The sequence below is a fragment of the Phaseolus vulgaris genome, chromosome 1 (assembly GCF_051622355.1).
Source record: "Phaseolus vulgaris cultivar YP4 chromosome 1, ASM5162235v1, whole genome shotgun sequence".
NCBI lineage: Eukaryota > Viridiplantae > Streptophyta > Magnoliopsida > Fabales > Fabaceae > Phaseolus > Phaseolus vulgaris.
Window position 1 is genome coordinate 39,600,982 of NC_143498.1, and position 72,089 is coordinate 39,673,070.

At 32.9% G+C, this 72,089-nt stretch overlaps 4 protein-coding genes and 1 pseudogene across 5 annotated transcripts; 2 read left to right on the forward strand and 3 right to left on the reverse strand.

Annotated features, from left to right (window-relative positions):
- LOC137815958 (uncharacterized) overlaps positions 1-87 on the reverse strand; it is a 2,790-nt pseudogene extending 2,703 nt beyond the window's left edge.
- A 14,140-nt stretch (positions 88-14,227) lies between these two features.
- On the forward strand, positions 14,228-16,007 carry LOC137814012 (glucan endo-1,3-beta-glucosidase). The gene is made up of 2 exons (XM_068616528.2): positions 14,228-14,346; positions 14,922-16,007. Exons 1-2 carry the CDS (start codon positions 14,280-14,282, stop codon positions 15,863-15,865), a joined length of 1,011 nt encoding a protein of 336 aa, XP_068472629.1. The 5' UTR covers positions 14,228-14,279; the 3' UTR covers positions 15,866-16,007.
- A 9,610-nt stretch (positions 16,008-25,617) lies between these two features.
- On the reverse strand, positions 25,618-31,330 carry RECA3 (RECA homolog 3). Its single transcript, XM_068616526.1, has 8 exons — positions 31,036-31,330; positions 30,257-30,317; positions 29,852-30,069; positions 28,718-28,805; positions 27,614-27,786; positions 26,751-26,897; positions 26,504-26,638; positions 25,618-26,251 (listed from the first exon to the last, which is right to left on the reverse strand). The coding sequence occupies exons 1-8, from the start codon at positions 31,108-31,110 to the stop codon at positions 25,973-25,975; spliced, it is 1,176 nt and encodes a 391-aa protein (XP_068472627.1). The 5' UTR covers positions 31,111-31,330; the 3' UTR covers positions 25,618-25,972.
- Positions 31,331-32,056: 726 nt separating this feature from the next.
- LOC137814013 (Transmembrane proteins 14C) lies at positions 32,057-37,081 on the forward strand. Of its 2 annotated transcripts, XM_068616529.1 has the most exons (6): positions 32,057-32,334; positions 33,788-34,010; positions 36,173-36,340; positions 36,470-36,516; positions 36,597-36,637; positions 36,779-37,081. In XM_068616529.1, exons 1-6 carry the CDS (start codon positions 32,230-32,232, stop codon positions 36,867-36,869), a joined length of 675 nt encoding a protein of 224 aa, XP_068472630.1. In that variant the 5' UTR covers positions 32,057-32,229; the 3' UTR covers positions 36,870-37,081. The 2 variants fall into 2 exon arrangements, with proteins under 2 accessions (XP_068472630.1, XP_090158361.1); XM_090302235.1 differs by lacking the exon at positions 36,470-36,516 and having other exon boundaries at positions 32,118-32,334.
- An 18,880-nt stretch (positions 37,082-55,961) lies between these two features.
- LOC137815959 (uncharacterized) lies at positions 55,962-56,375 on the reverse strand. The gene has a single exon (XM_068619066.1). It carries the CDS (start codon positions 56,373-56,375, stop codon positions 55,962-55,964), a length of 414 nt encoding a protein of 137 aa, XP_068475167.1.
- Positions 56,376-72,089: the final 15,714 nt, after the last annotated feature.

Here is a 72,089-nt window from a genome sequence, read left to right on the forward strand (position 1 = left end):
TTATTGTTTCATTATCCTTTCCAAGTGTTGTGTTAAGGCTCGCATCTGTAGTTGAGACAGTCCACTATCTGACGATTCCCCTGCCATGCTCAAGTAAACAGATTACAAATAACAATAAGTTTGGGCCTCACACCACTTTCTCATGTGTTTACACTCAACACTCGTGTTTCACACAATAAGGCTTTTTTTCTCTATTGATCACACTGCCTTTTACCACTCTTTCTCTACTTAAAGGTTCTTACAAGAATCAAACAATCAATAATCCAGAATCACTTTCAAAATCAATTAAAAATAATAGTAAAGAACAAAATAGTGAAGAACAATTTCACTATCAACAAACAAGCAAGACAATTAAAAAAACAACAAGCAAAAACAATATATAGAGAAAATAAAATATGTAGACAGGACACTTTTAGAACTTTTAACAAACACCAAGTATGCACTGAATAAGAACTATTTTTTTTCTGTTTTCCTCTTGTTTTTTTTTCTATTTTTGTAGCTCTTCTTCTTCCTTTTTTTTTCTTTTCTTTTCTTTTTTTCTATTTCTTCTTTTTTTTTCTTTTTTTCTGTTTCTGCTTTTTTTTTATAAAAAAATTTAAAAAAAAAAAAAAGTGAACAGTACCCTGTGAACAATAACGTGAACAGTACCATGAAGAGTAATGTGAACAGTAAGGAGGGAAAAAAAATACATAATGCACAATTATATTATGAATCAAACCTTTGCTCTGATACCAACTGATATGAATCCAAATAGGAATGACAATAAAATTGGGAATTTAGGGTTACGGAACAGAATAAATTCAAAACAGTAACAATAAAAACCTAGATAAAGGAAGGTGCCACGAACAAAGTTTGATAAGCCTAAGGATGATCGCCACAAGAATTGGTGGATTCTTGATAAGATCGCAAGATACAGGGAAAAACCCTAGCAGAGAAACACTCTCTAAAACTATCAAAATATTCATTCCTCTAATCTGAGTTTCAACAGTGTATAACTTACAAAGGTCTTTTCTTGTTTGTAAGAAAATAAGACGATACTACAATCCTTATATTTCAAGAATGATCATTTGTCCCAGTGGTTATGTTGATACTCTGTACTTAGCTCATTATGAGTGAACCAGTATAAAGTGTGCTTGCATTATTCTTCTCATCCTTGCACTCTTTTCTTATTAATTGGATAATTTGTCAAAGAAATAAATCTGTTCATTTAAAATTGAATCTGTTATTTTTGGGCTTGCTCAAACTGTTCTTCGTAATCTGGAAAATTCTTTTAATCATAAACAAAGCTTTCTGAATCTGTGTATTGACTGGTTTAAGGACAAACAATTTCTTCATAAAATCTTTGTTAAAGATTCACTTTCTTTAAAAGAATTAAATCAAAAGAACTTGTGCTTGATCTATTGGTGCAAATCTTGTTCTTATAGCTGCTGTGAAAGTAACTCAATTGTTCTGAGGATTTCTTAGTTTGATCTCAACACTAATCTGAACAAGTTTTGGTTTTGGTTAAAAGTGCATTGAAAAATAAATTTGTTCCTTTTAAAAACAATATGTTATTTTCTTCTAAAACACTGCAAATCAGTTTGTGTTTGCAAAAAATTTATAACTTCAATTCACCCCTCCCCTCTTGAACTTAGACACTAATAGACCCAAGATGTACATGCGTGTGCATGCATGTGCAAGTGTGTGCATGTATGTGTGTACATGTTCTTGTGTGTGTATGTTTATGTATGCAAGTGAATGCATCTATGTGCACAGGTGCAAGTGCGGATGTGTGTTTGTGCGTGTGCAGGTGCATGTGCGATTGCGAGCGCATATGGGGGCGCCTATGGGGAGTGTGAGGGTGTGTGCATGTTTGTGTGTGTGCGCGTGTGTGCATGTGGGAATGTGTGTTTTTTTCTTTCTTGATATTTTTTAGAATTCTAATATGCTCTTTAATTCTTGTTCTAAATTTTAATACATTAAAAAGAACATAATCAAATTCTAAAATTGATCTACTCTTAAATATTCTTTCAAAAAGATTTTTATAATTCAATTTACCGTTTAATAGCTTGAAACCTTCATGCATTGGTTTGATTCTTGACTTGTAGAATGGATTGGCAGAAGCAATGAGGAATGGAGGTCAAGGAGGAGTTGCAAAGAACTATTGGCTCCTTGGAGTGTCGTGAGGAGTGTGGAGAGTGATAGTTTAGGCCTAATCACTTGAAAAAAATGAGAGAGAGATAAATAAAAGGTGTCTACCCTAGAGAGAGGAGACAAGGAGAGTTTGCTTGCAATGTTGGCAGCATAAATCTAATATACTTGATCTAAAATTTCAAGAGGCAAGCATCTCTATTTATAAGTATAGGGTATACTCAAAATACAAAAGAAATGGTGGGAATTTTGAAATAGGCGCCTAAAACAAGTCACACGACAAGTGTGAAGACAAGTGATCAATGTGCTTAACCTAGGAGTGCAAGGTCTTATGTGACCAACCTAGGGTTTAAGAGGGGTCGTTATTTAAGGAAAAATACAAGCCAAAAATCTATACTAGTTTTTAACAAGAATTTAAATCTTATTCTAACTTATACCACTAAAACTACAATAAAAACATTAAATAGAAACTAATTTTAGAGACAAAAAATAATTAGTTACTATATTTGACTAAATTAAAGACCATTTTAGAGACTAAAAAAATTTTGGTTATTAAATTAGTTTCTATTATTGTTAAATAGTTTCTAAATTGGTATCTATTTAGCTACCAAGGTTTTTGCTACCAAATTTAGAATCTAAATAATTGGTAGTTAAAACCTTGGTAGCTAATTAGCTACCAATTTAGAAACTATTTAACAATAATAGAAACTAATTTAGAAATCAAAAATTATTTTAGTCTCTAAAATGGTCTCTAATTTAGTCACTATAGTAACTAATTAATTTTTGTCTCTAAAATTGATTTCTATTTAATGATTTTCTTGTAGTGTAAGTTATGACTCCTTCAAACTTGTATAAGAGTATGTCTTTACTAGGGGTAGCTAAATTCCACTCTTCTTGTATTCTTCTGGCCATTATCCTAGTATTTAGTCTTTTATTGGGGACTCTGCCATCAACGTCCTTTGATTATAAACATTTGTGACTCCAAGGAAAGCATCAACACTCCATAAGGAGAAAGAATACCAAAGTACATTGCTTGATGTATCAATTAGCGAACAAAATAAGAAAAATAATAAAATGGAGAAAGAATACCAAAGTGCATTCCTTGATGTATTAATTATCCAACAAAAATAAGAAAAATGATAAAATTAGAGACACTTTATTTCACTCACTTTTTCCACCTACAAAGCAAAGCTGATTTACTGCTTAAATAAGCTAAGTTAAACTTTTGTTAAGCTTATTCATATGAAAACAACAAAAGTATAAAATATCTGCCAATAGAACTTCTTAAAGTGTGGTAATTTTAAACATAATTATAGATTAGACCATTATTTTATTCAAATAAATAAATTTTAAAACCCACTTTTGCTTTGAAAACAAATTTACTTAGTAAATAGATAAAATATTTAATCCATATGTATTATAAAATTATTGTCAAATATAAACCGATTCCAGGTGGTGTCATTATTGTAACACCCCATAATTTACATATAACTATTACAATAAAAGTTCTACCAGTTTCTATACAAACTTGGAGTTTTTCAAAACATTCCTAATACATAGTTAGGATTTATAGAAATACAAATATTTACATATCCACAACTCAAACTAAAACTATGAAACCTCTAAGGCTCTCCCGCACCTGTATGGTCATCTGCTCGTGTACATAGTACAGTCATCGCAGTTTAAACACAGCAATAAAAGCAAGGGTAAGCTTGTGAAAATAGAATTTTATAATATACACAATTAAATCAAAAGAGAAAACCAAATTACATGATCAATTTCTCAAATTATTCAATTTTCTTCAAATCTCAACAATAAACAATCACATAGATCTCACATGGATCTACACATCCAGAATATTCAACAAACAACGTCTTCCGGAAGACCCGTATTAAGTAAGTCCTACCAGAGACTAACACCTGATCCAAAGATTACCAGCGAATCCAACAGAAAGGATCAGGGTAAGTCTAATACAACCCAAGTCGTGCATCTCATATGTCACGGTGTGCATGAACTCCCCCATCAGCTTCTCACCACCTGATATCTTAGTCTATGTGACTTAGATCATCATTGAAGCTCGGAGGTCTTTGTTACCACATAGGCATCAATACTTAATACACAACAAACATCAGTCCATACATTATCCCAAATGTATGAATTCAATTCCATACCATTCTGTCATACAATATCATTCAAAAAGTGATCCACAATATTCAAAAGTCTATTTGACATAAAAAAGAAATAACACTTTAATACTAAATCATCAAAATATAATATTTTTACAAATTTAAATAATATACAAACAAACAACCCAATATATAAACACACAACATCCCTGTAAGAAAAATTGAATATTGGGACCACGTCCCTTTCGCATTCAGATCTTCTATCCTAGGGTGCTATTAAAAATTAAATTTAGCTTCCCTTACCTCAATTGCTTGCTTTCCAAGCAACTTTTAGAATTTTATTCCCCACCGTTTGGATAAGCTTCAAGATTTACGGGCCTAATGCAAATTATCCAAACAGAACAAAATTTCAGTATATAATAGAATAAGTTGAGATGATTAAACTTCTCAACTGACCCCACCAAGATTGATGACTAAATCCTAAGGAAAAACAGAGAACAAAGGATATTTAGAGTAAAAATGAACTTACTCTGTTTGAAAATCTGGGGTAGAAATGTTCCTTAACTCCTCTGCTACAGCGTGGTATGATCAGATTCTAAAATAGATGAAGTTTGGGAGAGAAAATTAGGAGAGAGGGAGAGAAGAGAATATGGAGAGAGAGAGAGAGAGAAAGAAGAAAAATCAAAGAAAAATGGTACTGTGGTGGGAAGAATGTTTTTGTTGGCTTTTAAAAAAAAAAAGGCACGCTGTTACAATTATAGGTTATAATTAAGACTTTATTAGTCTACCTTCTACAAAGAAACATGAATAATTAAATAATTATACAAAGAAAAGTTTTCATTTCTCAAATTCTACATACTCTCATAAAACTTATACTATTTAAAATTATAATATAAATAACATTCAAAACTAGAATAAAAAGTAATAATTATTGATTATTCAAATTTTAAAATAAAACATGACGGTTTAAATAAAACAAGACGGGTTTTGAGTTTAATGCTAACAGTATTCAAATATGGTAATGATCGATTATAGTTGTTTTTATGCAAAAATATGTATTTTACAATTTTTTTAATATGGTTTATTAGAGATGGTTGTTAAAAATAATATTAGTCACAATTTTGTAATTACAAATAACTTTTAAATTAAGATTGTCTAAGAACATAAGACAAAGTATTCCAACAATGATAGTTATAAAGATAAGTGTATATGTTATATTATAATGATGATTATTTTGTCGAATTATCAATATGTTTCTGGTATCATTTTTATTTGTTCTTCTATAAAAAGTTCTTAATCTCGTCTCATATGCACCCACACATGTTATCATTGTGGATGTTGATTCTCTTTTTTTATTTTTGGTTCATTGCCATCGATAGATTTCCTCCTACTATCATCTTCCTCCATTTGAGTATGTACACAATGTTTTTTTGTTGGTATCGCATATAAGCAGGATGTTTTGTTTTTTTTTTTTAGTCAAATCTTTTCTTTTATTTGAGTGTTTTATCTCCTCTTCATAGTTCACTCGTTTTTTCAACTTGGAAATATATACCAAGAAAACATATTCTCTAGTTTCACTAACATTATATATCACTCATCTCATTTGTCTTGAGCTTTTCTGAACTTGAAACAAAAAATTTTGTTGGTATTTTCTTTGTTGATGGGATTTTTTTTATGCGTGTAATACCGAAACACTACAAGAAAATCATGAAATAGAAACCAATATTTAGAGACCAAAATAATTAGTTGCAATAGTAACTAAATTAGATATCATTTTAGAAACTAAACAAAAAATTGGTTTCTAAATTAGTTTCTATTATTTTCTATTATTGTTAAATAGTTTCTAAATTGGTATCTAATTAGCAACCAAGGTTTTAACTACCAAATATTTAGTTTCTAAATTTGGTCTCTAAAACCTTGGTTGCTAATTAGATATCAATTTAGAAACTATTTAACAATAATAGAAAATAATAGAAACTAATTTAGAAACCAATTTTTTGTTTAGTTTCTAAAATGGTCTCTAATTTAGTTACTATTGCAACTAATTATTTTGGTCTCTAAAAATTGGTTTCTATTTCATGATTTTCTTGTAGTGAAAATATTTTAATAAATACAAATTAAATGAATAGAAATTGAAGTATATAAATAGAAATTAGACATTTTTTTCTCAATACATTTTATATAAGTAGAGATTTTGACTATAGAAAGGATTTGGTAAGTATAATTAACCTTATTGAGTTTTAGTTTTTTTTTTCATATCTTCTTGGGTGGATAGGTTAAAAGGAGATATTATCAGTGTGTGGTTGATTTTCTAGATGCTTACCTAAAATTATTAAATTAATAGGAAGGATTGTCAAGAGATTAATAAATAAGACACATTTCAATTTAGGTAATGAATAATACAATATTATAGTATAATGAATGTTTTGTGTATAGTATGGGTATGAAATTGTAGAATTATATATATTGATAGTTATGGTGTGGAATTTGAATGTAAGAATACATGAATTTGGTGTTTCTAATGATATGTAAGTATGAACGGGTATATTTTCGTGTGATACGGAAGATTATAGGGTGTATGAAGATTGAGATTGATGTAAACATGTTTTTTTTTTTTGTTGGTTTAGTTATTTTGGGATAAAATATTACTTGCACAACGTCTTATCACTCAAGTGATACCCAAGTAACATTACACTTACCACCTCGCTAGAGCAATGTGTTGGTTACTCAAACAATGTGGAGTATAGTATAAACAATGACTTGTAGCTTGAGCAAGAAAGAGGCGAGATGAGTTTTTCTCTTTTGGAAGCATATCAATTAAGGATTTTGGATAGGACACTTAAGTGTTGGATAGGATACTTAAGTTTTTTTACGACAAGTGTACCGAGATAGAAATAATAATTTGTCTCTAAAGATGGATATCGAACACATAAGGAACATTATTTAAAATTTTAATAGTAGCATTCACTAAGTATAAGAATATGTACAATAATTTGATTTGAAAGATATTGACATAAGTTTGCATGAAAATTAAATAAAAGCAAACTAAATGATTTAGATGAGTCAATTAGGAAAATTGAGAATGAGGTTAATCCTTTTGACTCGTATGTAGTTTCAATGAATAAAAACATATAATATTCCATCCTGATTCACATTGATGAACATATAAAAATCATTCATATCGATACATCGCATACAAAATTATTAAGAGAGTCTCCTAAATATCGATTCTCCACATATTTATAAAAATTTCTTATCATCATGAACAAATGTTATAAAGCAATTAACATTTCAAATTTATTCCTAACATTCAAATATATTAAGCATTACCATTTAGGTCAAATACCCATAAGTACTTTCCAAACAAATCTAAGGATCAAAATCATAAATAGTTTCAAAGCTCCTCTAGGGTTTTCTCTCTCTCCATATCCTCCAAATGATAGGGCTATGTCTCACACCTTCTATTTAACCTAATTAGGCTTGGGATGAGTGGCATGTCGCTTAAGCGAGATATTACTTACTTAAGCGATTTTGACGAGAAAAAGTCCAACTTCACTTCACTGGATTGAACTCTCTTAAGTTAGTCTTGGACAAGTTCCTCTGGAATGATCTTGTTTGGGCGAGTTTGAGTGAGTTTTGACTAGTTTTAAATGTCTTTCAATCTTGTCTTGTTCATTCTCCTTTAACTCTTTTATCTCTATTTTATTCATGAAATCCTGAAATTAACACAAACTTGGGAATAAATTGTTCACATTCATCTTATAATCCAAAAATATGTAAAAAGATTCAGATTCTTAAATTAGGGGTTGAGTTATAATTATTTTATCAATGAAATTCCATAAATGTTTATCTTTTTGTATGAAATATTACTGAATTATGACACTTATAAATATCTGATGATAAATGTGACAATAACATTATGTAAAACAAAATTTCATGTAATGAGAAGCTAAAATAAAACTTACATTTAGTTTGATAGTAAATATTTTGGTCACCTTGATATCAATAATATATAGTGAATTTAGGATATAATATAAAAATATTAACTTTTGAATATACTTATTTATTATGATTTAGAATTTTTTTTAAAATATTTTACATTTAATCATGAAACATAATATGTGACTAAATATGAGTATAATAGTATTCATATTTATAAGGAACATAATTATTATATGATGATAATAATATTATTATACAATGCTATGTTTTATTTATGAGTTTAAACTTTCCATGTTTGTTTATATGTGATGATCATAGTTGTCGTGAGATCAAATTCTCTTGCATGTGACAGTGGAAGCAAGTGGGCTTTCGAATAAACAAATGTATATATTTTTATTAATTATTTTGTGATGTGGGACGCTACAATGCATAGAGCTCCTAGTAGCTTCTCTAAAACAAGTTGATTGATTCTGTAGTAATAATGCGTATAAAATAAGAAAGTTCTTTCAATTCAATGTTTATTATACATTATTTTTATAGTTAGATCATCACGAGAGTGTAAATCTTGATATTTATTGTCACTTGTGATATTATTGATATTAATATTTTTTTTACTCATTAACTGTTTGGCATATTGAGTTAGAAGATGTTGAATTCCCAAAAAATTATATTGTTTAACTTTTAAAAGTTTATATTAAAACTCAATCCAATTGTAAATTTGTTTACATAGCAGATATTTTTATATATTTAATTTTTTTCCATGTTATGGTTGTAATAATTATAATTTTGTTTAGAAAGTGAGACGCCAAAAAAGTTTTTGGCGATGAATCAAACAAACATAAGTACAAACTTTGTGTTTCTAAGGTCCATGTTTCCCTCCATTCTAGGAAACAAAATTATTCATTGTTTTGAATACTAAAAAGGAAGTATTAGTGGAAATTGCAGAAAAATCTCAGCCAATACAATATACTTGTTTGTAAAATAACTTAGAATTTCATCTCTCCAAAACCCAATTTTGAACTTTTAAAAAATAATATTTATTAAAACTTATTTACATAAATGATCATATATTATAAATTTATATAATACATTATATTTGGAAACTATTATAATTATGTATCATATAATATATTATATTTAAAATAACATTATACATATATTATATTTATCTTTTCAGTTATTTAGAAAATGAATTCTAATCTATTTCTAAAAGTAAATTTCAAAGAATTTTTAAAATCTTTTTGTAAATGTCTATTTTTTAAAAGAAAGTTGTCTTATTTATCTATATAAACATGACATTTTCTTTCTGTATTTTCGTATCTTCTTCCTCATCTTTATATTTTTTATATAAAATGTTTAATTTAATCTTTTCACACTATAAAATTTCTTTTAAATTTTACAATTTAAAATATAATATTGAAGCTCAAATTGGCACACACAAGTTGAGTTCTTCTCTCTCCTTAATTATTATCTTACATGGCTAAGTCTCAATCAAGTTGGAAAATTCCATAACTCCAATAATATTCCTGTTCATCATTCTAGCCACTCATACAGCCATAAGAGGTCTCTCTCTGTCTCTTCGATGTCTCGACTTGGGTTAATTAATTGCAGTTGCATTTCTGTTTGAATTTATATGATCACTAAATAAAATGTTAGATGACTTGTTAAAAAAGATATTTTTCTTTTTATATTTTAATCTTAAACATTTATAACAAGATTTTGTATATGTGTTGCATGAGATTGTAAGAAAAGTTAGCATTTTCAACTTATCCTATTTATGAGATTTCATGAGAATTTTTATCCTATTTATGTCTACTTAAATTTTAGGTAATTTCATCATGCTAGTATTCCTAAATTTAAAATATAGATTTAGGGTTGCTTTAAAGTTTTCTTTTTTTATTTGAAATCTAAATTACTTTTTTAATAACAATATAATTTAAATTATAAATTTCAAATCAAATTATGTTAATTACATAATTGTAATGTTTTAGGAAATTCATGTTTACTTCAGTTGTGCTAAATAAGACAGATATTCCTCTAGAATTACTCGTAACTAAATAAGTTTTTTTAACATTTAACTTGATTTTTTTACTAAATATAATTATTTTTTCGATAAGATTAAGTTTTATTATTACATCCTTTTAAATATAATTATGCTTCTATGTCATTTCCAATAAAAAAACTATATAGATTTTACTATATTTTGCATTTGTTTTAAGAAAATAGGTTAAGTTTCCCTTCAATATATGCTTAAAATATTTTAAAATAAATGTTTTCCCTGGAAAAAACTAACATTCTGGAAAAAAATATCACAATATAATATAAAGAGTGTAGGTTTTGTGAAATGGATATAAAAAATATTTATCACAAGTTATTATTTATCTGAACATAAGTTTTTTTTCAGCACTACATAACTCTTGAATATTAGTATTATTGTTACATGGACATTTAAAATCTATTATTATTTAGTAAAATTTTAAGTATTATTATACTTTTATAAATTATGTTCATTTAAAATCATGGATAGTTAAATATTATATTATACATTTGATTAATATTATATTATATTATACACTCGTTCAACTTTTACACAAATGATACTATTTTTGCAACACCTATACGTTGAATTGTATGAACAAATTTATTAGTTTGAGAGAAAAAAAAATTATGAATAATAGTTCAATTTATTTATAGGTTAAAATTAATTTATATATAAGTTAGAAAATAAAACTTTGAAAAATTATGTTATAATTAATTTTTACAAATTAACTACTTCATAAGTTAATTTTAATTTTCTAGATATTATTTTTTTCTTTAACAAATATTTATAAAGATATTTAGATGCGAAAATAGGCTACTTAGTTCCTCTTGGTCTAATCCGTTCAAAATGTCTGAAATGGAGTTATGTGAACTGCAAGTTTTGACCCATCTCGTTAGTGGAGGGAAACTCACCAATTTTTTTATAATAACTTTTTTAAAATGTATAAAACACACTTAATTAATAATTTTAATTGGATAAATTTAAAGATTATTTTTCTAAAATTTTAAATTAATTTATTATAATTAATAATTTATAAGTGTTAATGATTTAAATTAAAATATTATTATATACTTTAATCTTTAAATAATAGAATAAAAAATAAATTTTAAAATTATTTTTTGTTTTAACTTTTAATTTATAAAAAAACATATCTACAAGTCAAGTGGCCTCACTCCAATTTTGACCAGTGATGATGAAACGAAAGAAACCAAAACAAGGTATGTGATTAAAATATCAATCCTTCCACCAAATTAATTAACGACAAACAACAATTAGATATATAATAAGGAAGAAAAGTCATTATTATCACACGTTAAGGTACTTCTGCATTCAGAATAAGGAGTTTTTTTTTTCTAACTTTTTCTTACCTCTTTAATTATTCATTCTCATTTTTAATACTTTTAAAAGAAATTATTTATTCCAAATATAATTTTGTATCATAATACAAATTTAATAAACGAATTACTAAAATATATTTATACTTTTTTCAACACAATGTTTTGAATCGCAGGCCAAACCAACTAAGCGTACAGAACATAAATCAAAATTATATTTACTTGAGACAATAATTTAATTTTATGAGAAAAAATAAAAAATAAAAAATAAAAAATATTTTCTTATAATCTAAAATAATTTATGTATAAGATCGTTTATAGAAGGTATTAGATATAAAAGATCACTTATACAAGTTATGCGATCACAAGTTAATTACAACAGTTTTCTTTGTTTTCAATTTTTTACCATATCAATGAGAATATCAATGAGAATGCATTCTTATTTTTGGTATGGAACCTGATAATCCAATAATATTTGATTTCTCGAGTATCGTGTTTATCTAGATACCGTTTATCAATAATATAGTTCATGGTAACACGATACCGTTCATCAATAATATAGTTCATGGTTCATCAATGATATAGTTCATCAATATATAGTTCATTGTAAGTTGTATAAATAAATATAATAAATAAAATAAAGTTATTATAATATTAACAATACTCACTTGAGTTAGTTCATCAATATATAGTTCATTGTAAGTTGTATAAATAAATATATTAAATAAAATAAAGTTATTATAATATTAACAATACTCAGAATACTCACTTGAGTGTCGGAAAATCTTTTGTAACGGAAAACCTTTTGTATGGAAAAATAGGCTACTTAGTTCGTTTGGATCTATTCCGTCCAAAATGTCTGAAATGGAGTTATGTGAATTGCAAGTTCTGATCCCATCTCGTTAGGTGACTGGAAAGTCACCAATTTTTTTAATAATAATTTTATTATTCTTTTTAAAATGTATAAAAACACACTTAATTAATAATTTTAATTGGATAAATTTAAAGATTATTTTTCTAAAAATTTAAATTAATTTATTATAATTAATAATTTATAAGTGCTAATTATTTAAATTAAAATATTATTATATATTTTAATATTTTAAATAATATAATAAAATATAAATTTTAAAATTATTTTTTATTTTAACTTTTTAGTTTATAAAATAAATATCTACAAGTCAAGTGGCCTCACTCCAATTTTGACCAGTGATGATGATGAAACCAAAGAAACCAAAACAAGTTGAGCTGATTAAAATATCAATCCTTCCACCAAATTAATTAACGACAAGCAACAATTAGATATATAATAATGAAGAAAAATCATTATTATCACACGTTAAGGTCCTTCTGCATTCAGAATAAGGAGTTTTTTTTTTTCTAACTTGTTCTTACCTCTTTAATTATTCATTCTCATTTTTTAATACTTTTAAAAGAAATCATTTATCCCAAATATAATTTTGTATCATAATACAAATTTAATAAACGAATTACTAAAATATATATATACTTTTTTCAGCACAATGTTTTGAATCGTAGGCCAAACCAACTAAGCGTACAGAACTTAAATCAAAATTATATTTACTTGAGACAATAATTTAATTTTAGGAAAAAAAATAAAAAATAAAAAATATTTTCTTCTAATCTAAAATAATTTATGTATAAGATAAATTTATAGAAGGTATTAGATATAAAAGATCACTTATACGCGATCACAAGTTTAATTACAGCAGTTTTCTTTGTTTTCAATCTTTTTACCGTATCAATGACAATATCAATGATAATGCATTCTTATTTGGTATGGGACCTGACAATCCAATAATATTTGATTTTTCTGAGTATCGTGTTTATCTCGATACTGGTCATCAATAATATAGTTCATGATTCATTAATGATATAGTTCATCAATATATACTTCATTGTAAACTCTATAAATAAATATATTAAATAAAATAAAAATTGTTATAATATTAACAATACTCAAAATACTCACTTGAGTGTTGGAAAATCTTTTGTAACGGAAAATCTTTTGTAAGAACACTCTCTTATAGAAAGAAGAAATCTAAACACGAGAGGAAAGAAAGTATGATCGAGGGAGAAAAATTAGTTATTCAGTCGATAGTAGGAACTATCTAGACCTCTTAGTAATATTTCTTAATAATTTATTTCAAATTGATCAATAAAAAAAGTATAGGAAGTAATTTTTTAGATTGAACTAACAAAATCAAGTTTATTTATTTTGTGTATGTTGAAGATCTCATATCGACTAGAGTTGAAAACATTTTGTAATATATAAGTTGTAGAAATCTCATCTTATAAATCGATTTCACAATGTTGAATTAGATTTAAATTTTATTTCTTAATTTCATAATAATCTATAAAAAAAATGTTTTTATAATAATGCAGAAATTGATTAAGAAATTTAAAGATAGTTCCCAGAAATTTCATTCCAATCAAAATTATTGAGTTGGAAATTTATGAATGATGAATCTGAGCTGTGTTTTGTTGTTATTGGAGGTACTTGGTGGATGATGCAATCCTTGACACGTCATCGAGATTGACCTGATAGAAAATGCAGAACAAAAATGGAGTTTTCCAAATTTCTAAGTCTCCTTATTTTTCTATATATAAAGCAACTAGTTTTGGAACTTACATTGCCATTCCCTCTTCTATTATTCCTTCTTCCTAAACATTTTTCTCATCAAAATGCTTCCATTTCACTCCTTCATTTCACTCCTATTTATGCTTCTAATCACTCATTCTGCCATAACAGGTATCTTTCACTACTCATTATTTATTCAAAAAAAGTTCTATCTCACTTTCATTTCACAATTCTTTTAATAATAAATATTATATTTTGTTAATAAAAATTCATGTAAACAAAATTTTAAAATAAAATAATATTATATTTAGTTGTGAAATGAAGGTGGAAAAAATTGTAGATGTTAAAGAATTATCACCCTTATTGTAGGATATAAATAAAACGCTATACTCACAATTGTTTTTTTAATTTTAAACAAAAATATTTAAAAACAATGCTTTAAAATATAAACTTATAACTTCAAATAATATTAAAGTATATTTCAAATAATTTTTTTTGAAAACAATTTCAATTTCATAGGTATAAATGAAAACAATGCATACGTAAAATTACATTCTTAACAATGATTAATATTTTTTTATCAATAACTTCACTTGATATTTTTTATAAAATATTTAAATAAATTTTACTAACTATGATTAGTTGGTAATAATTAGTTATGCATGTGAGAGGTATTTGAAGTCTAACCCAAGTAGTAGTATTTTTATCTACTGACCATTGGTAGTATTTTGTTGCATCTAACTCAGAAGCACAATCTGGAGTATGTTATGGAAGACTTGGCAACGACTTGCCATCTCCCAGAGAAGTTGTGGGACTCTACAATCAATACAACATTGGCAGGATGAGAATTTATGATCCAAATCCAGAAGTTCTTGGAGCTTTGAGAGGCTCCACTATTCAGCTGCTGTTAGACATTCCAAATAAAGACCTCGGAAATCTAGCATCTAGCCAAGTGAATGCAAACAAATGGGTGCAAGACAACATAAAAAACTATGCCAATGTCAGATTCAGATACATTGCTGTGGGAAATGAAGTAAAGCCTGAAGATTCAGCTGCACCGTTTGTAGTGCCTGCAATGCAAAACATTCAAAATGCCATTTCTGCAGCAGGCCTTGGAAACCAAATAAAAGTTTCCACTGCCATTGAGACTGGTGCCTTGGCCGAATCATTCCCTCCATCAAAAGGCTCCTTCAAGTCTAACTATAGAGCAGCATATATTGATGGTGTCATAAGATTTCTGGTGAACAATAACTCCCCATTATTGGTTAATGTTTACACTTATTTCGCTTACGCCAAATCTGGGGACATTAGTCTTGATTATGCTCTTTTCACTTCTCCTTCGGTGGTGGTGAATGATGGTTCACATGGTTATAGAAACCTTTTTTATGCTATGGTGGATGCTGTTTATTCTGCATTGGAAAAAGTAGGGGGAGGGTCACTGAACATAGTTGTGTCTGAGACTGGATGGCCTTCTTCTGGTGGGAAGGGAACTACACTTGACAATGCAAGAACTCACAACACAAAGTTGGTTCAACATGTCAAAAGTGGAACTCCAAAAAGACCTGGTAAACCTATTGAAACATATTTGTTTGCCATGTTTGATGAAAATCAGAAGCATCCAGAGCATGAGAAATTTTGGGGGCTCTTCCGTCCAGATAAAACGCCCAAATACTCTATTAATTTGAATTAGTTAATACAACCAAAATTTATAAGGAATAAGGGCTATGATTCCAGAGGAGACTCTTCCATAATATCTCCATTGTTGGAATCTTATTACCCATTTACTATCAAACTTTGATGCTTTCAATAAAACTTTTCCTTTTCATTTGCCATATAATTATGACACAAACCTACACATTTATATTATCTTAAGATGACAGAGAGAGGCTTGCTCCAAAGTATAAAAGTATTATTAATTAATATAAACAAAATACCAATTCATTTGTTTAAATTATGGTATGTATTCTCCTTGACATGAGTCGAAATGATGCGATGTGATGTGACTTTCATATTATCTTTTTACAAACTCCAACTCTTCATGTTGGAAGTCACACAATGATGAGGGAGATTTCACCTACAGAAGATTATGTTATGCTCAAGTCAGTAAAAACATAAAATATACGAGTGTAATATGTATTAAAAATATATGAGGCGTGGGTATGACAGTTTTAATTGTCTATGCATACATTCTCACCACACAACTTTATCATGCCGCTTTTAAAGATCTTCCTATTCCTATGATTCCACAATTCAGCTACCATAGCTACCCACACACAATCCCACATCTGGTTAACACTTTTATTCACCCCGCTAATCTTGAAATTTAAAAAATGCATTTTTGGCTCCTAATGATCTGTCAAAGTCACCCCATCCACTCGTAACACTTGGACCATACTAGTCAGGCAACTTTGCACGTGCAAAAGTGGTGAGACGTAGTTTCTTTTTCCTCCCCACACAAACAACAAATTCAACTATCCATTCTGATCCCTCTTGGCAAATTCGCTCTAGTCAAAATCTTATCTTCAAGAACCCTCCAAGTTGTAACAAGAGGTGACGGTTGAGCCTTAATCTTCCAAAAACCCACGTATAAATCCCCCTCTTCCCCATGGACATCTTCTTTAAGGAATTTATATGCAAGCAGATTGAAAAAAGCCTCAGAAATTTGGTCTTGAGATTCACATTTCCAACCCACTTATCCTCCCACAGCTTTATCTCCCTCCCATTCCCAATCTCTCACATGCAATTATCCTCAAACTTGCCTTTCCAACCCTCAATCGCCCACACGTCCTTCAAATCCCTCCACCAAAGTGAATCTAAGTTACTTTTCTTTTGATCCCTAAGGTCCTTCCATCCTCCATATTTTCAATCCAATACTTCTTTCCACAAGCCCTTCTTCTCAAACCCTAACCACCATATCCACTTTCCCAACAAAGCAATATTGAACCGCCTAATCTCTATCATTCCCAACCCTTCCACTTCCTTCGACCCACATACCTTTTTACACAAAGACCATGCTATTTTCCTTTCATCCAAGCCCCAGTCCCATAAAAAATTCCTCTATATCTTCACTACTTCCTTCACCACCATAACCGACATTTTATACATAGACAGATAGAACAGGGAAAGAGAAGATAGCACAAATTTTATTAAACAGAGTCTCCAACCATTGAAATAAACTTGCCTTTCCATCTACCTAACCTATTCATCACTCTATCCACCATCCCTTCCCAGAACTTGCTTCTTTTGTGACAACCCCCAACTAGCATCCCCAAATACTTGAACAACATCTTCATCATATCACAATTCAAGATAGTCGCACATCGTTGTAACAAATTTAGGTTGCTTCCCACCCCTCTATGTTACTCTTCTGAAATTCACCTTTAAACCTAAAGCTAATTCGAAACAATTTATAATTACTTTGATAACAAACACGTTTTTCATATTTGCTTTGCTGAAGAACAATGTATCGTTCGTGTACTGTAGCACATTAACCTTAATGGACCTGTCACCAATCTTCAGGCTTTCAAGAACCTCTTTCTCAACCGCCTTCCTTACTACCCCAGCTAACCCTTCTGCCACAATGAGGAAAAGAAAAGGTGTTGGAGGATCACCTTGTCTCAACCCCTTCCGTGGTTTGAATTCCTGTGTAGGACTCCCATTTACTAGCACAGACACCGAAGAAGACTCGAGGCATGCTCTAACCCATCCAATCCACTTTCTGCAAAAACCTAGTTTTTCCATCATGTAGTAAAGAAAATCCTACTTGACAGAGTCGTCTACCTTTTCGTAGTCCACTTTGAAGACAATACAACTGGTCTTTCTCCTATTCACTTCATCCAGAACTTCGTTTACCACTAGAACGTTGTCTGTTAACCCCCTGCCCTCTAGAAACACTAACTGCCTACCTTCAATGACTTTGTGTAAAAATTTCTTCAACCTTAAAGACATAATTTTGGACACAATTTTGTACATACAGTCAACCAGGGATATCGGTCTCAAATTGTTCAGAACCTGTGGATTGTCAACTTTAGGAATCTAGGAGATAAATTAAGCACTTGTCCCCCTTGGCCATCTTCCATCTTCCTCAAAATCACGAATTGTCGTAATCATGTCAACCTTAAGCTCATCCTAACAGAACTTTAAGAACCTAAAATTGAAGTCATCCGGTCCTGGGCTTTTGTCACTACCACAACACCACACTACGTGTTTTATCTTTTCTTTGGTTATTCTTCCGACCAGCATAACATTGTCTTCTTCTGAAAGTGTAGATGTGTTATCTAACCTGACACGTGTACTTGGCTCACCTTCGAAACTTTGTTTGAAGAAATCTCTAACCTTTTCCTTTACCGCACTCTGCTCCTCATACCATTGTCCTTGTTCTCTCACCCTGTTAATGTCATTCCTAGCTCTTCTTTATTTAATAATCGAGTGGAAATATCTTGTATTCAAGTCCCCTTTGCTTCAACCATCTCTGACGCGCCTTCTGCTGTAATAAGGCTTCCTGTCTATAATTATTTTTACTATGTTCTGCTACCAACCACTTTATGTTCTCCCATCATTCTTCATCCAGCTCATTCTCATCATCCTTTGCATCTAGCTCCTGGATTTCTTTTTGTAAATCTTCCCCCAGCTGATCAATATTACCGAAAACCTCTCTATTCCAGTCTTTGAGATCATCTTTCCACATCTTCAACTTCTCTTTAAAACAAAAATCCCACTTCCTTGCAATTCATACCCCGCCCATTTCTTACTAACAAAATCCTTGAACCTGCCATCTTTTTCCAGATGTCCAACGACCTAAACGGTTTCGGACTCCAATCCGTGATATTTGTTTCTAACACTAGAGCACAATGCTCAGACACATCGATCTGTCTAAGACAGAATATTTACTATTGGGCCACTTTTCCAGCCATTCCCTCGACACCAAGATTCAATCAATTCTACTCTTCATTAGGTCGTTTGGTTTATACCAAGTATACTTTCATCCCACCATTAAAATATCAACCAACTTTGTACCTTCGATAAAATCATTGAACCTTCTCATCTCCCTACTCTGATCAACATCATTTCCTGTGTTCCTCATTTCACATGATCTCCTAATAAAATTAAAGTCCCCTACCACGCATCAGGCCTTTTCAATTTGCCCCCTCCTCCTCTCTCAGACCTCCTCCCAAACTGCCCTTTTATCCGCCAAAAAGCCAGAATTATACATATTAACAATAATGATTTGTACAGGCTCTCATATCTTCCATTCCCCTTCAATAATACTGTAATTATTCCCATTAGTAATTGTACTGAGACGAAAAAAACTACTCCTCCACATCGTGATGACCCCTCTAGCATTATTTCCAGCCCCATTTTCAACTCATTCCACTTCATTAGTACCCCACATTTTATAAATCTCTTCCCTCCTCAACTCCTTGCACTTTTTCTCTTGTAAACACACCCAATCCACTTGTTCTTTCTTAATCAACTCACCCAAATATTTATGTATGCTTCCTCGCCTCCCCTAATATTCATACTAATTAGTTTCATCATCAGAGAAATTGTTCTTTACCCTGCTTGAGTTCTCCCTCCTATCTGCAAATTTGTCTCTAATCTCCATAGCTTGTAAATGTCAAATAACAATATCGTCCTCTCCCAAAAAGGAAAACCCCACCTCCTTTCTAATATTCCAGGCCTAAAAGCTTATAAATAGTCGTCTTTCATCCAAAACAACCTATTAGAGTTCCTGACTACACTATCAGATAAGCAGTTATTTAAACTCTAAGATTCTAACCTTAGTTCCCATTGATTTCCCGACATGATTCTCGTTCCCATTCCTCTTCTTGATAATTCTCTGGTTCCCTTTCCTTCACTTGCGTTTTCGCATGGCGAATTTTCACAATCTTCCTTCTCTTTCGTATTCACGTCCCCATATATCTTCCGTCTTCACTCCCCACAAAAACAGTACCGTCGACGACCATCTCCTCCGAGCCCGCGTCGCCAATGCCCATCTCCTCCAAACCTGCGCCGCCAACAACCTTCTCCCCAGTTGCATCGCCAACATCCTTCTCCTGCACCGCGCCACCGTCTATCTTCTCCACCGTCTCGTCGCCATTGCTTCGCAAGGACGTGGTTTCCCTCGCCCTTGATCGTAAGCTATAATGGTTGCCTTTGGACGACATTGCTCTAACATCCTTCGTCTTGGTTGTTTCGTTTCTTGGGTCCTTCGTCTCCAATGGCGCCTAGCCTTGAGAGAAGTTTAATCTTGCCCTGCGCCTATCTTCCTTCCTTCTTCTCCCCAGCTTTCCCGTGCCTCTCCTCTCTGTCAAGGTTGTTCCCGCTCCCGCTGGACTCGCACGCACAACGTGAGCAACCAGCGGGGTCGTGCCTCCCCTCACCATCATGGGCATTACCGCTACTTGGTTCACGCATAACATGTGAGCTTTGTTCTTGCAACACCCTCCCTGGCTGTTCATCTTCCACCTCCCTTGAGCCCAACCCCATAAAAACAGTAAACATACTCCTTTATCTCCTTTTCGATCAATTATGTCAACCTTCTTCACAGTCCTACCCGTTGTTTCACTTCCTTTTTGCGTATTAACCTGTTGCACTAACACATTCTCAAAAGACATTTTGCTAAACCCTTTTTAATCATGCAAGCATTGTACTCTTCCATATTAGTGTAACCACCTCCGCAGCTCGATACCCTACCACCACTCGTGATTCCATTGCACGCTTCTCCCCCTGACTTGAAACCCCCACTGTCAGAAACTTCACGGACACCTCTTCTCCGTCGGCCACCCCTACGTCATACTGGTGACCATAGTCAGAACCCTCATAATCATAGAACTCTTCTTTGAACATCTCCTCTGACCAGGCATTTGAGTTCCCTCCCTGCACTGCTCTCCACTTCTGATGAGGACCACAAACACATACGCTCGTGATGGAGTTCTCCTCTTCTATCACAACCCTACACAGTGTTTCATTAAACCTAACGTTCTTCACCGTGCGTGCCTATCCGAACAGAAAAACCCTCACCCGCATTTTTAATTGTCTATCCATACATGTCCTTTATCTAGAAGTTCTAAAAAATAAAACGTTTCACTTCTTTTTCAGAAAGTAACCTCCACCTTTATTTTATCAAGTTCAAGAGTTCAACTAGGCAATTGTGGGCTTCTATTAGTAAATGTAGCGGGAGGGGTTTGCTTACCCTTTTATAGTCGACATATAAGAATTTTAAAGACTGTTTCATAAAAATCTGACCCTCGATTAGGGACCAGAGCCTTTTGGAAGGGTTTCCCCAATATTGGACCCTAACCCTCGCTTCTAGAGTGCTCGCCAAAGGGAAAATCTAGACCCAAGGGAATGGAGGATTTGTGTTTCTGGACAAACTTGATATTATGTTTGACACCTCTACCATCTTTAAGGGTGAATACCGAGCCATGGCTTTAAAGACATACATCGGTATAGCCCTTCCTTAAGTCTGATGGATGAACTGTGGCCATATAATTTGAGTTTCCTGGATTAGTGACATCTATAGATGATCATTCTCAATCAATAGCAAGGAATTTCTCAATCATGGCCTGAAAAGTAGATATGAGTTGATTGGAAAAGTATATCGGAGTTTATCCAAAAAGTATATCTGAGTAACAATTTAGTCTAAAAAGTAGATCCGATTTTATCAAAAGAGTAGATCCGAGTTGATCGAAAAAGTAGATTCGATTTTGATAAAAAAAAAAGTATTTCTATTTTTATCCAAAAAGTAGATCGGTGTTTGATTAGAAAAGTAGATTCGATTTTGAATTAAAAAGTAGACATGTGTTTCATCGAAAAAGTACATTCGATTTTGAACAAAAAAAGTAGACATGTGTTTCATCGGAAAAGTAGATTCGATTTTGAAAGAAAAAGTAGATTTTGTTTGATTGGAAAAGTAGATCCTATTTTGAACAAAAAAGTAGATTCATGTTTAATCAGAAAAGTAGATATGATTTTGACTAGAAAAGTAGATACATGTTTGATCGGAAGAGTAGATCCAATTTCGAACAAAAAAGTAGATATGTGTTTGATCGAAAAATTAAATCCAATTTTGGACGAAAAAGTATATATGTGTTGATCGCAAAAGTATATCCAATTTTGAACGAAAAAGTAGATCCGATTTTAGATGAAAAAAGTATATATGAGTAACAATTTAGTTGGAAAAGTAGATCCGAGTTTATCAAAGTTGATCAAGCCATTCATTGGTTAACTCATGCATGTTTTCAATCATAACAAAGATTGTTTTATACATAACAAATACCCTAAAAAATAAAAAAAGTAATAGACAATGGTGATTAATCAGATAAAATAGTTTGAGATTGTAGTTTTTTTTAATGGATTAGGGGTGTTCATGGTCTATTCAAAGTTGCGTTAATTCCAACACAACACCAACATCAACATCAAAATCAGTGTTTAACCAAACTCACTCTTTTTTTTTTTGTAAAAAGCTCACATGTTAGGCATCATTATGAAACTTGACATCTCAGCTAGACTAACACCCCAAGTATCAACAATCATCTTCCACCACACGGAAAAAGTATTATTAAAAAAGGGAAAAAAAAGAAAGAAAGGAAATACAAACAAATATGAGGGGACTAGACCAAAACACATATATGAAGAAACCTAAGGAAAGTGATACTTAGGTAATCTATACCTATTGAAAAAGAGTTCTAAAAAAAGACTAGTCGAAAGCCTATTATACCAAAGAAATTATTCTCTATGAATAAATCCTAAGTTAGAAAACTTATCAACACATGCATTCCCTTCACGAAAAATGTGAGAAATCTTAAACCTGATTTTCCCACAGTAATCAAGGCAAGTGTTCCACCTATTATGAAGAATCCAAGGAACATTAGTCTTAGCAGTAAATGCAACACAAACCAAGACATAATCACATTCAAGCCATAAAACTAGTAAGACCCATCTTTTTAGCTTCTTCAATAACATGTATAACTCCATAAAACTTAGCAACCAAAGTAGTTTGAATATCAAGGAAAGCAGAGAAACCATCAATAAACTCCCCATAAACCCACGAAAAATACCACTACAAGCAGTAGGACCAGGAGAACCCCTAGAAGCACCATCAATATTAATTTTATCCCAACCTAGTGAAGGAAACTGCCATCTAACAAAAAGAACATGAATAACTTTGCAACTCTAAGTATTAATATCAAAGAACTTAAGCACTTTGAAGTCGAACATATCATTCCTCATAGAGATTTTAGACGAATTACCCATTAGGCAAGTGAAATTCTTAATGGTGGAAATTGTCATGGAAAGATCAATCTTAACTTGAAATCTAGCATAATTTCTCATACACCATATCATCCAAATAGAGAAGGTAGTCACAACAAGTTTAATCAAATTAACAAAAGGACTACCATTGCTCTTAGTAAAAGAAAAGAGATAATCCACATTAGAGAAATGAGAATTAAGAAAAATTTGTCGAACCCAATTCCAATTATGAAAAGCATTACGACATTTAAAAAATAAATGTTGAATAGATTCTTCTTACTTTTCACAAAGTGTACACATAGAACATATGCAAACCTCTGTGCTGAATGTGCTAATCCATAGGAAGCCACCAATGAAAAACTTTACAAAGTATCAGAGTTTTGGAAGGAGAAATATCTTTCCCCAACCACAGGGGACTTCTATATCCAAGAAAACTTTCCTAGCAAATTTGAGAGTGAAATGACCAGAGTCTTCTAGAATCCAATTAGGAATATTCTGTTTCTGCCTATTCATGATATGATATGTTCAAAAAAATGATTCACCTGTTGTAAAGTCAAGGAAATAATCCATTCATGACCATTCCAGAATTGGGAAACTGTAGCTACCAGGGTTCTAAAACCATCAGATACCCCTGCAATGTTTGATAAACAAGTAGAATAACATCATTTATCATTCCAGAAATTAACAACAATACTTGTACGAAGCGTCCAAGAGGCATGTTCAAGAATAATGTCATAAAAGTGTTTAATCTCAGGCCAAATAGAAGAGGATCTATAAGCCAATCAAAGATGATACTTGATTTAAGAACTATGGCTTTCAAGAGAAGAGGCACAAGGTTTGTTACTATAAGCAAAGTTCCAAGTAAGCTTGAGAAGTAAGCATTACTTTCGTACTAAAGGTTATTAAACTTCAATCCTCCAATTTCAAGAGGTTCAAGAACTGGTTTTGTTTGTAATCTTTTGCAAAAAATTGTTGTGATTTAGTGGAAACCATCTTAGTGTGAGATGAGACTGGATGTAGTTGAGTATTGAGTGAACCAGTATAAATCATTGTGTGTTATTCTTCTCTTATACTCACTGCTTCTAAAAACTGAAAATCTGCAAAACTATAATAAATTGAATCTGTTGTTTTAAAATTGAATATGTGGTTTTACTCCAATATTAATCTATGCTATATTCTGTTATCAAGATTTTGAAAAGAAATTAATCAAACTTAAAAACTTCAAGGTATCTTTGATCTTTGATCTTTGATAGGTTCATACTTAAAAACAAGGCATCAATAAACAATCTTGTTTTGGAACTGGTTTTAAACCTCATAATATAAAATCTGATTTTAAAATGAAATTTTGAAAAAGTGTTTTATTGTTTTAAAAGACTATTATTGAAACCTGATTTGAATCTTGGTTAACAATTTAAAAATCAAGTCTCTTATCAAACCACATTGTTATAGAACTAATTTGAATCTAGTTTTTAAAGAATACTAATTTTTAATACACTATGATGTTAGAATATATGGCCTTAACGAGAGGGAGGGTGAATTGTTTAAGAGGGGTTTTTGAAAACTTTTTCATCTAGAACAAAATCTTTTGTATGAAACTCTATCAGAAATTCAGTTAGCCAAGAAATTAAGCAAAAAACTGCAAAGCACCAGAAAAACAATCGATTGTTTCTTCGAAACAATCAGTTGTTTATACCAGTAAAGGAATAACAACTGAATTTAAAGGAGTTTAAGGGAAGAAAGAGATACACAAACAGCTTATACTGGTTCACTATTAAACCAAGAGCTACATCCAGTCCCCAGAAGCCACTGGGCAATCCACTATGCAATCAAAACAGATTACACACAAACCACCAAAGTAGCGACCTTGAACCCTTCCCGAGGTGCTAATTTCTCCTATTCAGTGATTGGATGTTCTTCCAGGACTTCTCATTCTGCTCCCGTCATTGAATCTTTACATTGTTCTCTCATTCTATTAGTTGATGTATTATGAATATTTCTTTACAAATCCTGGAACAATTCTTGTAAACATAACAACTGTTTGAAGAAATATCAAACTGTTTTATTATGATGGCTGTTATTAATTGTTTTTACATGAATAAGTGTTTTCACTAGAATCACTCTTATAAAATCATCTGATTTAAGAAAATCAGTGCTCTGTTGAGGAATCTAAAGAGAACTTGAGCAGGAGAACTAGAAATGAAGACAGTTCATTACAATGTACTTCCATAATTTGCACGTTTCTTTGAGAATTGAATATAACCCCATTCCTTAGTAATACACAGGAAAGTGTCAAATGGTTTCAAGAGCAATCAAATTTCTCATTTGGTAGTGTAATGTTACAGTATCCCATTCCTAGATCCAAGGGGCTCATTCAGGTAACTTAGCCAGCTCATCTACGCAATGGTTGATACTGGAATCCCCCATAGAAGGCAATATTAATTGGCTTCATAAAATATTGGCAACTCAATTACAGAAAGTTAGCCATGATACCAATGAAAGAGATTTGGCCTAGTAAATCCATGCTGTGCAAGTTCAAATGGCTTTAAAAATAAAGTCTTCTCATATCCTTAACGAACTTGTCACAAATGGCATCATTTTGAGCCAAAAACAGTTCAGCTGCTTCTCTACTATCAAAACTTCGCCCTTCAATAATGTAACTTCCCTCATCTTTCACAATGATTCCATGTTCACATGCCAAATCTAAGACCTCTGACTCATGGCAAAAGCCTCTTCCAAACTTGATACCCAGTTCAGCCCTTTTCGTTGCTGCAGGTGCTAGTTTATTTTTCACCACTTGCGCACAGATCAGAACACCTTCTACCTGAAGCACCAGATATCAAAAGAGAAAATGAAAACAAGACAAGAGAGGGTTTTAGGGAAAGAATGTGATAAATTGGGCAACTTTCCATGTTACTAAACAGAAAAAAATACAAAAGTAACGGGCTAAAGGTGACAGGACTGAGAGTAAGAAGTCTTCCTCAAAAGAATAACATAAACTACCCAGTTGATCATTTTATTTTATTTTTTTATCAGCACCCAGTTGGTCATAGTCCAACAGTACTTAAGAACTAACCTTATCCTCAGTTTTGATCAATCTCATTCTTGAAAGTCTCAAACGAACAGCTGCATAGAATCTCAAAGCATTTCCACCACAAGTGACTTCTTCCACAGATCCATATTCCTTAACTGATTTTGAACCCAATCTAATCTGTACATGAAGACAATGCTGAATGATATATCTAATGGTTTGGTATATATATCTTACTAATTGACTTTTCAAACTACAAGGTGCACAAACGTTCAAGTAATAAGACCTCAACCTGATTAATGAAAATAAGGAGAGTTTGAGAGTGAGATAATGAATAGTGAATTTTCCGCAGTGCTTGAGTCATCATTCGTGATTGATAATCTCGATTGGTGCTAACTCCTAATTGATCAAGTTCACATTTGGGGACGAGGGCAGCAACCTGGAGTGACAAAATTATCTTATATGCATGTGAGTAAAACAAAGGATGAAATGTACTGGCATATCTAGAAACCATCTCATAATAACACTATTGTAACTGAATATTTTACAGTACTCAGATGCCCTCTTAGGAGTGACTTTCATATTTCATTGTGTTTCATTTGTTTCCTGATGTTCATAAATTAGGAGTATAGTTTTAGTACAAATGGTAGTTAGGGTGTTTTGTATTTTAGATCACATCAACTGTAGATTATTCATTGACTTATTCCCTCTTTTCCTTCTTCTCTACCTAAATCCTACAATTTGAACAAAATGATAGAAAGAAAAAACAGAAGGATCCACACAGCTAGTCTAAATTATTGGATGAAGGTTTGTTACTGCTGTAGCAAGACTCTCATGAGAGATTCGATGCAAATGAATTTCACAAAAATGCAGTTTTGCTAAACTAATGAGAATGTCTAACTTACATTGGAAGAGAGTTTTATTCTCCTTTTCTAAAATAATGCAGATTTTTTTCTTCTTTATTTTTACCTGGGGAAAAGATACAAAAGAAACAGGAGAAAAGAGAAAACAAAATGCAGACTTTAAGACTAGCTTAACATGCGTTATGAGAATAACAATCAATATGGTTACGATTGAAAGCAATCTAAATCCACCCTACTGGAACAAATCCTCTTGCAATATAATAGGTGTTAAAGAAAAAACACAGTAACTTACACTATCAATCACAATCACATCTACAGCTCCACTTTTTGTTAATGTATCAACCATGCTTAACAAATTTTCAGCACAATCAGGATGTGATACGAGAAGGTTTTCAGTATTTACGCCTATGGATTCCACAAGTGAGAAGTCTAGAGCATTTTCTACATCAAGATATGCGCAATATCCTGCCAACAGAATAAATGGAAGCTATCAAATTGACACAAGCTACACAGCACAATCCAACAGTAATAGGGCATAAGAGTATGACGGAACATCTTGCATGTGTCAATCGACAAGAAATACAACAAATTTGACTCAATATTTTGGTCAAAACAAGTAAAAGGAAATCACTTCTAGAAACAAATAGCTTAGGGCACTTCATGCATGTTCGCACTCCAGTATTGTTATGCCGAACTAATTCAATTAAGTATAAAAGCTTAGATCATCACCAAGAAACTAATCCACTCCCAACAGAAAGACTTGCACTTGCCTCCAACACATGTTACATATTTTATAAATTTTTCTTGCATAGCCTACCTCCAAATTATTTGCTTAGTTTGAAATTCAAAAAAGATTATTCTTTTTGCTAAATTATTTTTCTATGCTTCACTTTTGAGGGTCCATGAAATGATATGAAGTCAATTATAGCAAAAAATAATTGATGACAGTTTACGTGCGAGCCCATAAGGATGTTCTTGTTTAGTGACAGAGAGCTCTCAAGCATCATTATTTTACCCTCCCTTAATTTTTTTTATCTGTCTACTTAATACTCTCAAGTAAGGATAAGGGCATGATTGAGAAATGGTAGCTAAGTCTCTTGAACTTCTAAGTGGACAGATAAATAGAAAAAAAATCTTCCTACATTGGACAAAAACAAAATGGAGGGAATATAGTACAAATAAAATAATTTTCCATAGCTCCAAAAGTTCACTATTATTGCGTAGATAAAAACTGATCATAATTCCTATCCCTATAAACCACATCAATAGTACTCCTAAGAAACTCAAACAGAAATCTCCATCAACAGACTGTTTTTCTCCGATAATATTAAATTACTAATTGAGAACTTATTAGATACTCGAAGAAGGTCTAAGAAGCTGAAATACTGATAAGTACCTCCAAGTTTTTGAGCTTCTTTAATAATTTGTAGAGCAAGTGTAGTCTTACCAGCTGCTTCTCGTCCATAAATTTCCACAATCCTACCCTAAAATGGTGAAATACAATATACGTTAGGAAAATTGTGAATATGATGGAAAAAGAATCTTACACTAGAAGTAAGAATCATCATTTCCAGCCACGTCAGTAAAGTGCCCATCTGGAAAGGGTTGACCAACCAAAAACCATACTATTGATAGCTGACATATTTCAAACTTAAAGTGATCATCAATCATCCAATAGTTATGATGTGGGGAGTAAGAGTGAAAGTATATTTCAAAAATAGAGAAGGGCTGCAATAGGAAAATAAATAGATGTTATTAGTCAGGTTCATGTGGTTTACTGCTTTACACAGCTGATAAATTCTGACAGTAAATAATGCTTAATAGTATCATTATAAGGCTTAAAGAAAAACTCCCTTCGGCTGCAAAAAGGTTTAAATTCTGAATCTTAACAGGTGTATCAAGAACAGAAAACTGAGATGAAAGAGGGGAAAATAAAACCCTTTTAAGAGGTACTCTAAAAGGACCATCACAGCTCCATTGCGCTTAAATGCGGAGAATCAAAGCGCTTATAATCATAAACTTTCTAACTTGAGTAGAAAACACCCCCATACATAATATAAAATGAGTCCCTCTAAGTTTATCATACATAATTAACAACGGAAAGAGAAACCATTTTAAGCTCCTACCTTTGCAGATTAACAATGGGACGATGTTTAAGTAGGAAAGGGAACTAGTGGATGTGGAATATGACCCCTAGATTCCTTCTGAAATCAGAATATATCTATATATACTTAAATATCAATATTCAACACTTTTAGTAGCCAAACTTAAATATTGCAAAGATTTTTTTCCTCGCACTGGTTTCATACTAATATTGACTAGTAAGTCCAGGCCATTTGAGGCCATCTAAAAATCAGATTAAAAGTAAATATATGTTTTAGTGCTACTGCTACACAAATTTCACTAGGTCAGCCACCAGCAAACTATGAGCACATAATACATATCCCCTTCTTATGTATGTAAACCACATTTTCCTTACATCAAACAATTGTCAAAACTTTAAAGAGGAACTGCACTAATCCTATTTCACCTTTGCCAATCCTCCTATTCCCAGAGCTAGGTCAAGCTTCAAGGAGCCTGTAGATATCACTTGAGCACGGCGTACACCAAAAAACTTCTGCAGAGACAACATAGATTCCTTGCTAAACTCACTAGCAAGCTGTGATACGGCCATGCAAAGTGCATTGGCTCTCTCTGCTGCTTTGACATCATCACGAGTCACATCACATTCTAAATCTGAAGCTTCAGCTGAAATGCTTCCAATGTTATTATTAACACATCAATTATTATAATTCTATTCTTAAAGATGAAATAGATACTTATATTCATACATTTATACCTACTCAAAAAGAGAAAGATGGCCACAGATAAAAGCCAATAAGAGTTATTGTCAAATAGACACACACAGGTACATTAGATGACATGGAACTAATACCTGTGGAAGAAAGCGAACAGGCATTGATGCCAATTCTTGTCATCATTTCTCTACCTCCATTCTAGGTGAAAAAAAAGGCATAATTTGTCACGAAAGGAGATGAAATGGTTTAGACAACACTCATTTGGGGGAAAGGGAAAAACATACGAACACAGTCTAGAGAGAAAGAAAGGAAAATAAAATGCCAAAACCCATTAACATTTTGAAAGCACCCCAAATAAAAAACTCCTTAAGGCCATGTTTAGATAAGCTTCAAGGAAATAAACTTCTCCGACAAGCTAAAAGCTCATGCCTAAGTTAAAATCAGTCTTAGAGAAGTTAATACGACAGAACTTCCATAAATTAATAATGTAGAATCTAATAGTTCATCAGAGATATTCACTTATGTAAAAGTTTTGCTCAAAATTGTTTTATCCTATCGGAAACTGAAATAATAACAATTCTTTGAATTACTAACATTAGAAGCACCCAGCTCTATTGAACTATCAAACCAAATCCACAAATCTGTTCAACAGAGCATAACTACACTTCACATTCCCCTTCTAATTCAACATAGTACGTTACATGAAAAATAAAAACTTTAATAGACGAGAGTTAGCCCCTTTGATATTCAATAAGCACACGTTTATGTTCAGTCCATGGATAAGTTGTGGCAAGCAAAAATGTGAGTGAGAAGTTTTGGAAAAGGAAAATAAAACAATGATAATGAAAGTGTAGTGAGAGAGAGAGAGAGAGAGAGAGAGAGAGAGAGAGAGAGAGAGAGAGAGAGAGAGGAGGACCTGGGAGAAGGGGGAGAGGAGAGAGGACGAGAGTAAACGCGTGGCGAAGAAACGGAGACGAGGCAAAAGAGTCATTTTGATGAGACAACGGAGGCGCGTGGTGGCACTCACCGCTTCATAAACATTTGAGACAGCACAACATGAAACCAGTTTTGCTCATGATGTTCTTCGATCCCACCTTCGCCATGAAAGAAAAAACCAAGGCTTTTTGGCGCTCTAAGTTAGCGAGAATTAACACAGAGAAAAAGGGTTTATACAAAGTTGGAATAAAACAACTAAAATCTCATCTATTTCCTTTTCACCTTTTTTTCTCAATTATTATACTTTTTTATTTCTCTTTTTCCAATACTTGTCCATCTGAAATTTGATATAGAAAAATAAAATAAAATAAAAAAATACATAAATACAAAATTATAAGTATTTCTGGTTTTTTTCCTTGTCAGAGTTGGAATGGAAACATGTTACATAACAACGTAAGATAGTCTTTCAACAAAGAAAAAGTGAAACGAAAGTACTTGTACTATGATTAAACTAAGACAATTTTTTTGTTGCTTTAATTTTAGACAAATATTATTAAAGTGAGTATAAAAAATAACACAAGTGACTTGTTTATTTAAATTATAATTTTATATTTGAGTAAACGACGGAAACATTATAATTAAACTAGTAATTTTAATTATACTTTTATATACCGACTAAGTGTTATAAAGCAAAAACTTTAAAAATATGTAATTATAAATTTTGTCATTCTAATTTTATATATTTTTTTAATTTCTGAATATTGAACTATGAAAGTAAAAAATAAAAAATAAAAATAGTCATTTATTCTCATAATTTATAAACATTATTTTATCAATAGCAATGTAAATAAAAAGAAAAGACTTAAGCATTTTACGTGTGGTTATTTAATAAGTAACTAAGTACTTTATATTGATTATTAACAATTGAATATATTAACAGAATAACTGTTCAATAATATTTTACTTCCAATATTAATAAATGAAATAATTTATAGGAAAATGAATTGGTAAAGCAAAAAAAGTTATTTTGGTATCTAATGAAATAAATTTATGGAGGCAATGGCTCTTGGGTGGGTGGCGGAACCGTTGACTGGTCTGTTTTTCACTCTCTTCTCAATAAATTCTAATTTGTGTTCTGCATCCAACCAAATCGAAGCCATTGACGAGAGCAAACATGGCTGCGGCTACTGCGATTTCTCAGCTTGGATGCTTCTCCGCCGTCCACCGTAGCATACACCTACGCCGCCGCTCGCTTCTATTCCCTTCCCCTCGCTCCAAGGTCTTTCTCCTCCTTTTCATTTCCAAATAGTTTATTTCCACCGTATCTGTATTAGGGTTCGTGTTAAGCACATTTGCGTTAATCAGGCTTGCGAATGTACTAGGTATTACGTAGATCTAAAGCACCGCTTGCTAAATCATACGTTACCAAGGGAAGTTTGAAGTAGCAGTCGTTAAAAACTAACTTAAGCCTTGCTTCGACGGCTTTAATGTCCAGTTAGACGTTGTGTTCTAATCGCAATTTTAGGTTCTTATTATGGATCGGCTCACTTTGCACATTTAGTGCGTGTTTGAATTAATTGGCTTGTTTTGGAAAAACAAATATTATTGTGTTTTGTTTGCGGCTTCTTGATGGTTACTTTAATGATTACTTCTTCTTAACCAGTCTTTTTCCAAACATGATTTAGCGTTGATGATGGTGCTTTCTGTTCATAGACTTGGTTTTCTGATTTTGTTGGTTTTAGTCATAGGAATTTTTGAATTTCTATTACTTCCAAACCGGATTACTGGAAAAAGAGAAGAAGCATTAACACAAAATCATTATACTTTGGAATTTGGTAGAAAAAAAAAAGGCTGTTGTTATCATAGGCAATATTTTTTAATCACCGGAAATTTTGGAAATTTAGTGACGAGTCTCTTTCACTTTATGTGGTTTTTATTTTTTTAATATGTATATATGACAGTTATAACTGTGTGTGTCCCACTCCATCATATCTATGATCCATGTTCCTCTTGTGTGACTTGTTTCCTTTTGGGGTATCACTCTCCCCTTCATTACCTTGCTTCCCTTCTACTATTGACTTTGTTGCTGCTTAGCGCACATAATCTACATCTTTCAAATTGGGCATGCATGACTACTTATATACAGTAGGCCTTATATGGATAAATTTTTCCATATAGAGGAGATGAAAAATATGAAATAAGCTTTTTTCCATAAGGTAAAATTAGCTTATGCATAAGTTAAAATAAACTTTTGGAGAAGCAAAATAAAAGCGTTTCTACGAATTAGTTTATGCGTAAACTAATTTTAACTTAAACTTATTTCATTTCTTTTCCTATAAGTGTTTATAAAGAAGTTTATTTAAAGCAAGGTCAGTGACGTGTTTTTCTGCAAGTACTGGATAGGAAAGCTTTATATGCTTGTATTGATATATGTAATTGTAGTGAGGATACAAAACTTAAAAAGCGCATATTAGGGTACTGGAAGTCAATATGATCAAGTATTCAAGTTGGCCTTATTAATGATATAATAGATTTGATGTTTCTCCACATTTAGGGAAAGTTATATTAAGTTTATGTGTTTGCACATATCTTTACTTTGATATTGCAAGACGTAGTACTAGACAATATGGACAGGCTTGAATAACTGCATAAATAATATATTTTTGTTAAATAAAAGTTTGCTAGAGCAATTATTTGACATTGATACTGAACTGGAAGCATATCTCATTTAGTTATCAGTTGTTATGAGTCTGGAGAGGCATGACACAGATACTGCTGGGACTGATACCAAAAATACACTGAGTTATGCAGCTGATGTGTCAAAGCAGAACTCATATTCAACAAAAGAGGACCATGATACTGAAAAAACAGGGTTTGGACAGGCAATGCAAGAAAGTGTTGATCAACCAAAAAAGACTGCAAAAATTCATGACTTTTGTTTAGGAATTCCCTTTGGTAAGTGTTTCTTTGTGTAGTTAATTTGCATATTAGTTAAGTTATATGATGCGTTTCCCTTACTCTATGCTTGGTTGAAGAGAAATGGAGGCGTAGAGAGTTTTTTTTTTTATGTTATCCAATTAGATTTAGAAACTTAGTGAAGAGTAGAAGAAATGGAAGATCTAAAATCCCTCCCTGCCTATGTTTGATACCCCTTCAATATTGGGGAGTTTTGGAGGAGAGGGAAGCTGGTTATAGTTTTTGGACTGTAGATGAATTGTCTCAAATTTATTTATTTCTCATCTCCTCCATTACTATTTATAAGGGTATGACAGTATAATATTCATATTTTCTCTTCCCCCTCTCTGGCAAACAATACAAGGTGGTCATTCCCTCCCTTCCCCTTCGCTACTTTGAACAAAATACATTATTAGTGTGGTGGATGGTGTTTGGTTTAATTGCTCTTTTATCCCCTTTAATTGTCAGTCTAAACAAAAAGAGAAAAAGTGACTCATTGGAATATTATTGACAAGTTAAGTCTGGCATACACTTGTGCATTTTTTGTTCCCTGAAAATTTCTAAGTAGTTAATGGCACTGTGTCTGCGGTAAAAATCAGGAGCAATTTCTGACCTTGCCTAACAAGAAACACTGATGGAGAAGGTGCTTATTATCGCAGCAGGTGCTTACTATTGTCCATCCTACCATTTTTAAATTTCTGACCTTGCGTGACAAGAAACACTATAATTCCCCACTTTTTTTTTCCAAAGTGTACAACTTTTAAGTCTCCCCGATTAAATCCCCCTTTCCTACGATAATGTGAAAACGTGAAGACTTTTTGTTTCCTCTTTTTCAATATTTATGTGTATGATATAATATTTTTAAATATGCATATTGTTTTCCAAACTTTGCTATAGAGCCCATCCTACCATTTGCTATCCCACTATAGTGTTTGCGGGGCAGTTCCATGCTGCTATGAAAGATTGACTACTTAGGTTGAATTTGATAGAAAATGTTAGATTATCCCATTTATTAGGTCAGTCTAACTAACTATTGGCTGCTCATCATAGCTGAGTTCACTTCATCAATGAGGCAAAGCAGCTCAAGTTGGTTTCCAATCCCTATTTAAGACTTTGGTTTGACCATCTGAATCAAGATGATAAGAGAGCTCACCTTAAGTAATGTCCCTAAACCTAAAGAATTCTTACTAAGAATGGCTAATGAAAAAGGAATCAGTCACTAACCACAGACTTTTTAATACCGTTTAGCCTAACTGCATATCTTGAGAATAATTCAGTGACTTTGTCCATACCAGGAGTCTTAAGCAACCAAAACAGAGCTATATTGTCACTATACCCTATCATCAACACAAATAGAATGGCTTTATAGCCTTTAATATTATGTAAACCCTAGAAATCTTAGTGTCTACTCAAATCTGTTTAGGAATCTCGAGTCTAATAGAGTCCAGCACGTGTAGTGAGTCTCATTTGTTCTTTTCACAGACATCACAGAACCTCACAAAGTCCTGGACATCTCTCTTGGCCAATCCAATAGAGATGGGAACAGAGCAGGTTTGACTTTGCCTGTCCTCTCTCCAACCAAGGCAGACTATTCGAGTTGACTTATACAATTTGACAATCTAGAATGTCATTTTCTTCTAGAATTATCAATTTAAACTGTTTATTAGGACCATGGTATAAGTATCATGATACGTATCGCACATACGATTTGACGATACAATTTGACCCTCCCATGATACGACTCAATTGAATAATCGGTTTTGCTCCCATAATACAACTGTATCGTGCAAATTGTAAGAAGAATCACAAAACCGTTTTGTTTCGCATCGCGTGAAACAATGGGGATTTAAAAACCCTAAGTTCAAAATTTTACCCACACAAACCTCCTCTGCTACACGAACCTCTTCTTCTCTCCTCCAACAGCGACAACCATTTCGTGACAGCGGGAGGCGCGGTGCGGGAGACCATGGCAGTTTAAGCGGAAGACTATTCTGAACTGGATATATTATTTGCGGTTGGTTTCTTTGAGACCCGTGGCATAAAAAATATGGAAATGTGTTACATTATTGCAGTACTGAAAGAAAACATATACCGTACTCTATTAGGAATTTATTCCCTTCCCTCTTAAAGTTGTTATATCTCGTCTTTATCTTTTGTTGTAGGTGGATTTGTTTTAACGGGAGGGATTGTTGGGTTCCTTTTTTCACGGAGTCCTGGAACACTGGGCAGTGGTGTGCTCTTTGGTGGTGCTTTACTGTTCCTCAGCACCTTTAGCTTGAAGGTCTGGAGACAAGGAAAATCTAGTTTACCATTTATTCTAGGACAAGCAGGTGCGTGATTTAAGCAGCATTAAGATAGTGCTGGTCTTGAAAGAAAAAGAGAGAAACTAAAAAGGCTGCAGCATAATCTTATTTGGATAATTGTTATTTACTATCTTGACTTGTTTCGTTATTTTACAGCATTGTCTGGGATTTTGATCTGGAAGAACTTCCAGAGTTACTCATTGGTAGTACATCGATTTTGACAAAACTGTTCTTATGTTGTGTCTCATTAAATTGCTGTACTTATTTGCTTTTCCGAATGCAGGCCAAGAAAATATTTCCAACTGGCTTTAGTGCTATTATAAGGTATCTCAATCCATTGTTTGTATCCTATTTAATTACATACTTTGGTATTTGAAATTGATTGCTGTTCTTTAGCCCTTTGGGTGTTAGATTGTCTCAATTTCAATCTGATTCATTTTTTCTTGGGTAAATTTTTGTTTGCAGTTCTGCAATGCTCTGCTTTTATTTATATGTGCTTATCTCTGGAGGAAATCCCCCACCTAAGAAAATGAAGCCATCTGCCAGCACTGCATGATGAGATAGTGAAGGTTATGTTATCCTATAAAATATGGGGATATAGTATCTTATTTTTCTAAGTTAAAAATAAGGCTGTAAGCTAATTTGGCCTTGTTGCTTTAGAAAATAGGTCAGCCAAGAGGTACAACTATTAGATTCGTAGGCATTTTGTGGAGTATATACAAATAATATGAAATTTTATGGAAAAGATTATTTGTTTGTTACAACTACGTAGTTTCGACACTTTACCTACATGGCACGTGCAATGAATAAAAATCCTGTAATTTAACTTGAGGCTAATATTTATGCCCAGTAGAAATATTTTCTTGCAAGCTTGAGGAAGAATAGGTCTTACTTTCGTGCTCAACCAAAGCATTTCTTTTATTGTCTTGTTACGTTTCTTTTCTTAAAATAACAAATTACTTAGTTAAGCAAACAAAATATGCAGACAAAAAAGAGCACATCAGTTGATAAGTTTTAAGATATTATATTTCCTACTTAATCATAATTTTTCATTTAAGTATATTCATTTTACAATGAAACTATATATTTTCTGATTAGGTTGAATTTCACCCAACCGTTCAAAATACTCAATTTAAATTGTTTGAGTTGAATTGAATCGTTATATTTGCAATTGTCTTCGATATCTATCTTTGTCCATCCATCCTCAGTCCTAGAAATTGTTAAATAATTTAGGACTATAACTTACTTATACGCATGGTTCTAAGCAATATTTGTATAACATATTCTTATATTTATCAAATTCATGTGAAAAAAAAATTAATAACATTTAATATGTTGTATGTAAAGATTAACTAAAACTATAATGACTTAAGACTATCTAGTAATTTTTTGAATAGATGTTTTGAGAGGGTAGGCTCGTCTGGAAAAATATTAGAATTTTTTTGAGATTTTTCTTATAAATTCTCTAAAAAAAATTCAAAATAAATAAGTTTTCAGCAAAATATTATGTGGATTTTTAAAAGTTTTACTACATAAGTTTCATGAAACATAAAATGTTATAGTAGTGAAATTATTAGATAGTTCTTGATTATTTATTCTGTGATCACAATCAATATTAAGTGTTACGTATTTAACTTTTCAAATTTTAGATAAAAAATTTAATAATACTCAATTACATGTTTCATAAATATTTATTTAAATCAAGAACAAATGGTGGTCTAAGATACCTAATAAATTCTGGATCATATGATATTGAAGTATGTTGTTGTAATGTTTGTAACAAGAGTCAAACAAATGGATGATAAAAAAGTTCAAGTTAAAAACGGCAAAGAAATGCAATGGTAAAGGATTTCTAACTCAATTCAATGATGTTGATATCATAAAAGCCTATTTGAGAACATGATTTATCGTTGTTGTCATAACTTTCCTCGTCTTTTGTTTCTCTGTTGCCCCCTTTCCAGTAAAGTATTTCTCAATAGAAAACAGTCACCAATTGGCATCTTCTTCGTTATTGAATATCAAAAAGTCTTCGTCTCTAAATCTGAATTCAATAAATATTAGATTGAAAATGAAAGCAACAATCTTATAATTATAATTATTTGTTCTCACGGGAAATGGATCTGGAGCTCCCGAGGTCTCGAGAATAAAAGACTCCTCTGAGTATAAAATGTTTAAAGTATAAAAAAAATCAATCTCAATCGCTTAAGTCAATAAAAAAATGTTTAAAATATAAAAAAAAAAAATCAATCTCTAAGATTTTGGGATAAGAAAAATAAATTTGTAAGAAAATATTCAGAATAAAAAGTTGTTCCATTGAAGACACAAAATATCACTTTGATAGTTAATTTTTTTTTTAATTAATTAGATATAAATTTAGAAATTAGTTTATAATTTTTTTTAATAATAAAAATTATTTTTTGATATTAGTAATTTTTATAGATTTTAAAATAATATCTAATATTAATATACTAAATTATTATTTTTATTTATAAAATTAGTTTTTATTTAAAAAAGTTTTAGAAATATTGTATAGAAAAGTAGTATACATGTGGAATAAGCTTGAGATGTTGATCTATGATATCATGCCACCTGGCCAGTGAAAGAACTACTTAGAACTATTTGCATAAGCAATTATGCTACATTTTTCAACGCATATTCACCAGAACTTAATATGGAAAGGTTTGGATGAACAACAAATTAATGATGATAAATATTCAATCAGTAAAAATTTGAATAAATAATAGAGGTATTTTATAGATATTTCAATTTTATACAAGCACAACCTAAAGCTACTAACACAATTGCACATAAAATTAAGATTCAAAGCAAAATCACAACTTAAATCTATCACTACCCACTATTATACCTTCAATTACACTATAGGGAAGATTTTGATGCAATCCATCCTCCCATTTTTACAAATCTTCTAATTTCTATGTCTCCACAATTCACTTACGATTGTTATCCACACACAACCCCATATCTAATTGACAACCCCATTGGCCCTAGTCATCTTAAAATTTAAAAAGTGCTTTTTTGGCTCCCAGTGGTCCGTCGATGCAAACCCCACCCACTCGTAGCAAATAGACCACACACGTCAAAAAAAAAAAAAAAAAAGACCACACACGTCAAGCTACTCTACATGTACAAAAAAGGTGGGACGTTGTTTCCTCTACCTCCCCACATAAACCACACGTATTCGTACTTATCTCCCTTCTCTCCAGATTTGCTTTAGATGCAATCTTATCTTCCAAGACCCTCCATGCTAGATGATGTTCTGCTTTTAACCTCCAAAAAAAAATCATACATAGCTACATCATCCCCCTGAACTTCCTCTTTAAGGATTCTGTAAGTAGATTTAATCGTGAATCCTTTGTCTCGCTTTCTTTCCAAACCCATTTGTTCGCCTTATCCACCTTTAAACTCTTCTCATCCATAAGAAGAACCAACCGTTGCTCCTTATTTTATCTCATTCAAACAAATTCCTTCTCCAACCTATCCTCCAGGACCACTCTACTTTATTATTCCACACTTCTCCTTGCCAAAGTTTGGTTTCCTTATTAGAGCAAATCGAAAAAAGCCTAAAAAAAATTGTCTTTGAGTCACATGCCTCCCCAACCATAGGTCCTCCCTCAAAATTATGTCCCTCCTATTCCCGACCTCTCATTTGAAGCTATCCTCAAGCTTGCACTTCCAACCCTCAAACTTCAGACTTCCTTCAAATCTCTCCACCAAATTGAGTCTGACCTATTATGCCATATCCTCTTTCCTAAAATAGCCACATTGAATTGCCTTAGCTCTATCATACCAAGCCGTCCCTCTTCCTTTATCTCACAAACATTTTTTCCACGATGCCCATGTTAACTTCCTTCCTTTCGAGCTCCATCATCACAGGAAATTCCTTTGCAACTTCACAATCACCTTCTCCACCATGATCGACAATCTATACAACGACAAATAGAATAAGGGGAGAGATGATAACACATATTTTATCAAGAAAAGTCTTCTTGCCATTGAAATAAACTTGCCTTTCCATCTTCCAAGCCGATTCCTCACTCTTTCCACCATCCCCTCCCAAAACTTACATTTTTATGACTCCCCTACTAGCATGCCCAAATACTTAAATGGAGTTGTTTTGATCTCACAATTCAAGATCGCCGCAAAATTTTATAACCTGTAAACGCTGCTCCCCACCCCTCTGATGCTACTCCTCTTAAAATTAACTTTTAATCCTAATGTTAATTCAAAACAATTTAAAATAACCTTTATAACAAATATTCAAAGCTTACAACATATCATGATGATCTGGCTGGAAGTTGTGGATCCATTGTGGGGGTGTGGAAGCATATCTAATTGTGACCATATGAAAAACAAAAGGCATTAAAGAAAACAATGAAGCCAATTATGGGTGATCCTAATTCCCAAGAACACGATTACCGAAATAAGCACAACCTAGAATGGTGGTGAGAATATATACGTACAAAACATTTTCCCATGTGAAGTAAATGGAGGAATTCAATGAGAATTTTTGTAGGGTTTGAGATATGACAACTATATATGTATTGCGTTGGTATGCCAAACCCATGTTCTTGATTTGGAGATGGTGAAAGAACAAATGATGATAGGGATCCCACAACTATGAAGCACAGACACGGATACGACACGAACCCGAAGATACGATTAAATTGAAAATTACAGGACACGGGACACGACTATATATAAATTAAAATGTAGTAATACACTTTGTTATATGTAAAAAAATATAAAAGTTGGTTGTATAAAAGAAAATTTAAATTCAAATCGGCACTGTATGGACGTTCAATATAAAAGAAAAAGCAGATCGTGCTCTGAGGATGCATGTATGCATTCAATTAAAAAAAACATTGGGCAGTGCAAATCATTGGACAATCCACAAGTGATAATAAAACAAAAAAAAACATTAATAAGAACACACTTACCTCTTTCCAAATACTTAGTTTCTCTTCTTTCTTCTTCTTCTTTTGCGTTCCTTTCTTTTTCTTTTTCTTCTTTTGTGTTACGAACCTACAACTCAACAACCCTCACCATCACACCATAGTGCTACGCTGCGTTCCAACTCAGGTTTTAGTATAGCGTAACTATTTTGTTCTTTATTTTTGTAATTTTTATATGATTTATAGAGTGTATTTTTCAGATTATAAATCTTTTTAAGGAAAAAATATATTATTTATTCCTGATTTTTTTTTCTTCCTCTAAGTTATAATGGATTTCCTTAAGATTTTTGTATAATTTTTTTATTAAAATGATTTGTTTGAGATTTTGTGTGAGAAAAGATGTTCAAAGAGTGGACTGTGTCCAAGAAATGAACCGTGTCTCTCCGACATTCCCAAAAACAAGATCGTGTCTGATCCACAAAGATGTGTCCGACACCACATCGTGTATGCCTCCATCACGTGTTCACATCGGAAGTGTATACACAAAAATGACACATACATTTCCGCCATAGCTTCATAATATCACCTTCAGGTCCATAATGAGCGTGAATTTTTCACCTTCTGGTAGTAGAAGTGTTAGCACTGTGAATCTTTGTTTTTGAATGAAGATAGGGTTCATGGGTGAAGTACCACACATTCTCGTTAGGGTTTCCTTTCACCCACGTCCTTTTCTCATCTTCGACCCTTCCACAAGTGCCTCATCATTAATTCTTCCATACTATTATATTTTTTTTTATTGCCATGATTTTTTATGTTTGGTCTAATATTGTGTATCTAGTCTTTTTAGAGAATTTTATGTAAGAATTTTGTAGAACTAGTTCGTGTACCTTCCTTATAAAATTTGAAATATTTCTTAAATAGTTTTATTTATTGATTTTTTATTTATCAATGGAAGAAATCTACTATATACTACTTCCTCTCCCTCGATATTACTAAACTTTTATTACTTTTTTATGTATTAACAACAGCATTATATTTACATGGCTTGTTGAAATAATTTTATTATGACTTTACTTTCTCCACAAATTCAAATTCATTAACTTTGTTAAAGTATAGAAAATAACTAATTCACAGATAAATTAGAAATAACATAAACATTGTTTTATTAGAAACTGATAACCATTCAAAACTAGTATTTTCTTAGGTGTCTAATTTTCATATAACTATTTGTGTATATATAGTATTTAATTTGTACAAGGAACCATCTTAATGTTCCTAATACTAATATATATATATATATATATATATATATATATATTCTCATGTTGATAAAAAATCAATTTAATTTTAGAAACTAAAACAAAAGGTCATTTTAAAATAGAAGAAGTATATTTCGAGAGATATCAATTAACAGATCAATGTAATGTTATCTTTGTCCCATAATGATTGTAGATTTATTTTTTTTCTTCAGAAATATTAAAAATTAAGAACGACAGTAAATGTCACTTTTTAAAATGATTTTTCTAAAATAATTTTAACCTTTTAATAAATATATTACTTTTATTGTCACATAAAGGGTATTTAATTTGGAAACAGATAGGGGAAAAAACAGGTTTTTTCAAAACTTAAAATATCAATAATTTAAAAAGAACAAAATTGTTGTTATTTTGAGACAGAAGAAGTATACTACTATTGAAGTTGCCTTGGTCGTTGAATAGTCCTGGTCTTGCAGACTTTTGAAAAGCATGTTTCAAAGAAAATGGCGATTAGGCACTTGTGTAGAAATTGTACAAGGTGTTGAGGTAGGTGGTGGTGGTAGCGGCGTTGGCGGTGGCGGTTCTTTCTTCTTCCTCTCTCGACCCTTTAACTGATCTTTTCATGCTTGGCACTGCTGACTGCACTTCAGCATTTGATGTGAAATTCTTTTCTGTGTAAAGGTGGCTTCCATGATTGTCTCTTCCTAGATAAACTCTCCAAAATCACTATCTCTATTTTTTTCTCAATTTCTGTCCCAACAAAATGTTAAATTTAAAGTAATGTCTTGTACACAATTAAAAAGATAACTATAAAATATATGTACTTTTATTAGTTCAGAAATTTTTGTAAAAGACATTACTATTAAATATAAAAATCTAATGTGATTAAATAGATCATTGGTGGATACTTTAATTATATATACTTTTCATCCAAAGTCAAAGTATGTAATTATGTGATAGTAAGAACTTTCTCTCCATCAACCTTTTCTTAGTAAAGACAACCTTGTCCTTCTAAATACACTAAATGACAGAAATCCAAAAACCTCTCCATAATTTATTTCTCTTTATTAAAACACACACAATGGAATTGATTAAAGTAGTCCAATAGTGAGTTGTGTTGTACTGAGCTCACAATTAGCTAAGTTTTACACTTGTTCCATACAGTTTAAAATTTGACATGTTATAAACAAATGTGTTACACTTTAATTTCTCAGCTCTTCCACGTAGAACACAAGATGCATCACTTAATGGGATTGTTTTCTAACTCAGGTTTTGTTTAGTAGCTACCTTATTTAGCAGGAACCTCCAAGTGAAGGACTCATGAGCAGATGGTAATAAAACTTGTAGGCTCCACAACATATTAAACATTTATGAATTATCACTCGTACATGGATTCACCATCTTTGTCTAAGCCGATTTTACTATGTAACTCTTATTGTTAGTGTCTCTCCATAGTCATCCTTATCCCTGTGTATGGCTTGTTGTGCTAGACAAGTCATGAGCTCTGCTAATTGTGGCATTTCCCACTCAAATCACTTTCTTCTTCATTTCAGTTCCCAAACACATCTTCTACTTAACCATCTCCCAAACATATTTAGTGGTTTTTCTGTAAAAAGGGAATTCCTATAAATCCTAGGAAACCTAATGTTAAGCTGGTTATTTCCTACCCACACATCTTCCCACGGTTTGATCTTGGATTCGAAGCCTACCTGCCACCTAACATTGGAGTCAACCAACCACTATCTTGCCCTACTTCGCAAACTTCTTTTAAGTCATTCCTCCACCTGGATTTGTACTTGTTTGTCATATTCCCATTTAGGTTCTACCAAGAGCCATATTTCAATTCTAAAACTTCCTTCCATAAACCTGTCTCTGAGGAACACAATTTCCATTTCCACTTAGCTAGTAAGGCCTTATTGAAAAGTTCTATGTGTCTAATTTCTAACCCCCTTATTGTTTTGATATGCATATGTTATCTCATCTTATCCATGCTAGTTTCTTTATAACCTATCTTCTAGAAGTTATGCCTAAAGGTGCGGTTTTGACCATGGTCAACACCCTAGGCAACCCCTCTCTCTTGCCATTTCTATCCTTCACCCATCTTGCCCACCAAGGCACCCCTTCCTATAAATAAGGTGTCTTGCCTCATGCATTTTCACCTAGATTTTGAATATAGTAAAGAAACTCTGCTTGAGTGATTAGTGAGCTTTGTCTCCTAAATGAATTCAAGTCTTATCTTGAGTGTGTGAGCATTTCAAGCGGCGGCTCTTCCTCATTTATCTTGGAGTTCCCACCCTCCAAGTGACTTGTTCATCTTTCCCAATCTCCATAAGCTTTCTTCATCTCATCTTTTCCATTCATTTCCATTTCTCCTTTTACTTTCTTCATTATGTTCTTGTTTGTGTCTTTTTCCATTCGGTCATCTTCTTCATTCCTTGCTTCATTTTATGCTCTTTAATCTTCGCCCTTGCATCATCCACACCATATTCTTGTGTTTTTCTCTTTGCCTTTCTGAAGTGAACCTTCACACTTACTTAACCACTTGGTTAAGTTCGTGTCCAATGGGAATCTTCTTAGGGTTCTCACCTTAAATTGTTAATCTCAAAATCATAAACAAGAGAAACCAATTAAAATGTGCAATCCTAAAATCAACTCACATCAGGAGACAAAGGAGTGTTGTTGTGGTTGTAAAGGTATGGGACCACTGCAATGTAAGAGCGATTCCTGGTCTATGTCTTACCTCTAGCTGACAACAAGAGTTTCGGGTATAAAGATGTCAAAGTGGTGCATATATAGAGTAATCCTATTATCTTTCATGGCTATTTGGGTGAGTGGAACGTGAGACAACAAATCTGTAGTTGATGGTTCTCTGTGCAATCATGGAGGAATTCAAGATTGAAGGGTGCAGGCAGCTAGAAGGCGCAGTAGCAGACAACACTTAACCTGCTGGCCTATTACTTTGATGAACCACCAGATGCAGATAGGCAGGAAATTTTTGAAAGTAGCAGCGTTGTCAACTTGTCTTGTACAACAAAATGGTTTTGTTGTGGAGCTACAAAGAAGGAGCAATAGCAGGATTTTATGCATAATAGAATGCTCTGGTGGTTCTGTATGAGAATTATATGTATGAAAGGCTCTAACCAATGTTAGGCCAATTTTGTGGACTTGGTTGGTTTTTTGTTGGTAGAGTGGGTATACCTCATAGCAATCACCTCTTCATGGTAATTGTTTATGGTTTTTTGGTATATGGGTTGGGACACCCCTAAAGTGTTCCATTTTAATTTATTAATTCTTTGTTGATAAAAAAAATGTATACTATGACCATACTACAATCCAAAAGCTCTCATCAACTATCTAATCCATTCCAAACTACCCTAAGACAAAGTGTACTAAAGTAAAAAGATATGATCAACAAATTCTCTCCTTTACAATTCCATACAACCAAAGAAGCCAATTACAACAAATATGACAGGAAGCACGCATTGAGGTACATGGAGTTGAGTATGCAGACATAATGATAAGATCTTCACACAGACAAACCCCAGTGTACACTTTGCTTGAACATCACCAAGTAGCCTAACAAAATTGTGTGTAACTAGAAAAATTGTATCATCATTAGCCTCAAATACCTCGTGGAGAGCAAAAACATAGTAGAGGAGTCACTGGTCAGCTTCAAAAGTTCCTTAGAAAAAAAAAAGAGAACCTACAATATAGACTTGCAACACAAAACACCTCTTACCTTTGTGCATCATCTATTCAAACATATATTAAGACCATATACAAAATATGAAGAAATCTCATCCTAACTTTAAATAATCGATTCAATAGACAAATAATAGAAATGGTTGCTACAAATATTTCAAACACAAAATTGGACATTGACACCATTCAGGATATGAAAACTTTTTTTTTTTTTTTGTTTATGTTTAATCCACATCCTTATATTTAAGTAAGTCAATCACCACATTTCAGTCATATCAACCTTTCCTATTTAAAAACAATATTATTTCTATGATTCCACACCTCTCTCGTACTATCCTAGTCATATCTCATTCCACACTTCATTATGCTTCCTCTTCAAGATCAAGAGATGGAAATGATGGTAATTTTACTTAATATTTTCTAAATAATCTTATACACCTCAATATTCTCTTCAAAATAATAGTTTTGTATTAGCTTAGAGTATGTGTCCCAGCATCCCTCCGTGAATCGAGACACACTTGTTCCATCCAAAACATATTGATGTGGTATGATAATCGAATAGTTATTGTGGCAAAAAGTTGGAGCTACATATCACCAACAACAAAACCCTAGCCAAGTACGATAAAATTGCATAATTTTGTTCTTGAAAATTTTGCCTCCCCACCACCCTCACCTTCATGAACTTTAGCAACACATAGTGGCCACACATGGGATATGCAAATAATGACAGAAAAGAGAAGAAGGCTATAGGTTAAGCTTCCTACAAGATAAGATAGCATGTGAAACAAGGTGTAAATCATATTCGATGTTGGATCATGTACCCAAATCCCAAATAGTGCTATATAGAACACTAAATCATTATATAATTTATCATTTTTAATGAAAATAATTTTATTACTACAACTGGTGTATTCAAATGGAAATAATAAAATTCCTGCTAACTTGTCTCCTCTCTAGCTTAACCATACTACCATAATTTTTGTGTTTTTCCACTTGCTAATTTAATTAGCATTTTCTCCCCTGTAATGCTCTTTGCACAAAACAACAGGGTTACTTATGCTTAGGATGCATATAACTACTAAAATCTAAACTTTTACTCATATCTGCATGGTGTTTAGTGTGGCCTACACTTTCTGTGTAATTAGAACTCCATCAAATGCATTTTCATGGCCAAACAGGTTTTCTGCCCTAGCCCCATGGCGAAGTTTAGCCCTTTGAATTTCGAATTTCGTCCTTGTATTATATCAATTCTTGCTACTGTACCCTATGTTATACTGCATAATCTTTGTGTCAGTATAAGGTCTTAGCAAGTGTAGAACATATTAACACATCAGGTAATCAAATGTCACATCCCATCATATTACTTATCTAGAAGCATAACACATAACATGTGTTATTATAGTAACATGGTCATAAAAGAGATTCATTTAAGAAAAATCCAATAAAAAAAAACTCAACATAGTAAAGCAAAATTGAAAAATAAAAGGAATTGTGATAATAATAAGACAAAAACAACTATTAAACTTAATGTTAGTTTATGTAAGCATAATATTCGAATTCACTAATCATTCTTCTCTTTCTCTTCAAGTTTTATCATTGAACATTGCATCTCATCAAATTTTACTCGTTAAATAAGAAACGAGACTGAAGTTTGATGAGAACATTTGATAAATGTTAGACAGTAAAGAATGTGTTACTAGTAAGCATTATTGACATATCTCATGTGATCCCAACTACCTTTGTGTATAATTAACTAGAATAACTACACAAAGCCAAGAAATATGCTTGAAAGTTCCTTAACTTCACATCTTGAGGTCTCTTCAGGTTCGCTATCAAAGAGTGGTGTTTGTCATTGTCTCTAGCTACACATGATAATGATCATGATCATGAACAAGTTTAACTCTCCACTTAAGAATTAGCATAGTTGGGGACACTTGTTGCTCAGTGACTTGAGTCAAAGAAAGAAGTGACCCAATTCTCATTCAGTATTCATACAGACACTTCATGAAGTAGAAGATTAAACCAGTATCAGATATTTGATCCATTGTTTTAGCAAAAGTACCTTCTGTAATATTTATTTTGGACAGATTCTGGAAAATCTGAGCACGGGACAAAGAGATTCGCAGAATATATGTTTGATGTTGAAGAGTAAGAGATAGCTACATGAGTTTTGATCATATAGGCATGTGATGTGCCAACAAATAAAATAAATTGGTTAGATTTGTGATGGCTAAAGTTTTGTTATGAAGACTTAAAAGTTGGAAGCACGAGGATACCTTATCGCTATCACAACTTAAATTTGAGTCCAGAGACTTTGAATGTGAAAATGGTCCTCTTGGCATAACACTGATGTGGAAGTAGGAATTTGTGTAAAAGCATGATAAAGGAGGAGTAAATTAGGTGTGTTTTGGACGCATGGCATGCACAATATGAGTAGCGATTTGCCATCAACGCAGGCACTTGTCTGCCAAAAGCTTTAGGGTTTGAGATCTCTTTGTCAATCATTTTCAGAATAGCTGTAGTCACCTTATAGAAGTCTCTCGCCATTTCACCACGTGACAACGACTTCCTACCTTGTATTATCTAATTTATGTCCCCACTCACAATGTTACTCTTCCAAAACGTGTAACATATTTCACATCATTTCAAATTTGTGCTTAAAAATAATTTATCAACACTTTCTCCTCAATCAACTTACATATATTTTAGAATAAAACTGTGGGAACACTAAATGAACGATATTTGAATTGAGTGGCTTAATGGTGTTAAAATATCTAAGATGAATTAGTTGGATAGAATGAGGGACAAAGCGCCTTGGATATGTTACTGCTAACATCTTGAAACACTAGTTGGCACGACAACTTCGAGCATAACCTGTTTTATGGATTGGTCTGGGTGCTTCTATAAAACCGATGGATCCTATATTTTAACTGGTTTTTTGGTGGATATTTTACGGGATGGTTGTTTTAAGTTTGTTTGTGGAAATTTTTTTGATTGGAAGGGTGACTTAATTATCTGTGTAAGTAGTTTTTATTAAGAGACTATTTGATTTTTTTTGAGATTGGTGGCTCATTAGCCATAATTTTTTAGTTGAATTATCCCTTAAATACTCCTTTAATTTTATTCATTCTTCGTCTATAAAAAAAATAAAAATTAATACTAAGTTAAAGACATAATTAGTTGTTTTTCTTATCTACAATAAAGAAATGTACCTTACATTTATTAGAGATAAAGTCAAATATTTCTAAATCAGTTGCAAGGAACATATAAAATATTCTTCTGGTGTGGTATTGAGTAGTAACTATGGTTTAATGTTATGACTAAGCTATTTAGTTAGAACTACTAGAAAATCATTAAATAGAAACTAACTTTAGAGACTAAAAATAATTAGTTGTGATATTTGATTAAATTAGATACTATTTTAGAGACTAAAAAAATAATTGATATCTAAATTAGTTTCTATTATTGATAAATAGTTTCTAAATTGGTATCTAATTAGCTACATAGGTTTTAGTTACCAATAATTTTTGTAGTCTCTAATATAATATCTAATTTAGTTAATATAGCAACAAATTATTTTTTGTCTCTAAAATTGGTTTCTATTTAATGTTCTTCTTGTAGTGTATGTAGGTATTATTTTTATAAAACCCATGATAAATATCAGTATAAAATTTTGACATTTCAGCTAGACTGACACTCAGACCTTAACCATCATTGATCATCACATGAAGTAATCTATTAAATAAAAAAACCATCATTGATCATCACATGAAGTAATCTATTAAATAAAAAAAATAAACATAAGGAACTGGACGAAATTGATGCAAAGAAATACAAAACCACTTCCAACAATCTAAACAAATTGATACATGTATAAATCTCATCTTACAAGCTTACTTTTGAGGTTGATTTAAATTTAAACTTTTGACTTCCTAATATTAAACATTCTCTTTTAAATAAAATAGTGATGAAGTTTTGGCAATCTTAATTAGATCAACTTAACATATCCTTTGTATAAAAGATTTATATATATATATATATATATATATATATATTATTAGCAAGAAAAGATATAATAAACGTGGTCCACTTCAGGGGTAGTCACACCCTCTTACAAAGCAATAGAGACATACACCTCAAGAAAACTTCAATTGCCTATCCTACAACAACTAGCTAAAAAATGACTTAAAACCTGCAATCCTATCAACAACTATTAATTGAGTACATACATATCATGGATTCTAGACACCAATCAAAGAACGAGAAACTCATTGAAAGTACCTTTGACAAGATCCAAGAACAAACCTTTAACCTGTGCCAAGGAGAAGACTTTAGAATAGTCTACCACTCCTCTATTGAATAAACAATTATTCATATGCCTCCAAATCTCGTTTACCAATGCAATCCAAACATTACCAAAAATAAGATTAACTGAGGTGCTTGCATCAAGAATTATAAATTGCTCGAAATGTGACCCAGGACAGAGAAGATTTATTGAACTCACTCTTAACCAAGCGAAACAAAGATTCCAAGCTAGCCAGGCGACTCTGCAACTGAAGAACAGATGACTTGTCGACTTCTCTGACACCCTACACAAACAACAAAGATTGCTCTCAACTTGAACCCCTCATCTCTCCAGGTTGACCATGGTAGCAATCTCGTTTTTAATCACCCTTCAAGCAGTGACATGAGCTGAAGGAAGAGCCTTAATCCTCCAGAAAAAGTTGTACATCCTCAAACAATCATCTGCTTCCTCTCCCATTAATAAACAGTAAGCAGACTTGACAGAAAACTCTGCAGATTTGCAACCCTTCCAAACCCATCTTTCCTTAGTCTCCAAGGCGAGACTCTTATAGGATACAACCTCAAACAACTGGCATACCTGAGACTCTTCCCAAGAAAAAAACTCCCTTCTCTAAGTTAAGTTCCACTGCCAAACATTATCGACCCAAACTCCATAGTCGCTTAACTTTGCCTCCTTATTGTCAAACAGAGAAAACAACCTCGAGAATCTATTTTTCAAGACTCCAGATCCTACCCAGTCGACTTCCCATAACAAAATATCTCTCCCTTTTCCAACCACCCAGTTATAACAGTCTTAAATTTGTTAGAATTAATGGCCTAAACAAGAGGGGGTGAATTGTTTGTCAAAAGATTTTCGAAAAGATTGGATAAGAATGAAGTTTTAACAATAATCACAGAAGAAGTAATCAAGAAAGCCCATCAAACAAGGTAATTGAAACTTTTTGCAGAATTTCAATCGGTTGAAACTTCGTTTTAACCGGTTGTTTATGGCAACAACAATAACAAAATTAAATCAAATAGTATAAGGAGTGAGAGAGAGAGAGAGAGATTACACAACCAATTTATACTAGTTCACTCAACCCTGAGCTACATCCAGTCCCCAGAATAACCACTAGGTTTCCACTAGTAACCAATCACAAATTACAATACACAACACCACAAAGAGGTGATCTTGATACCACAAAACCACTCACCCTCTTTGCCTACACACAACCTTAGTCGGAACACCCTCTAACCTTACTGGTTTACACACTTCACAATTACAGAAAAAAGAACTATTACAAGAATCAGAAAGGAACAAATTACACCTGGATTTACAGGAATCACAGAGCTCCTAAGATCAGATATTGAACCAATTCACAACTACTTAGCAATCTTGCAAAACTTTGATTTGAATCTCTTCTCAAAAACAGTGTCAATCTCACTTTCTTGTGTATACTTATTGTTTTTTGAAATTCAAAGAGAAGCCATATTTATAGCTCTTAAAACTAGCCGTTTTAGGCAGTTAATCATGAGCCAAAACAGTTTTAATCCAACTGAAAACTGATTTAACAGGTTTTTGAAAAGCTGTTATAATATGTGAGAATCAACTGGTTGAAATGTCGTTTTAACCGGTTGAATTGGTTAGACAGTTAGTCAACCAAGTCAAAAACAGTTTTGAAAACCTTCAGCTAAGCTAAGAGACAAACTACCGATTATATCGTGGTTTCAACCAGTTGTTTTCCTCTTTGCTTATATAAACACTTTTCTCTTTTAAAATAGATTGAACCAGCTTGTGTAAAGGACTAGGAATGATCTTTACAAGAATTCTAAACACCCTAGACTAAGCTCTTAACCAAAAGCAACACAACATCAACCTTCAACACAGATTTGGATCATCAAAGCTTCCATGTTCTAAAATCTCCCTCTATTTGATGGAGACAAATCCTTGGGGTGCTTTTTGGAATGTTCTTGTTTAGAATCTTGTTTAACCTGCATTCACAAGCAAACAGAGAAGTACAAGATAATCTATTCCGTTAATCAGGCACCACAAACTACTTTCCACTAGGTGATTTCCAATGAGGAACATCATCCAAATCAATGTGAGAAACCAGTCAAACATGCATAGGAGCAGCACAAAAAAACAATTGGTTATTTCGCAGGAATAACCGGTTAAAATTTGTATCAGAGTTTTATATCAAATCAAAAACCAGTTATAGCAATGTTTAATGAAAAGTGTAAAACAGATGCAGATGCAAATATTAGAACATTACAACCCAAAGTAGTTTACTTCTCCCCCTATTTGTCTTCAAAAATAGAAAGATAGAAGGATTAAAAAACAACAAAAAAGAAAATAAATTGTTCAAAAAAGTGAACCAATAATTTAAATGAAGGCCCTAGGCTTGCTTCAGTCATTCCTTCCATATTGCAGGTCAAGGAGTTGGTTCTGAACCTCTTCAATTTGTTCATCCAAGGTCTGGAACCTTGAATCCATATGTTGAAACCTTGATTCACACAGCTCATGAAGATTTCTATGGTTCTCAACAAAGCTATCTAGACGGTTTACTATGAGCCTCTCAAAAGGAGACATTGAAGTCATCCTTTCTCCCATGTGATCAGTACTTGGAAAAACTCCATGAGTCTCAACAACAGGTTCTTCTAGATTTGTTGTAACTTCAGTCTCTTCTTCATCATGAGTTCCACTTGAGCCAACTTGATCACCATCCTTGCTTACCTACCTTCCACCAATCTTGGTAAACCCCATTTTGCTCAGGGAACCACTATTGATCTCACTTGAAGGCTTTACAATCTCAGCCAATTCTTCTTCAATATCTACTTCAAAATAATGTAGAAATTTAGAAATCAAAATGGCATAGGGATAGTGGAAGTCACTTAACCTTATATCCTTTTGCATATGGTCTTTGAAGATGTGAATCCAGTTGAGCTTCACTTTATTCATGATGCAGTAGATTAACAACAAGTCTTCTTCAGAGAGAGTAGAATGATTGTTCCCCCTTGGTGTGACAATGTAGGACACAATGAAGGCAATGAGCCTTTCATCAAGCTTCAATCCTCCCATAGAAAAATTCTCACCTTTCAGAAAAGATTTTTGAGACAATTCTTGTATAATTGCATTTTATTGAATTCTTAAATCACTCTAAGATTACCTTTGTTTATTCTTAATCCAGAAAACTTCAGCCCAGTTATAGCAGACCACACATCATTGGTGATTACAATATCCACCCCCTTCACATGAGAGTTGAGAGTGTCACCTTTGAATTGAAGGTTTGTGTAGAATACCTTCACCAAATTTGGGTAGATGTTTCCAGAAAGCTCAAGGATCTCTTCAGCCTTTGCTCCTTTAGAAGACTCCTCACCACAATCAGATTTTGTTGCTTCATCTAGGTGAAAGAGACAAGCTTTGGAGTGTTAACAATCTTCCTACTGGTTTCATGTAGGTATTTTTCTATCAGTTTTGATTCTCCTGAAAACTAGCCTTCTAGTTTTCCACCACTCCTTACTACCTTTGTCTTCATTCTCTTAGAGGATGGAGGAGTTGATGCCATGGTTTAGAGAGAAAAGATGAGAGCACACTGCAGAAACAAATTTAGTGCAGAGAGAAGAAAAACAAATTGTTCTTGGTGAATAATAGCAACTAATGGCCTCACATATATAACCATAACACTCAATCAAAGTTAGCATTTAATGGGTTGTATTCAAAACTGAAAAGGAATCAAATTAGAACCATAAAGCAGTTTTGTCAGACATAACAGAAAGCAGAGAAAACACATGCTGATCTGACCAAACTTAAAAGCAATTTTAATTTCTAATGCTTAGAGGAATCTATTTCATGAAGAGTAGTTATTGCAAAGAGAATTTGTATTCAAGGTTGTAATTAAAGCATTGTTGACCACAAAAGTCACTAGGTTTGAACAGAACAACTAATCAAAGCATAGAAATTTAAAACATATTTGATCAGTGGTGACAGGGCTAAAATAATCAGTTGTTTCGTAGAAACAATCAGTTGAATTTCTACAACAGCTTAAAGAAGTTTGAAAAACCAAATTCTTTTAACAGACTTGAACATACATGAATCCAGATTAAAGCACATTTTTTATTTTTGTATTGAAACAGAAGGAATACAAAACAAACATAATCCAGAAAAAAAATAATGAAAATTCAGAATTGGATTTAGAATCAAATGTTCACTATAGGAAGAACAAAGAGTTATTCTTCAAGATTTTAAAGAACACATATGAAGCAGTACATAATATCAGAACAAGGCATTGTCTTGCTTATTTGCATCCATGAGATCCTGATTCTACAGATCCTTCATGTGGAGGAAAAAATCTGCGAAAGAAAGCTTATCAAATCACAAGATTTGATCCCTTAAAGAACTTGGGACCTTTCATGTTAGATTTATCTTTAGAACCATCAAAATTTATTGGAATCCATTTAAAGATACCTTTAGAAACAAGAGATTTACGAAACCTGCAAAATCTAATAAAATGACCTCTTTTCATACAGTAAAAGCATGTAACAACCGGTTGTTTCGTTCTTTTAATCGGTTAGTTTTCTGACACTGATGAAAAAGGTTCTGAAATCCCATTCTCTTTGCTCCGTGGATAAAATCATAAGCCTGCTTTTCCAAAGACACAATTTTGAGATGCAAGAACATTCTCAAAGTTTGATTTTCCAATTGTAAGCTTATCCACAATTTTCACAAGGTAGTGGACCTTCTTTTCAAGGGATTCATAGTTTTCACAAAAACTAGAGTCACACATGCAAGCAGAATTTTTATAAATCAAATTCAGGTTTTCAAAATCTACTTTAGATTTTTCTAATTTTTCTTCCAGTGTTTTAACTCTGTTTTCAAGCCAGTTGTTCAATCCTTTCAACCGGTTGTTCAAGAGAGCCAATCTATTAGCTTCTTTATGTGTTTCATTGAAAGCTTAAAGTAATTGGTAATAGTTGTTACCTTTGATTGATGAGGATGAGCTTACATGGCTTGATGTTGATGCTTTCAAGCATAGATTTGCTTCTTCATCTTTTCAAGAGCTGGAGGAGGATATCTCATTATCATCCCAAACTATGTATGCCTTCTTGGTTTTTCCTCTCCTTTCTCCTTTGAAATCAGCCTTTTCCTTGCTCTCATTGTTAGGACATTCAACTTTGATATGTCCCTGTTTACCACAGACATAACAAGTATATTTGTTAGGATTATAGTCATTTAGCTTATTAGAATTGTACCTCTTTGAAGATTGGTCTTTATTATTTTTCAAGAATTTGCTAAAATTCCTTGACATCAAGCTCATAATGTCTTCATCACTATCACTGGAGTCTTGTTGCCTTTTCTGGTTGGCAGCATTAAGTGCAATACCCTTGTTGTGTTTGTCATCACTTTCTTGGACAACCAACGTATTCATCTCAAGCTCATGCTTCCTTAGCTTACCAAACAAAGAAGCTGCTGTCATGGATGTTAAATCCTTTGACTCAGAAATAGCAGTGATCTTTGCCTACAAAGATCTTTATGTTTAGCTCCTCTTTGTCAAAGTTCTTTCCAAGGCTCATCAAGTGGTTCACAATGTGGGAAAATCTTTTATGCACATCAGATATTGTCTCCCCTTTCTGCATTCTGAATAATTCATACTCTTGGATGAGAGCATGCTTTCTTGCCCTCTTTACATCATTAGTTCCTTCATGTGTGACTTCAAGGATATCCCACATCTCCTTTGCTGAAGTGCATTGTGATACCCTAGAAAACTCATCACAACTCAAAGCAGAGGTTATAATATTTTTAACAATCCAATCAAAGTTTGCTTTCTTGCTATCAGCCTCAGTCCATTCAGATGGAGGTTTATCAATTAAGACATCATCTTTTTTTAACTTGAGGAATAAAAGAACCATTTTCAATTGCTTCCCAAATACCTTTATCTGTGGAATGCATAAAAATCTTCATCCTAACTTTCCAAAACTGGTAATTCAGACCACCAAAAAGTGGTGGTCTATTTATAAAAGCACCTTCCCCAAAAGGTAGTTTATCAACCATTAAAGCAGTTTTAGAAAAAAAATAGAACTTGAATATTTGTCAAGAACCTAACTCTGATACCAATTGTTAGAATTAATGGCCTAAACAGGGGGGGGGGACTTGAATTGTTTGTCAAAAGATTTTCGAAAAGATTGGATAAGAATGAAGTTTTAACAACAATCACAGAAGAAGTAATCAATGAAGCCAATCAAACAAGGTAATTGAAACTGTTTGCAGAATTTCAATCGGTTGAAACTTCGTTTTAATCGATTGTTTATGGCAACAACAATAACAAAATTAAATCAAACAGTTATAAGGAGAGAGAGAGAGAGAGAGAGAGAGAGAGAGAGAGAGAGAGAGAGAGAGAGAGAGAGAGAGAGAGAGAGAGAGAGAGAGAGAGAGAGAGAGAGAGAGAGAGAGAGAGAGAGAGAGATTACACAACCAATTTATACTAGTTCACTCAACCCTGAGCTACATCCAGTCCCCAGAACAACCATTGGGTTTCCACTAGTAACCAATCATAAATTACAATACACAACACCACAAAGAGGTGATCTTGATACCACAAGAACCACTCACCCTCTTTGCCTACACACAACCTTAGTCAGAACACCCTCTAACTTTACTGATTTACACACTTCACAATTACAGAAAAAAGAAACTATTACAAGAATAAGAAAGGAACAGATTACACCTGGATTTACAGGAATCACAGAGCTCCTAAGATCAGATCTTGAACCAATGTACAACTACTTAACAATCTTGCAAAACTTTGATTTGAATCTCTTCTCAAAAACAGTTTCAATCTCACTTTCTTGTGTATACTTGTTGTTTTTGAAATTCAAAGAGAAACCATATTTTTAACTCTTAAAACTAGCCGTTCTAGGAAGTGAATCAAGAGCCAAAACAGTTTTAATCCAACTGAAAACTGATTTAACAGGTTTTTGAAAAATTGTTATAAAATGTGACAATCAACCGGTTGAAATGTCATTTTAACCGATTGAATTGGTTAGATAGTTAGCCAACCAAGTCAAAAACATTTTTGAAAACCTTCAGCCAAGCTAAGTGACAAACAATCGATTATATCGTAGTTTCAATCTGTTGTTTTTCTCTTTGCTTAGAAAAAAACTTTTCTCTTTTAAAATAGATTGAACCAGCTTGTGCAAAGGACTAGGAATGATCTTTACAAGAATTCTAAATACCCTAGACTAAGCTCTTAACCAAAAGTAGCAGAACATCAATCTTCAACACAGATTTGGATCATCAAAGCTTCCATGTTCTACAAAAACTTCCCTCCCTACTCCTCTGACTTCAAAATCTCCTACAAATCTCTCCATCATAGAGAGACTTTGTTGTTCCTTACCCTTTGATCTTTCAGACGTCTCCAAACCCTATACTTAGACTCAATCAACTCCCTCCACAACTCACTCTTGTCCGAATTCAGACGCCAAATCTATTTTCCCAACAAAGCCATATTGAATTTTCTAACATTTATAATGCCAAGACCACCTGCATCCCTCGACAAGCAAACCTTATCCCAAGAAGCCCATGCAATCTTCCTCCCTTCAGACCCACATCCCTACAAAAATTCCTCTACAGACTCACTAACTTCTTCAGCATAGTAGATGGAAATCTAAACAAAGAGAGATAAAATAGTGGAATAGATGACAAGACATATTTAATCAAACAGATCCTCCCAGCCATCAAGATGAATATACTCTTCCACTTGCCTAATCTGCTCTTTATTCTACTAACCACTTCATCCCAAAACACTTCCCTCTTATGACACCCCCTACAGGCATCCCCAAGTATTTGAAAGGAGTTTTTATCACATCGTAATTTAAAATAGCCGCGAAACAGAGACTCTTAGTCTGATCTACCCCTATCCTGCCGATTCTACTCTTGAGAAAATTCACCTTAAGACCAGAAGCCAACTCAAAACAGTTCAGAATGACCTTTATATGATACACACTTTTAATATATACTTGCTTTACTGAAGAACAATGTGTCGTCTACGTATTGGAGCATCTTTACCTTAATCAACTTTTTTCAATCTCCAAACTCTCCACCAAGTCTTTCTTAATCACAATCCTTGACACCGCAATTAAACCTTCATCCGCTATAATTATTTTTTATTTTTAATTAAAAAATCTTCATGTTTATTGAAAAAAATGACGTGGAAAATACTATCATGTCATGGAATTAAATTGAAAAGAAAAAAAAAATCTACAGGATATTTTCTATCAATTTTAAGAACAAAATTTGAAGTTTTTTTGAATTTTGAAAAATATATTACCAAGGGTGATATTTTAAAACATATAGTTTGTGGCAGATTTAAATCTTCCAAATTCAGTAAAGCAAAATCATTGAAACTCACTTTTTCTTTGAATCCTCTTTTAATTTCTCAAATTATCTTACACATTTACTTTCATATGGTGCAAAGGTGTTTCAACAACATTATATGTCCTATATAAAATTGAAATAAAATAGATGATAACATCATTATAAAAGAAATCATTAAATAGAAATCAATTTTAGAAACAAAAATAATTAGTTTCTATTATTGATAAATATTTTTAAATAGGTATCTAATTAGCTAACAATATTTTAGCTATCAACTTTAGAATCTAAATAATTGGTAGCTTATTAGATACTAATAAATTTTTTAATCTCTAAAATAATATCTAATTTAATCAATATACTAACTAATTATTTTTTGTCTCTAAAACTAGTTTCTATTTAATAATTTTCTAGCAACAACTCCACTGGAATTAAAAGAAGTTTTAGTTTCTATTTAATGTTTTTCTAGCCACAACTCTACCTGAATTGAAAGAAGTTTTATTGAAGTAATCATGTCTAAAGGAAGAAAAAAAACATACCTACATAAGAAAAGTGACCTAATATTTATAGATAAGAATGGTTAACCTGAGACTCTTAGTAATTACCAACTCTAGTGGATGGATAGATAAATACTTTTTTTTATCAACAATAAAAAAAATATAAATGGGAGTATTAGGGGTATTCCAACTCATGTACAAAAAGCCTCAACCCAAAAGAGTATGAGGGTGCCAAAAAACAAAGACTTGCACATGTACTAGCATCAAAACATAGTTGTAGATATAACCAAAAAACATAAAAAGCCAGATTACAACCAAAGCACTAGAATACTTTAGTGTGGAAAACGAAATTGAGGAATAAACCAAGAAAGAATTGAATATCAATGAGCTAATGGCAAAAGGACTATACAAAACTATGTCGCAAGGAACTTGGAGGTAGAGTGAAGAAATATATAACTTTGAATGAACCATGGACTACAACAGCAAGGGTTATGCAATAGGGGCAAAGGCCTCAGGTAATGGAATGGGGTTTGGCGCCTTGATGCATACCCAATGCTGGTAGCGGGAGTTCAAAAACTATGCAATGTTTATGCTTCACAGGACTGTGTTGCAGATTGCTATGTGAGGTTTCTGTTTTGCTGGTTTATGCAGGCCTTTTTTGTGTTTGCTGGGCTAAATAACTGGCCATGTGTGTGGGGGGGTTGGTTGGTTAGTTAGAATGGTTTTGGGTTGTTCTCTCTCGTTGTTCTACCTTAGAAACCTATGGTCAATGTTGTGCTTTTGATTCCAAGTATCTTTTTCAATGATATAAGGATTAGAAGCACTACTTGCAAGGCTTGTATTAATAGAGTGCAGGATTGGAAACAACATTTAAAAGATGCAGTGTAGGTGTTGATAGAACCAGAGGTGCTCGACAGGTGCAAGAGGCTTATCATACTAATTCAGTTTTTGCTATGTAGATTACTTTTAGTGTTGGTGTGCTCTGTAGCAGCCTTCAAACCTTTTGTTGTGATGGTTGCTTATGCACAAAAAGTGGATGTGATGGGTAGTTGAAGCATGTATCTTGTTGTGCTATAGTTGTAGCCTTTTAGTTTTAGCTAGCTAATAGACTTTAATGGTGGAACATGTAAAAGGGTTGGGACACCCCAAAAGTGTCACATTTACCTTAATTTATTTATTATTTGTCGATCAAATAAAAGAAAAACCAAAGCATGGTGGTTACAAAAAACTTTGTGTGATGCTTCATTGCTGACATAAAGTTATCACACCAACACCCTTTCTGCATCTGCATAGGGTGGAAGATACTCAATCCTTATGTTGGAAGTTGTTTGGTTAAACAAAAACGATAGTTGTGAATACATAATATGAATGTTGTTCACTTTATTGACTTTTTAATTTTGGAGGCTTCCTTTGAATTGAACTCTTGTTTTTGTTATACGTCCAAGAGTTTTTTTTTAAGGAAGATGCTGTAGGATTAGTGTTTTGATAGATATCTTGGGAACTTTATATCCAGATGGATTTTTTGGTTGTAAGTTTAGAAAACAGGTTTTATTGGAAGTCTTTTGTATAAGGGTTGGGGCACCCCTGTAGTGCTTCATTTAATTTAATTAATTCTTTGTTAATAAAAAAATCATTTATCTTGCGGTTTAGTGACTATAATAGTTTTGTTAAAACTTTTTGTACTTATTGAATTATTGATTTCCAGTTTAGTTTTAGTTAAAAAAATAGTTTAGTAACTATAGTACTTTAGTTTCATTTTATAATTTAAACATACAATTAATTAAAATTACTATTAGAATTAATTATTTTAGTTCAATTCTACTCTATAATTAGTTCAATTTAATTTTTCTTCTCAGTAAACTTTAACAACCTTAATCTAAACTAACTATGTTTATTTCTTTGACCTTATAATTTATGCATTGTAAAACTATAATGCAAAAAGGTTAATATGCTTGATAGGATTGAAATCTAATACAATTATTTGGCAATTCTAAGTGTAGTGTCCATATAGAATTGAGCTTTTCTATACACAAAGTAGTAATAATAATATTATAATTATAATAATAATTATTATATATATTATAATTACTGCGCCCATGCGATTGTACTTGTGGATCATATTTTTTAAAATACATAGAAAGATATTATTAAAATTTATAATTTTATTAAAAATTATCAGTATTCTTTTGTCGATCTCTACAACCCTCAATATTTGATGAGATTGAATTAGTTAAACTCACAAAAAATCTCTTCTACCACCCTCAAACGTTTTAGACCGTTATGGGAATATGATATGTTTAAGATCTTTTAAAGATGAATAAGGGTGAAGGAAGTTTTCATCTCACATACACTAAACAAGTGAGGAAGGAGGTTCAGATTCGTACTGTTCTTCAAGGTTTCAAACGCGGGAAAGTTGGAGAAGGAGTTGGATCAAATCTATATTGGACACAAGAAACTTTATGTAAATGTCCTTAGGTATAAAAGAGCTGAACTTAGTAAAGGCCTGCCAAGAGAGGGTAAGAAACCTTATAGTCATGAACCTGCAAAGAACAAGATGAAAGAAGTTTGGAGGAAAAAGAAAGGGAAGGCAATAGCAAAGTCAAATATAAGGACTCATTCTTATGTTGATGTTGTACGAAGGCATTCACAAGAGAAGTGGAAAGGAACAACTATCGAAACCAAGCACCAAGTATTATCGTGGATTGTTAATAGTATGGTAGGCCATGTATATGTTGTCAGATTGTGTGAAGAGTTTATCAAGTGGGGATGAATATGACTAGAGTGAGGTACTTGGGTGATAGTTTGGTCCTCCTTACACCAAAGGGTGGAGAGTGGATGGACGATCTTATTAATCTGAACAAAGATTGGTTTGATAGTATCCTGGAGGTCTTTGAACCTTGGTCTGACTCCTCTGTTGTTGGCCACAAAATTGTTTGGGCTAGATGATATGGCTTTCTCTATGGAATAAGGATTGCTTCTCTAAAGTGGTTGGGGAGGTGCTATCATGGTCTCTATTGATGAAGCTACGAACTCGTGGGATAATCCAGTAATCCTAGATTATAAAAAAATATGCAGATTAAAGGCTAGATTTATTATGTTTGTATTAAAGAGGAAGCTAATTATGTCGGTGGAGATATTTGTTGACACACATGCAATCACGATGCTTATTATGATAGTGTTTCATCCTCAGACTCGAGATGGCAACGCTGGAAGGGAACTCCGGTGGGTGGTGGGGCCCGAAGAGGCAGGCAAGGTACATGTAAGGAAGACAACAAAATGGGTGCTTAAGGAGGAATGTGTAGAACATGGAAGCTTTGATGATCCAAATTTGTGTTGAAGGTTGATGTTGTGCTGCTTTTGGTTAGAGCTTAGTCTAAGGTGTTTAGAATTCTTGTAAAGATCATTCCTAGTCTTTTGCACAAGCTAGTTCAATCTATTTTAAAACAGAAAAGTGTTTTTCTAAGCAAAGAGAAAAACAACCGGTTGAAACCACGATATAAACGGTTGTTTGTCACTTAGCCTGGCTGAAGGTTTTCAAAACTGTTTTTTGACTTGGTTGATTAACTGTCTAACCAATTCAACAAGTTAAAACGACATTTCAACCGGCTGTTTGCCACATTTCATAACAACTTTTAAAAAACCTGTTAATCTATTTTTCAGTTCGATTAAAACTGTTTTATCTCATGATTGACTGCCTAGAACGACTACTTTTAAGAGTTATAAATATGGTTTCCCTTTGAATTTCAAAAACAACAAGTATACACAAAAAGTGAGATTGAAATTGATTTTGAGAAAATATTTGATTCAAAAGTTTTGCAAGATTGCTAAGTAGTTGTGCATTGGTTCAAGGTATGATCTTAGGAGCTATGTGATTCTTGTAAATCCAGGTGTAATCTGTTCCTTTCTGATTCTTGTAATAATTTCTTTTTTTGTAATTATGAAGTGTGTAAACCTGTAAGGTCAGAGAGTGTTCTAACTAAGGTTGTGTGAAGGCAAAGAGGGTGAGTGGTTCTTGTGGTATCAAGATCACCTCTTTGTGGTGTTGTGTATTGTAATATGTGATTGGTTACTAGTGGAAACCCAGTTGTTGTTCTGGGGACTGAATGTAGCTCAGGGTTGAGTGAACCAGTATAAATGGGCTGTGTAATCTCTCTCTCTCTCTCTCTCTCTCTCTCTCTCCATCCTTATAAACTGTTTGATTCAATTTTGTTATTGTTGCTGCCATAAACAACCGGTTAAAACGAAGTTTCAACCGATTGTTTTTATGCAAACAATTTCTTTTTCTTTGATTGTTTGGCTTTCTTGATTACTTCTTCTGTGATTGTTGATAAAGCTTCATTCTTATTCAATCTTTGCGGAAATCTTTTGTCAAACAATTCACTCCCTCTTGTTTAGGCCATTAATTCTAACAATTGGCATCAAGAGCTAGGTTCGTGAAAAATGTTCAAGTTCTTTTTTTTTTCTAGAACTGCTTTAATGGCTAGCAAGTTTTCTTTGGGGAAGATGCTTCTTTAAAAGACCATCTCTGTTTTGTGGTGAAAACTGTTGAACCAAGTGGTGTTCAAGCATTGAAGAATCCAAATCCTTTGAAGGATGTTGAAGCCTCTGTTGTGCTTGATGTTGTTGTGCTGGTTTAAGCTTTGTTCTGGGGTAGTTTATATGTTGTAATCCACCCTATGATTAAATCTAAAGCATTAGCATTCTCAATCTTTGTGAAAACAAAATGATTTCAAACTAAGTAAAAACAACTGATTGTTTTGTCGAAACAACCGATTGTTTGTACTTAGGTGTTTTGAGAAAAAGTTTGAAAACTGTTTTGAATGGTTAAACTGTTAAGTACCAAAACAACCGATTGATTCGAGGAAAAAACCGATTGTTTGTTTTGGGACCATAACAGAAAAACTGTTTTCTTTGACTGAGCTTTAAATGATTTAACTGTTTACGCTCCAGTCATTAAATGCTTTGACCAATCTTTTAATTCAATTTAAGAGTTTGTTAAGATTTGATAACAAACTACATCTTTGAATATATTCAGAAAAACAGATTTAAGAATAAAGAATCTTTGACAAAGTTTTTCTAAGAGAGTTTTTCAAAGTGTTGAGATTGCTAAGTTGTTTGTGATTGATCAAAGTGCTGGAATAGGATTATGCTTGTATTGATTTCAGATTATCTTCTGTAAACAAGTGTAATCCTTGTACTCTGTTGAACATTTTCGTTTTTGTGTTTGCTGAGATTGGCTGTGTGTTCTTGAGCTGTTCAAGATCAGCAATCTTAGTGTTGGCCAAGGAGAGTGTGTTTCTTGAGGTGTTTAAGGTCATTCTCTTGGTTGTTGTGTAAGTGATCAAGTGGTGATTGCTTAGTGGATATCCTCAGGGTTTCTGAGTAGACTGGATGTAGCTCTGGATTTGGAGTGAACCAGTATAAACAACTGTGTACAATTTCTCTATCCCTATCTCTTTAAATTCAGTTTTGTCAATTAAAAACTGGTATAAACAACCGATTGTTTCGGTAAAACAACCGATTGTTTTTCCAGTATTGTGCTTTTGCAATATGTTTTGAAAAACTGAATTCTTAATCAAGGTTTTCTTGAAGTATTTTTCATTCTAAGCTTAAAAGTTTACAAAAATCCTTCTTAAACAATTCACCCCCTCTCGTTTAAGGCCATATATTCTAACAAAAACTATTAGCTATGGTGTATAAGAATGAAATTTTTTGTTGACTCATTAGATAGAAAAATCTGGAATGTCATTACGAACAATGCCTTCATACATCTGCCTGAAAAAAATGTTGCATTATCTAAAAATGAAAAAGATCATCTTGATTGTGTAGCTAAGAACATTATTGTATCTGCCCTTGATTCTGATGAACTTCTTAAAGTTTCACAGTGTATCTCAGCTAAAGAAATGTGGGATACTCTTGAGAAAATTCACAAAGATTCAAGAAGTGCTTTGCTGGACAGTGATAAGTCCTCTGCTGGATCATCCTCTGCAAATTCCAAAATGGATGTTTGTATGATAACAAGAGAAGAGTCTGCATCAAACCATGTAAGTACATCTTCTTCTACCAAATGTGATAGTTATTATCAACTTCTTGAAGCCTTTAAAGAGACTCATGAAGAAGCTAATAGATTAACCCTTTCAAACAATCGGTTGAAAAGTAAAAATAACTGGTTGAAAGAAAGAGTCAAAGTTATGGAAGAAGATTTGAACAATTAAAAAACAGATTTTGAAAACCTTGAAATGATTTATCAAAACTCTTCTTTCAAGTGTGAATTCAGTTCTTGCAAAAATTGTGAATCTCTTCAAAAGAAAGTTTTGTATCTTGTGAAAACAGTTGACACAATTTCAAAACGTAAATCCAATCTTGGGAATGTTTTAGCATCTCAAAGGTGTGTTTTTGGAAAATCTGGTTTGAGTTTTAACCCACAGAGCAAGAATAGTGGTTGTTTAAAACTTTTTTTCAACCATCACAGAAAATCAACCAATTATAAGGTCGAAAGAACCGGTTGTTTGTTGTTTCTACTGCATGAGAAAAGGTCACTCTGTTAGGTTTTGTAAAATACGAATTTTTTTGTTCCCGAAGGTATGCTAAAGTGGTTTCCCAAGAATCCTAAGGTTTATAGCAATCAGATTAACATCCATGGACCCAAATTTGTTAGGGGACCAGATCTTGCCACTTGATTTTGAATTTTGCAGGATTTCTTGGTGAGAAAACAACATCTATGGTACTTGGACAGTGGCTGCTTCGAGCACATGACTGGAGATGCATCAAAGTTTGTTAGCATCACTCTTAAACAGGAAGGGCATGTGACCTTTGGGGACAACAACAAAGGAAAGATCCTTGGTAAAGGTACCATAGGTAATGAAAATAGCTTTCTAATCCATGATGTTCTCTATATAGAAGGGCTCAAACATAACCTACTGAGCATAAGCCAACTTTGTGATAGATGATACCAAGTCACATTCAGAACTAACAAATGTGAAATTCATCTACCAAACTCAAAGGAAGTTCTACTAGTTGGTAAGAGATCAAATAATGTTTATCTACTTGATATCTCTAACTCTACATCTATGGGTTGTCTTTTGATAAAGCATGAAGAATCATGGCTTTGGCACAGAAGGATTGCTCATATACATATGAATCACTTGAATAAATTGATTTCAAATGATCTTGTTATTGGCTTACCCAAACTCTTGAGAAGGAACATGTGTGTGAGGCTTGCCAAAAGGGGAAACAAACAAAACAATCTTTTAAACTGAAAAACTTTGTTTCCACCTCAAAACCTCTTGAGAGCTACTACACATGGATCTTTTTGGTCCTTCAATAACTATGAGTCTTGGAGGAAATTTGTATGCTATTATAGTAGTATATGATTTTTCTAGGTTTACGTGGCCATATTCTTGCACTCAAAAGGGGAGGCTTATTCTAAATTTAAGAAGCTAGCAAAAAGACTACAAAACACATGTTGCAGCAACATTGGTGTAATTAGGAGTGACCATGGTGGACAATTTCAGAATGAGATATTCAACAACTTTTGCAACAAGCTAGGCATCTTCCACAATTTCTCTGCACCAAGGACCCCTCAACAAAATAGAGTGGTGGAGAGGAAGAACAAATCACTTAAAGAACTAGTAAGAACCATCCTGAATGAATCATACTTACCTAAGTGCTTTTGGGCTGATGCGGTAAGCACGACATGTTATGTGATGAATCGGGTTCTTATCAGGCCAATCTTGAAAAGACTCCATATGAACTGCTAAATGGAAGGAAGCCTCACATATGTCACCTAAAGATATTTGGATGCAAATACTACATCCTAAACAATGGAAAAGAAAATATGGGTAAGTTTGATACAAAAGATGACAAAGGTATTTTCCTTGGTTATTCCCTATCTAGTCATGCATATAGAGTTTACAATAAGAAACTTATGACTGTAGAAGAATCTATGCATGTTGTTTTTTATGAAACTAACAATTATGAGCAAGGTCCAGCAAAGATCAGTACAAAAGAAGATGAGCAGAATATCTTCTTGAAGAATCTGGAAAACTGTACAGAAAATCAACTGGTTGATTCTGCGAAACAACCGATTGAAAATCTGCAATAGTGTGATCTTCCAAAAGAGTGGAGGATCCCCAAAGATCTCTCTATTGAAAACATCATTGGGCATATCAACAGGGTGTCTCTACAAGAAGCAATGTAGCAAACTTCTGAAATCATACAACATTTGTCTCCAAGATTGAACCAAAGACAATCAATGATGCATTCCAAAATGAGCATTGGACTGTTGTTATGCATGAGGAGCTCAACCAATTTGTGAGAAATGATGCATGGGTCTTGGTCCCTAGAACAAATCAAATGAATGTCATAGCAAAAAAATGGGTTTTCAGAAACAAATAAGATGATTCAGAGGGCATCACATGGAATAAGGCAAGGCTTGTTGCTAAGAGATACAACCTAGAAGAAAGGACTAATTATGATAAGACTTTTGGACCAGTAGCAAGGTTAGAAGCTGTGATACTATTACTGACCTTTGCATGTATGAAAGGATTCAAGTTATTTCAGATGAACATGAAGAGTGCTTTCCTAAATGGAATTGTGAATGAAGAAATCTTTGTATCACAACCACTTGGATTTGAAGATCACCTACATCTTAATCATGTATACAAGTTGAAGAAAGCATTGTATGGTCTTAAGCAAACTCCAAGACAGTGGTATGAGAGGTTAAGTAGTTTTCTTCTATCTCATCAATATGAAAGAGGGAAGATTGACAAAACCCTTTTCAATAAAAAAAATATGATAGTGTTGTAATCTTAGTTCAAATATATGTAGATGGCATTATATTTGGCTCTTCTAATGATAAATTTTGTGAATATTTTGTAAAAGCTATGCAGGGAGAATTTGAGATGTCAATGATGGGGTAACTCTCTTTCTTTCTTGGGCAGCAGATCAAGCAAACCAAAGAAGGCATCTTCTTGTGTTAATTCAAGTACTGCAATGATATTCTCAAAAAGTTTGAGATGGAGAGTTGTAAAGCTGCAACAACACCTATGTCTACAAACTGTTACTTAAGTGCTAATGAAGCTGGAATAGAAGTGGACCAAACTAAATACAGGGGGTTGATTGGTTCCTTAATATATCTTACTGCAAGTAGACCATATATTATATTTGTTGTTTGCCTTTGTGTCTATTTTTTGTTGTATTTTAAGAGCAGCTAACAGCGGAGCATATGCTGGTCTATGCGTGGAAAAGTCCTTGATCAGGGAACTTATAGAGCTAAGCATTCAGTCAACCTTTGCTTTGGTGTCATAAGGGATCTATGCAGATTTTTACTGCTTAATTTTGCAGCAACCATGGCAACCCAATTACACTTCTTTTGATTGATTTTGTTGTTTTGGTTGCCTCTGTTTTTTATGCGGAAGTTAGTTCTTGTATAAGGGTGTAGGAACTAATTGAAGGAAATAAGAAAAGACAAAAGGTTATAGCAACTGATTAAACGTAATTGCACAAAATTGCAAAACTGATCTTATTCATTTTGATTTACTCAATCATATATATATATAATAAAATTACAATTACTGGAAGCTATAAGATAGGAATAATAACAGGCCTGTAAAATGACCATTAATGCAATATAACGGTAAAATAGTTTAAGGATAATAAAATCAGAATTAATAATAATAAAATTTGAATAACCAACATCCTCCCTTAATTCTGATTTGGAACAACCTTTCCAATTTGAGTCATGATATTGTTTTCTCAATCACCATCAATTCTTCATTCATAGCCTTTTGCCATTTGGGTTGTTGAATGGCATTGGCAAGTCTCACAGGTTCTGATTCTGCAAGAAAAGAAAAGTGAACCAAATCTCCATTGTCATTAACTTCATCATCAAGATTTACTTCGTAATCTTGAAGGTGTACAGGTTGTCGTTGCTACCTTCTTGGTCGCTCCATCATAGTTGCAATTGGAGTTGCAACTTCAGGTTGAACTACAGCTTCAGGTTGAACTGTAGATACTTCAAGAGTGACTCCATCCTCCACATCATCGTTCAAAACGTAAATATATCGTTTTTTCGAATCCATTTCAGTTGTTGCATTCCATTGCCATTCCTCATCTTCGACAAATGTAACATCATGACTAATAATCACCTTCTTTATCATTGGATTATACAGTTTGTATCCTCCATTTTTATAACCAATGAAAATGGTCTTCACTGCCTTATCATCCAACTTCGATCTTGCTGTCTTAGGGACATGGGCATAAGTAATGGACCCAAATACTTTCAAGTGTTGCACATTGGGTTTGATTCCGTTCCATGCCTCAATCGGAGTTGTGTTAGGAACACTCCGAGTGGGTGATCTGTTTATCAAATATACCGTACATGTTACGGCCTCAGCCCAAAAATAATTTGGCATACCTTTCGCTTTAAGCATGCTCCTCGCCATGTCCATGATTGTTCTATTCTTTCTCTCAGCAACTCCGTTGTGTTGAGGTGTGTAGGGGCAAGTTATGTTATGTTGCAACCCAAGTTCTTCACAGTGCCTCTTGAATTCATTAGACTTGTACTCACCTCCTCCATCACTACGCACCATCTTGATTTGTCTGCCACTCTCTCTTTCAACAAATGCTTTAAATATTTTAAAGCAGTGGAATACCTCATCCTTGCTTTTCAATACATAAATCCAGGTTTTCCTTGAAAAATCATCAATAAAGGTTAAAAAATACTTATTACCTCCAACTGATGATATGTTCATCGGGCCACAAACATCTGTATGAACAAGCTCCAAAGGAAATTTTGCACGCTAAGGCTCCTTAACAAATGGTATCCTGTGATTCTTTCCAAAAATGCAAGCCTCACACAATTGATCAGGGTGATGAATATGGGGTAAACCATTCACTAAATTTCTTTTGGAATGATTTTCCAAACTCTGAAAATTTAAGTGCCCAAAGCGTAAATGCCATAACCACGATTCATTATTCACTATTGCATTCAAGCACTTGAAATCACCCATATGAATATCTACTGGAAACATGCGAGTTTTTTATAAAAAGGATTTAAGAATCAAACTACCTTTTTTATCAAAAATTGCTAATTTATTTTCAACTATGTGCATCACATAACCCTTATCGGCCAGCTGCCCCATACTCAACAAATTACTTTTCATATCAGGTACATAGAAAACATCATAGATGTACCTGTGATCACCATTCTTCAATGTGATAAGAATTCTCCCTTTTCCAGTCACTGGAACGAACCTGCCATCACCGAATTTCACTTTTGTGCAAAATGAGTCATCCAAATCTGCAAACAACTCCTTCTTACTACACATATGATTCGTGCAACCTGTATCCAAATACCAAGTCTGATTGTTTGGGGTTTCATTTGATGTGGCTGCCATTAGTATTGTATGATACTCTTCATCTTGTACGTGATTACTCTCTTCTTGAGCACAATTGACAACATGATTATCACCTTTTGATCTGCACTCATTTGCATAATGGCCACGTTTATGACAATTATAACACTCAACATTTGATTTATTATAAATGTCTTCTCATCCTCCACCACCACGTTCCCCGCGCCAAGCGCCTCCATGATTCTGGCCACCACGACCTTCGTTGAAATAGCTACCATGTTTATGATAGGAGCTACCAATTGAGGCTTGTGCTTGTAAAGCCTGTTCAATTGATTTTTCAATCTTATTGTCATTCATCCGCTGCTTATGCGCTCGTAGAGAACCAGACAATAACCTTACTTTCATTTATGAAATGTCATTGGCCTCTTCAATTGCGGCAACAACATGTTCAAATCTGGGAGTTAAAGATCTCAAAATCTTTTCCACCTTTGCCTGCTCCGAATGTGTTTCACCATTGGTCTTCATCTGATTTGTCAAGGCAATAACTTTATTTATATAGACATCAATAGTCTCTGTGGTTTCCATCTGCATCAGTTCATATTGGCGTCTTAGGGTTTGAAGACGCACCCTCTTGATCTTGTCATCACCTTTATAATTGGTTGACAAAATTGTCCAAGCCTCACTGGCTGTTGTTGCTCCTTCTATCTGCTCAAACGTCTCGCCATTCATCCCTTGATGGATGAGATACAAAGCCTTATTTTCCTTCTTCTTCTGATCACGATCCGCTACTCGTTGCGCCTCAGTTGCATTAGCAGCTAATGCAGACACTTCATTCTCAACGACATCCCATAACTCATGATAATCAAACAAAACTCTCATTTGCACACACCACTGATTGTAATTTTTTCCATCAAGTATAGAGACTGATAATTGGGTAGAGTTCATGATAACAACCTAGCTCTTGATACCAGTTGTAGGATAATAAAATCAAAATTAATAATAATAAAATCTGAATAACCAACAAAGGGTTGGGACACCCCTCAAGTGTCTTTCTTAATTTTATTTTATTTTTTGTCGATAAAAAAACAATAAAGAAATAACACATAATAACCTTTCATCTATGTTTACGAGTGAGTTGAATAATCAGCTTGATCTACACATATACGATAATATTCTACTTGAATATTTCACATTATTAGAAGGTTAACACTTGCAATAATATCATTCCTGGACATTAATTATTCAAACAAGACAAAATGAAATAAGTGTATAATGTGATGCAACAAACTGATAATTTTGAAGATGTTTTTATGGTGAATAGTTTGGATGTTGTAGACAATGGTGTGCACAAATTTGCTTGTCATAATTGCTATTTAAAAGGATATATCTTGTTTTTCTT

Excerpts from the sequence above, each read along its gene's own strand:
- LOC137814012 (XM_068616528.2), top strand. The coding sequence starts at position 14,280 with ATGCTTCCATTTCACTCCTTCATTTCACTCCTATTTATGCTTCTAATC. Across the intron at positions 14,347-14,921 it reads CACTCATTCTGCCATAACAG|AAGCACAATCTGGAGTATGT; the intron begins GTATCTTTCACT and ends CATCTAACTCAG.
- RECA3 (XM_068616526.1), bottom strand. The coding sequence starts at position 31,110 with ATGACTCTTTTGCCTCGTCTCCGTTTCTTCGCCACGCGTTTACTCTCG. Across the intron at positions 30,318-31,035 it reads TCCTCTCCCCCTTCTCCCAG|AATGGAGGTAGAGAAATGAT; the intron begins GTCCTCCTCTCT and ends TTTTTCACCTAG. Across the intron at positions 26,252-26,503 it reads TGATCAAAACTGAGGATAAG|GTAGAAGGTGTTCTGATCTG; the intron begins GTTAGTTCTTAA and ends CTGGTGCTTCAG.
- LOC137814013 (XM_068616529.1), top strand. The coding sequence starts at position 32,230 with ATGGCTGCGGCTACTGCGATTTCTCAGCTTGGATGCTTCTCCGCCGTC. Across the intron at positions 32,335-33,787 it reads TCCCTTCCCCTCGCTCCAAG|TTATCAGTTGTTATGAGTCT; the intron begins GTCTTTCTCCTC and ends TATCTCATTTAG. Across the intron at positions 36,517-36,596 it reads ACTTCCAGAGTTACTCATTG|GCCAAGAAAATATTTCCAAC; the intron begins GTAGTACATCGA and ends TTCCGAATGCAG.
- LOC137815959 (XM_068619066.1), bottom strand. The coding sequence starts at position 56,375 with ATGGTTCTTTTATTCCTCAAGTTAAAAAAAGATGATGTCTTAATTGAT.